The sequence below is a fragment of the Vicia villosa genome, unplaced genomic scaffold (assembly GCF_029867415.1).
Source record: "Vicia villosa cultivar HV-30 ecotype Madison, WI unplaced genomic scaffold, Vvil1.0 ctg.000711F_1_1_1, whole genome shotgun sequence".
NCBI classification, from domain to species: Eukaryota; Viridiplantae; Streptophyta; class Magnoliopsida; order Fabales; family Fabaceae; genus Vicia; species Vicia villosa.
Window position 1 is genome coordinate 235,280 of NW_026705317.1, and position 72,089 is coordinate 307,368.

At 35.4% G+C, this 72,089-nt stretch overlaps 4 non-coding genes across 4 annotated transcripts; all 4 read left to right on the forward strand.

The window, feature by feature from the left end:
- The first annotated feature begins 10,350 nt into the window (after positions 1 to 10,350).
- On the forward strand, positions 10,351 to 10,422 carry TRNAP-UGG (transfer RNA proline (anticodon UGG)). The gene has a single exon. It is a non-coding gene; the product is annotated as a tRNA-Pro (tRNA).
- Positions 10,423 to 10,764: 342 nt separating this feature from the next.
- On the forward strand, positions 10,765 to 10,836 carry TRNAP-AGG (transfer RNA proline (anticodon AGG)). Its single transcript has one exon. It is a non-coding gene; the product is annotated as a tRNA-Pro (tRNA).
- A 2,398-nt stretch (positions 10,837 to 13,234) lies between these two features.
- Positions 13,235 to 13,306, forward strand: TRNAP-AGG (transfer RNA proline (anticodon AGG)). The gene has a single exon. It is a non-coding gene; the product is annotated as a tRNA-Pro (tRNA).
- A 1,613-nt stretch (positions 13,307 to 14,919) lies between these two features.
- TRNAP-AGG (transfer RNA proline (anticodon AGG)) lies at positions 14,920 to 14,991 on the forward strand. The gene has a single exon. It is a non-coding gene; the product is annotated as a tRNA-Pro (tRNA).
- The last annotated feature ends 57,098 nt before the right edge of the window (positions 14,992 to 72,089 follow it).

A 72,089-nucleotide genomic window follows, 5' to 3' on the forward strand; every position in this document is an offset into this window, starting at 1 on the left:
TTGGACCCTATCTTCTGGGTAAGCTTCTGATGATCTTCTTTACATGATCAGCCTTGGTGTAGCCTTTATCCATAACCCTTAATCCAACAGTTAGAGTTTGAAATCTTGAGAACATCTTCTCAATATCTTCATCGTCCTCCATCTTGAAGGCTTCATATTTCTGGATTAGAGCAAGAGCTTTAGTCTCCTTGACTTGAGCATTTCCTTTATGGGTCATTTTCAAGAAAAGCACATTCCAATTTTGGAAAACCAACGTGAATCATCACCATCACCATCACTGTGATCAACTTCTACATCTTCCCTTTGACTACCTCCACAATCTATCAAAATGTTTGGACTATCCATTATGATGCACAAACTGCACAAAATATTCAATTAGATGTATAATATAAATTTATAACAAAGTTGGTTAATAGTGTGAAAAAAGATGGTTAATGTTGTGTATAACTTGGTTAATAAACTCCCAGACATGACAGTTTCAAAAGAGGTTAATACTGTGACAAAAGTTGGTCAATACAATATATAACATGATTAATGAACAATCATGAAAAAATATGAAAATAATAACATTCTATACTAATCTTTCATTATAAATAGTATAAAATATGATTCAAAAGAAAAAAATTGATATTATTAGAAGAAACAATAATGATACCTAAAAGCTTAATGAGTCAAATCTTCATCTTTATTGCTTAATGATGTCAAATAAAATTTTTTTCTTGGTGGGAGAAGAGAAGAAGAGGAAGGCGTGAACATGTGGTTGGGGTTAAGAGAGAGAAAAAATACAACATGACCACATAAAGCAAGTGAATAGTATAAATACGCTGTAGTGTAAGGTGAAGGTGTATGCATAGCATTTCTAAAAGAAAAATACCTTAGCAGTACCGCACTAGATAAAAAAATTAAACAAAAATAAAACTAAAAAGAGAAAGAATAGGAAAGAAAATTTAAGAAGAAACAAAAATAAATTGCAACAAAAATATTTACAAATGAAAACAAAAATAAATAAATAACAAAGTAAACATTGCACAACCTTTGCCTTGTTGAAATTTTCAACAGTCCCCGATGTCACAGCGCAAAAAAATACCACGAGTGCATCACACACTTGAAATACAACAAAGTCGCCACTGACTTTTATTTATTCAAAGAGGAAGGGAAAATATCGAATAAAACCCAAGAAAGAAAAGAAATGGTCATCGCAACCAAGAGCGAGTTTGGGAGTTGGTTATGCAAGGGGAAGATATTAACACCCCTCATATTCGTATATCACCACTGTAATTACTCATCACCTCCTTCTGATTAGCACTCCTATTAGTAAGTTCATGCTTAATCCATTATAACAAATTAATTAATGGCTTATCCTATATTCTCACATGTTGTTTACCAGAAAACCACATTTAGAATATGTTTTGAAGTGATACCTGCTCCAGTATTATGCAGGGATATCCACCATATCCTTCCAAGTAGATTCTTTCAGGCTTTTAATCCTTTGCATTGCCCTCTCTCATACTGAAATTGTTATAGCCCTTTTTAACATTCCACATAACCTCTTTTAGTGCAAGCACAATATTTTTCTTCTTCCAAATTCCATAAAGATGCTTCACACATAGGCGTTGCTCAACATGAGCACTCACATTCTAAACTACTTGTACTAGCCCTTACCATACAATAACAATATAGTATTACTATTAAGTATAAATAAAAACATAAGCATTACAAGAGTTATTAAATTTTACCTTTTGTTGATCTGAAATAAAAATACAAGCCCTCTAGTTAGTTGCTTCCAAGTCTTCCAATACAAGTTTGATGAACCAATCCTAAGATTCTTTTGTCTCAGCCTCAACAACAACATATGTAATAGGAAATATCTTATTATTTCCATCCTTCCCCACACATGCCCTCAATTTCCCACCAAAATCTCCTTTCAAAAAACAATCATCCAACCCTATATGATACCTATAATATTGTAAAATCATATCTATAGGCCTCCACACATACAGAATCTTCTTAAACACAGTACTTTCATTTGAATTAGAATATTGGATTAAAACATTACTATTAGGGTTAGATTTTAGTAACTCTTAGGCATAACTCCTTAAATGGGTGAATTGGTCCATACCACACTTTGGATCAAATCCAGTACCCTTATTTTTGCTCTATATGCATGGTTATGTGACAACTTCACTTCCCATCTTCTGAAAGATTCATCAATCAATCCTACTGGTTTCATGTTGGAGTTGTGTCTTAGAATATGTCCAAATTTCTCGGTCAACCATTTTGTCTTTGCTTGCCTATTATGTGGAGTTCTATGACATGTGTGTTCATCAATTATACTCACAACTCGCCAAAATTGGTTCCTCACTCTTTTACTAACTCACATATAAGACTTGTAACCTTACATGCATTTTACTACAATCCTTTTTCCTTCATTTTTCTTAAAGAAAACATTTTTTTGTCTCCATATCGCAATCCTTCAAAGCATCCCTCACTATCTATTTGTTGCTAAAAACCATACCTAACTAAAACTTGAATGCCTCACCACTCTTATAAGCTGGAAACCTCTCATGTTTCTCATTATCTCCATTATCAAGAGGTGTGAGCAACATGTCATAATCTTCATCATCTGAATGCCTTGCCTTATCTATAACTTCAGAATTACCAACCGAGTGCTCTACATACACATCTACCAGGTCAAATCTTTTCACACCCTCAACAAACTTAAGTATATGATCACCATCACAATTTAGGGGTCTAAGGCCACGATAAAAACTATATCTAAGATTCTGTTGCGATACGAAAAAATACACGAGCGTATAGGTTCCAATACCACATACACTTGATATCCCTATATCCTTCATTTCTTATCAAATATTCCAACTACATATATGACATATAATCCATATCCCAATACCAATCCAGTTCAGGCACTTCTCCATTAATGTACCATATAACAATATTTTTTACTAATTTTCCCCTATGATGAATTCTTAACCTAATGAATTAAGTTTGAGTTGGCCTGAACGACAAATTATAGTTTACAACCAGAATAACAAAAAATTCAAAGTATTAAACCATAACCCCATAAATTGATTCATAATAACCCCATAAATTGATTCATAACACGTAAAATGAATTTCAGGATTAAACACTAAACCGATAAATTAAAACACACCTCACACATGATAGTTCAAAATTAAACCATAAGCCTTAACAAACAGATTAACATTCACAATATGAAAATAAACCCAGAAATTAAAACATACCTCAAACAAAATTTCACATCCTCTTTAGTTTTCTGTGACAGCAGAATGTTACTCATAGTTGCTTCTTGACCTTTTTACTCCACCTTCATAATTTATGAGGTTGTGTAATGGTGACTCAGATGAATAAAGGTGAAACTTAGGGTTCTTGTTCGAGATAGAAGGCGAAAAGATTTGAGAGAGAAATTGGTAGCGAAATAAAGATTTCTATTTTTATAATATTTTGTATTTTAAATTTTAAATTTATTTAAAAAATCATTTCAAAAACAATTTGGATATTAAAAACATTTTGTATTTTGTATTTTATTTGTACTCACCATAAAGTCTGAGCCATATCAGAAATTTTAAACACAACGGATGCGTTTGATTTGCAAATTGTTCTGGACTGGGCCGAGCAGGCCCAATACTTACTTTTGGACCGAGCAGGCCCAAGTCCCTTGACTAGCCGAGCAGGCCCAATCTGCTTGGGCCCAATTCCCAGTTACCGTTACAAACTGGCCACGTGCAAAGACCACGTGGATAACACAGTAGTGAAGGATTCGGTCAACCACCTCCGAACCTTACACCACACTCACCTAGAACGTGAGCCACGTAAAAATACTTTTACTCTACTTTGTTTAATATATTTATGCAGCAGATTAAATAATATCATTTTTACTAAAATATTTTTATTAATATATAAAATATCAATATTTATAAATCAAAATAGTAAATAATGAGAAGAGAAGAAAAATGATAAATAGAAATTTGTTGGTACTTTGTTATATATGTTGTTGAACCGAATAAAAATAATATAATTTTTATTATAATATTTTTTATTGATATATAAAATATTAATATTATTATTTATGATTTAAAATGTTAAATAATGAGAAAGAGATAAAAAAAGTATTTTGATGTTTTTTGATAACTTTTGCTTTGGACAAAAAGTTGTTCCATGGTTTATTTGGGGACAAGAATTTATGGTGCCATATGTTTTGTTCAGTACCACGATAAATTTATGCATCAAACAAGATACCAAAAAAGTTGTCTGATCCAGTGCCTCATTTTCTAGCAAATCAAACGCACCCCCACATACGTAAATATGGGAAGATAAAAAAATAAAGAAAAAAGTTTACTATAGGGTGTGTTTGGTTCGAGGCAGGTGAAGAGGAGGGCAGGGGAGGGGAGAGGATATTTCTAGGGAAATTTGTTTGGTTCAATTTTTTGGAGGGGAGGGGAGCAAAATCCCTCCAAAACACACTTTTTGTGTTCCTCCAAATCGGAGGGATTCAGAGGGGAGGGGAGAGAATGTGAGATTTAATATTTAATAAATTAATATATTTACTAAAATATCCTCAATTTTATTTTAGTGTTTTAAAATTATTATTTTCTTTCGTATTCCTGCTTCTCAGTTTTGTGATTATTCTCTATTGCTTCCACTAACTTACTGTAATTATTTTTTACCTTCAAATTATTTTTTATTTAATATAAATTATAATCACTATAATTTTTTTGTTTTTTATTTTATAAAAAATTATAATCATTATAATTTTTTTATTTTTTCTTTTATAATTTTAATTTTTATGCTTAATTATGTTATTTTTTTAATTAATTTTGTTGTGTATTTTATTATATGCTTTTTTTATATAAAATTTTAAATCATTAATTTTTTAATTATATTGTAATATATATAATATTTAATAACAAGTTATTTTACGTATTCAAAAGTAGTTTTCAGTGTGATTTACTTTGTGCCGTGAGTTATAATATGAATTAAGCGCACACAATTTTTTTAACGTTATACGATAAATTACGACTTTTAATCATTCAATATTATAAATATTATTTCCATTTTTTTTTTGAAATTTTCACCTTTGAATATTCATAGCACTTATATAAAATCATAAGGATAAATATGTAAATCATCAATAAAGTTCCACCCCTCCTCTCCTGACTCAAACATATTTTTTATCAAAATCACTTCCCTCCCCTTCCTTCCCCTTTTTTGAATCAAGCATATATTTAATTAAAAAAAGGAGTGTAATATTCCATATTGGTCTAAGCATGATTATACATAAAATTGTGAAGTGCTAAGGAGAAACTATGAGTTAAGAAAAGTGAGTGGATTAGTTAGAACCTAACCAAATGGCATAATGGTAAATCTCATTTAGTTGAAGGGCATTTTGGTCATTAGTCTTCAATTGCATGTGAACCTAAGGCCATGTTTGGTGGAGTGTATTACAAATCACATTTTATGAGTAGATTTGAGAGAAAGAAAGAAAGAGAAGCTTTTATTCATCATCATCTTCTCCATTTTCGTACACCATGGGCATCACTCACTAAATCAGGTATAACTCTCTGCCCGTAACTCCAATCGTAACGATTCTGGTTTCGTTGGAAAGCTAACCAAATTCTCTTCGATTTGCATATATGTTTCGCATTCATAGCTTCTGTTTTGAAGGAGAAAACTGAGGTTGAAGTTGTGTCAGTCGTGTTGAAAGTGTGAAGAGAGTAGTTACGGGTTTGATCATGTTAGAGGTGAAGAGTTGATCAAGGAGGAAGTCCAATGGCAACAAGAGCATCCTATTAATCTCTCTAAATCCAAGGTGAGTCCTTAGATAGTGACTTGGGGAATTTGCATGCAATGGTTAGAATTGGGGGTTAGGGAATTGTGAGAAATAATCCATGATTCTATGATGATAAAGCATGTTCATATGATAATTGTTAGTGTTTTTGTTATTTATTGACTGGATACATCTTTGATCCTTGTTGCATGCTAGAATTTTCGTTAGAATGATAGAGGTGATGCTGGGAGTTTATTAGAAGTGTTTGGGACTGAACAAGAACCCTTAAAATGCAGAATTTTTGAGTCTGTCAGTCATGTAACTGGTTACATGGTTGATGTAATCGGTTACATGTGTGAAAAAGGCAGTTTTTGGGTCATGTAACCCGTTACATGATTCATGTAACCGGTTACATCACTGTTGGGCAGATTTTTCACAACTTCGAAAATTCGTAACTTTTGCGTCGTAAGTCTGTTTCGCGCAAACTTTATATTGTTGGAAAGCTAGTAACATGTAATATTTAATGAAATAGGTCCCCAAACCAGAATGTTGACTTAATAGTATTTGAACATGATGTCGTGTATGATCATGAATGTGCTAATGCAACTACTATTAATTGTTCCTTAATGCTTTTATGAATGCAATGTGATGGAACATGAATAATTGCCAAAGCCCGTTGTTTCGGTTAAACATTGGGTTTGTATGCATTGTGTGATTGGACGCTTGTTATGCTGTGTATGCTTGAATCGAAGTAGACCAGGTACTAGGTTACGATTCAGACCTTAGGTCCTTGAGTCGTCCATGGGACTGCCCTGATCGTGGATCACAGAGGCACACACCTGAACTACCGTTGCAGTGTGCTTGTGAGGGCCGTATGAGACTTTTTACTCACTTGCTGTTAACACACTCGCATGCTTGGTATGGTGCATGTACCATGTAGATCTGAGTGGACCCATGGGATAGGAGGACTCACTGAGATTTAGTAATCTCACCCCAATCAACTTATCTTTTTCATGTTGTATTTTTTTATATGGATCAAATATTGTACTTTGACTTGTGTATGTACTCAATATCAATTTTAAAGTTTCATGCATAATATACTAGTCAGTTATGTATGGGGTGTTACAGGGAGAATGCTAACCAGTACCCTTAGAACACTGGTTAAGGATCATTAAATACATCATTTGAGTTCATTAACATTATTTAAAATAGGGGAATTATTAAAAATGTTATTTAATATCAAAATAATTCAAATATTTTAAACCATAAAGAAATCAATTGAGACGTTACACATAATATTACTTTCCATTTTCATTTTCTGTCGCTTCTACAAATATGATTTTGCATGCCTACTACTATTTAAATGTTCACTTTTAAGTGCCTAAAGTACATGTTCTTCACATTTTTAGAATTTGTTCTTTTTTTTTTTTGGAATCTATTTGTTTATTTATTTTTTAATATCACGTGTTTCTATTTGTTTATTTTTGTAAAACATAATTTACTATTTTTTATAACTTATTTTTGTATTATTTTTATTTGTAGATCATAAACATCACAATAGATGTTGTTAATGTAAAAATTTAATTTGAATGAATGTCCAATAAAAAAAGTTTCTTTAGAGAATGATTATTCAAAAATTATTATTGATTGTAATATTTTATTTCTAGTATATTGAAATGATAATATTGAAATAATAATATTGAAATGAGTTATAATATTTAAATCTCATAATATCATTTGCTTTCAATAAGTGAATAAATTAATTTGATGATAATAATTAAGTATATTTAGTTAATATTAGAGTGAAGACCCATTTTGGTCCCTCACAAATATTACACGACTCAAATTAGTCCCTCACAAAAAAATTGAACCAACTTAATCCCTTACAAAATTTAACCGGATCATATTAGTCCTTCTGCTAATATTTTTCTCAAATCGGTTTTTTTTCTAGTTTTAAACAGTGACTGGACTGCCACGTTGGATTTTATTTATTTTTCATTTTTTAAATACTAAATTGATTTTTATTTTTAATTTCATTTTTAAAAAATTATAAATTAATAATATAAAAAAGTCAAAATTGTTTCTTATAAGGAGTTGAACTCAGACCCATGTGGTTAATCTTAAACAATTCTAAATTTAAAATAAAAAAAATACAAAATCTGTATAAATTTGGTCTCGAACCTAAGTCTCTTCAAATTAAATGACAGTCAATTTAATACAATAGAAATTGATTTGTCTATATGTAAATGATAGTCACTTTACTAATAATAGAAATTGATTTGTCCAGTTGTTATTGATAGTCACTTTGCTAACCGTAGAAATTGATTTGTCTTGTTGTAAATGATAATCACTTTATTAACAATAGAAATTGATTTATCTAGTTGTAAATGATAATCACTTTACTAATAATAGAAATTGATTTGTCTTGTTGTAAATAATAGTTGCTTTACTAAAAATAGAAATTGATTTTCTAGTTGTAAATGATAGTCACTTTATTAACTATAGAAATTGATTTGTCTAGTTGTAACGTAAAAATCATTTAACTTGAAGTGACTTGGATTTGGGACCTCATAGGTAAAAATTTATGTATATAATTTGTTAATATTAGTAGAAATCATGAAAATTACTTGTTTAAAAATTACTTTATAAAAAATAATTTTGGCTTTTTTGATATTATTCATTGATAACTGTTTAAAAATGAAATTAAAAATAAAAATTAATTTAGTATTTTAAAAAAATCTAACGTGTCAGTCTAGTCACGGTTTAGAAGTATGAAAAGAACTGATTTAGAAGTAGAAAAAACCGATTTGAAAAAAAAATTAACAGAAGGACTAATATCAGAAGGACTAATATGATCCGGTTAAATTTTGTAAGGGATTAAGTTGGTTCAATTATTTTGTGAGGGACTAATGTGACTCGTGCGAGGGACCAAAATGGGTCTTCACTCTTAATATTATTTTCAAATGAATAAAAGTGTGATTAATGATCATTTATTACCTCTTATCCTTAAAAAATCTGTCTCTTCCTCTCCCATCTATTAAAATATCTCCTCTCACATCCCTTTCACCTTTGAATTTTAAAAAAAGAAACTTAAAAGTTCAAAATAATGTAAATAGAGATTAAAACTGCATTTAAGCGGGAAAAAAGAAGAAAGAGTAAACTGCACTTTTCCAAGTTATGGCTCCACGCATTTTCCAAAGAAACACGGTGAATTGTAGCTTCCTATGTCTCTTGTCAACAAGGATTCATACTTTGAACATTCAATTTCATCATCAGGTTATTCATCTTTTCCGCCTCTTCAATATTCAAATTGCACTGTTTTACCCATCTCAATCAATTCCAATTCACTCTTTTTTACCTCAACTAAACCAACATTTTCATCTCAACATGCAATTCTACATTGAAATTTTGCACATAGTTGAAAACCCATTTGACCTTGTGACTTGTTTTTATACTTTTATTTGGGCTTTTATGGAATATACGTCTTTATGGTGAATGCCCATTAACTGTTTGTTGAAATGTTTCTTCCACCTATTTTTATAGACTTTAAATTTATGGTGCATTTTGTGGTTACTTATGGTGCACTGTAAATACACAAGGATTTACTTTCTAAATTTGAGACATGAAAAGGAGTTATGTCATTACTCATTATTAAACAATTGGGGAACTAAATGAATGTTACATCATAGAATGATGAAAGTCATGCACTGGATATTAATATGATATGAATAGAGTTTCTAAGTGGTCAGCATATTTGACCTTAGCTTTGTAAAGTTGAATTAGAGTAGTCAATAGCGGAGCGGAGCAGAGCCGGCCACTATGAGAAGAGCCTTAGCAGTGCAGAACACTGTAGCAACAACTATAGAGTAAATAGCGGGTAGTGGGAGCGGAGCGGTTCCCGGCCCGAAACAGTTTCTCTCCTGCTATCCTTTTCCCCTCTGAAAAACCGAAATTACACCCAGAATTTGAAATGTTTTTATGGTAATTTTGGGGTTTTCAATCAAACTTGAGTTGAGACTCAACCCTAACCTTCCTTCATTGGCGTTTTTGCACTAAAGCCATTTCAAAGAAAAATCAGAATTTCCTCCTTCACCTCTCTTTGCACTTCATTCTTCCATCGGCTCTTCATATGTTAGTAATTATTATTCATGTAATTTATCCAAAAACTGATCAAATAACAGCCATTCCGTTATCACTATCTCGCTATCTCATTTTTGGGGTTGGGTGCTCCGCGCTGCCATCCGGGATTGACTACTCTAGAATTTAGGCCAGCTTATTTCTTAAGATTTTATGATATAATAGAAAGAAATCTAAGTGCAGCATTAAACTTAGCATTTTTGGGCTTGCATTGTTTTATCAAAAAGTGTTGACAGCATTCTGATTTGAATGTTCTTTTGCTTCAGTCATGATCAGATCCTATTGGATATGGATATTGGGACAAAATAATGACATATGGTGAAAATAAGAGGTATGAACTTTATTCTTTTCCTTACTTATACAATTGTCCCAACTAACTTACTCACAATCTAAAACTTTTCATATCAGGGCATTTGGTCTAGTGGTATGATTCTCGCTTTGGGTGCGAGAGGTCCCGAGTTCGATTCTCGGAATGCCCCTTTTGAAGGTTAGTAGTTTAGCTTTTCAATGTTTTAGTTAAATACCAATAACCTCATTGTTTTTTTATTTATTATTGAAAATCTGAAAGCTGGCAAGATTGACTTATTGGGTTAGTTAAATTAAATACTAATAAGCATCAGTTTTTATATTTTTATTTTTGTAAGATCCGGAAGCTGTCAAGTTTGACTTATCTATATACTGATGTGTAGTAATAGCAGTTAAATAACAACAAACATCAGAGAGATGCATGTGAAGATTGCCTTGTTGAGATAAATGTTGGAATACATAGACAATTTCAACAGTAAACAAAACATAGATCTCACCTAACCTTAATCAAATATGGGCATTTGGTCTAGTGGTATGATTCTCGCTTAGGGTGCGAGAGGTCCCGAGTTCAATTCTCGGAATGCCCCTTTTTTTTCAAACACTCCAAGTGCTAAGAAATTGTGAATTGCAGGTTCATATCCGTACTCCAACATATCTAATTTCTTAGTATAGTATTTTACCACCTTATTTGTACTTTCGACACAGCTGCACTTAATTGGATTATTCTCATACTATTTTAATCTTTTGATCGGAATATTTTTAGCCTCGACGTGTCCAAACTGAATCGCAAACATCCAAAAATATCAATCTTAAAAACATATGTAAGTATGTATAAAGACAGTTGTTGATTCAAATCAATAGAACAAACATCTCCCATCATAATTTACAATCCTCTTGTATGCTACATTATAAATGAGTAGATTCACACATTAGATGGTAATATGGTATGAGCAGGGCAGGGGTTATGAGCGGTGAGCATCTCTGACATTGAATGTTGGTTTTGTGAAGTTGAATTATACCCAATTTTAAGATAGAATACAAAATGTGACTTACTATAGTTGTTGAAGGCTCAAGTTCACAGTCCTATCTTCAATGATAAGTCAAAAATAAAATTGTTCAAAGTAGCTCAAAGTACAGTATAAACCTTTTAAAGGTTTGAAGAGTGAGCAATGTACTCTAGGACTCCCTACTTTTGAAATATCACAGTTCACAACAATATCTTTGTAAGTTTTCATTGCCTTTGATGAATTCAATATTTTACAGTGCGACTACTGCAGCTAACAGCCGAGTTTCCCCCCTTTATCAAAATTAAAGGGAACGGTTTAAAATGGAAATTTCATGGCTTTGACAGAACCCCCAATTTCACCAAATATCACAGTAACAATAAAAATACAGAAAAATTTGGCAAGCACAATGGTTAAGGCCTAGAAATTACCCCCGCCCCAAGAAATGGAAGCATAGAAAGAAATCTAAGTGCAGCATCATTCTCAGCATTTTAGGTGTGCATTGCTTTATCAAAGTAGTTTCTGATGCATAGGTTGATTTGTTATTGCATTTTTATCTCACAAGTCACCATATAACTAAGGTATTGAATGTTGATAGCATTCTGATTAGAATGTTATTTTGCTTCAGTTATGATCAAATTACTTTATCAGATCCTATTGGATATAGATATTAGAAAACAAATATTGGTCTAGTGGTATGATTCTCGCTTTAGGTGCGAGAGGTCCCGAGTTTGTTAGCTTGAACATGTATGAAGGGAATCTATTAATTCTCTAGTAATGAGAATAAATCATATGGATGGTGGTCCGGTCGCTAGCTATAGAGAAAAAGTATGAAAAATACTAATGAAGAAATTTTTAGCGGTCCTTATTTTGGTTGTATATGTGATTTGTGTTAGAACATTATGATAACTTTTGATCTATTTAGCCAATTTTATCTAGTGAGATAGAACTTGATTGTTGTTTTATATGTGAAAATGTAAGATGGATAAGCCATTTTTTTAAAAATTTCAACTGTGAGCTTGTGTGTACTAATAACTTTGTAAAGTTGAATTAGAGTAGTCAATAGTCATTAGTCACCAATAGCGGGGCGGTACAGAGGCCGGCCACTATGAGAAGAGCCTTAGTGATGCAAAACACTATAGCAGCCGTTATAGGGTAAATAGCGGGTAATGGGTGCGGAGTGGTTCCCGGCCCTGAACGGTTTCTGTTCTGCTATCCTTTTCCCCTCTGAAAAAGCAAAATTATGCCTAAAGTTTGAAATGTTTTAAGGGTAATTTTGGATGTTTAGATCATATTTGAGTTGAGACTCAATCCTAACCTTCCTTCATTGACGTTTTTTCACTTCAGCCATTCCAAAGAAAAATCAGAAGTTCCTCCTTCACCTCTCTTTGCACTTCATTCTTCCCTCGGCACTTCATATGTTAGTAATTATTATTCACGCAATTAATCCAAAAAATGATCAAATAGGGCCATTCTGTTATATGCTATCCCGCAATCTCATTTTTGGGGTCGGGCGCTTCGCGCCGCTATCTAGGATTGAATAGAAAGAAATCTAAGTGTTGCATCAATCTCAGCATTTTTGGGCTTGCATTGTTTTATCAAAAAGTGTTGATATCATTCTGGTTTGAATGTTCTTTTACTTCATTTATGATCAGGTTACATAATGAGATCCTATGGTATATGTATGTTAGGACAAATTATTGGCATAAACTTGTTTAGCGATGACATGTGGTGAAAAGAAAAGGTATAAGCTTTATTCTTTTCTTTATACAATTGTCCCAACTAACTTACTCACAAACCAAAACTTCTCATATTAGGGCATTTGGTCTAGTGGTATGATTCTCAATGATGGAATACATGAATAGTATATTGGTATTAGCTGAAAAACATGTTGGTCATAGAAGCAGACTATGTGGTATACATAGACAATTTCAACAGAAAACAAAACATAGATCTCACCTAACCTTAATTATTCAAATATGGGCATTTGGTCTAGTGGTATGATTCTCGCTTAGGGTGCGAGAGGTCCCGAGTTCAATTCTCGGAATGCCCCAATTTTTTTAAATAGAGTTACTCATACTTTAGTAGTTATTCATATTATTAGTATAAGATCTTGTATTGATTTATTATACTTATTAGTTCATTATATAATGAAGGGCATTTGGCCTAGTGGTATTATTCCCCGTTTTAAAAGATAGTAGTTAAGTGCTAAAGTCCCACATCAACTAGAAATTGAAGAAATGTTGGTTTTATAAGAGAGGCGATCCATATCACATTGCCTTAAGGTTTTGGGTGGATGTGTGGTGTCAAGGTCTTTTAAACAATGAACGTCTGGCCAATTGACACTTTCGGACCCCATTCCCCGGACTCCCTGACATTTAGCTTTCAATATTTTAGTTATATATAAATAAGTTCTTTGTTTTTTATTTTATTATTGAAAATATCGAAGCTGGCAAGATTTACTTGTTTGGTTAGTTAAATATCCATAAGCATCTGTTTTATGCCTTGAGATGAATGCTGTGATATATGAATAATGTCTTAGTAGCTAGACTCATGTCCTAATGTGTAAAACTCTCCCTTTGCAATGACAATTGACAAATAGTTTGTTTTATAATCATGTGAAAAAGTTGGGTTGTTTGTATGAGGTGAAGTGTTTGGTCCATGTAGCCAATTTTACCTAGTGAAATAAAACTTGATTGTTGTTGCATATGTGAAAATGTAAAATGGATAAGCCATTTTCTTTTTAAATTTCAACAATGAGCTTGTGTATAATAATAGTAATGTAAATGTAAATTTGGCAATACAACTCCCTCATAGTAAGAAGTTATTAAAATATGAATGTGATTAATGTAATGACAACATGGCATGTGGTAAAAGTAAGAGGTCTAAATAAGTTCAATTTATTCCTAAAATAATTGCCTGTACTAACTGATTCACAAACTATAAAATTTCAAATAAGGGCATTTGGTCTAGTGGTATAATTTTTCAATAAATTCAATTGTTGTTGTATATGTGAAAATGTGAAAATGAATAAGCTCATTGTTGAAGATCTGAAAGCTGAAAGGTTAATTGGTTAGTTAAATGCCAATGAGCACTAGTTTGTATACTTTTTGTTTCTCAAGATTTGGAAGCTATCAAGTTTGATTTATATACTGCTGTGTAGTACTAGTAGTTATTATTAAGTAACAATTAGCCTTAGGGACTGCATGTTACTGTCCTGAGATAAATGCTGGGATACATTAATATGTATTAGTCTTGGCTGAAAAACATGTGGTCATAGAAAACTATTGTGAGTCATTGTTTATAAAACTTTATCTTGAAATATAAATCCTAAATTAAAACTTTATCTTGAATGGTAAATAAGTAAGTAGACTCTCTGATACCTTTGTTGGTAAATCAAATTATCCTCTGCTGCACACAACAACATAGACTAATATCTCAAGTTAACTGAAATTCATTTACGGAGAGGATCCCTTATATCAGATGTTTTTCTATACACATCGATTAGAGATCGAACCTCTGACAGAGATCAGCAGCTTCACCTAGTGGTCTCACTATCATGAGAAGACACAGGACCAGCTTCACCTGAGATGTTGAAGAACAACTGACAATTGTGTATCCAAATAAGTAGACTTGGTCATTCATAAACAAATCTTTTTCATATCAGGGCATTTGGTCTAGTGGTATGATTCTCGCTTAGGGTGCGAGAGGTCCCGAGTTCAATTATCGGAATGCCCCTTTTGTTTTTTTGCTTAATAAGCAATTTGTACCTACCGGGTTGTTTTTTTTTTTTAATAAGCAATTTGTACCTACCGGGTTTCAAACCTGAGACCTTGAGAGGAGCACACTCTCAAGACCCAAGCGTTTCACCGCTAGATCACACGCACGCCCCTTCTTTTGTACTTTTTGTAGAACTATGTTGTAATAGGTTGTTGTATTTTAAACTTGAAATAACTTTGTTTTTGTTTTTGAACAGAATTCTCATAGCTCCGTTATTTTACATGTTAAATATCAAATGTCTCTGTAACATTTTATCATATAGATTGTACTTATCACGCAAAATTGCACTTAATTGGACCTATTCGGTTTTCTTTAATAAAGCAATTCAAATAGAATCTCATACTATTTTACTTTATAGATTGAAATATATTTTTGCTTAATTTGTCCAAAGTCCAAACTGAATGACAGACGCCTCGGAATTTCTGAGATTCATTTGGCAGAAGTTGAGAGCTTCAGTTAGGCTTTAGAATGTTATACAAACCACTTAATAGCCGAGTCCAAATTGGTGGAGTTTTTACATGACAAAATTCAGTTGGACAGTAAATTCTAACTTCTTCTGCATAATGTACTAATTTTTGCTTCTTTCTAGTTTTCCTAGCAATAGCATTGTTTGCAATGATCAACCGGATTTTAGTTTCATTTCTTGTTTTGATGACACCCAATCTATTGGACTAGTCCCAGCACCTAACTTTATTGCCCAAGAACAAGATTCTTGGAGAATGTCTCCTTCATAAATGTTTTCTTGGTGTCTTGACAAGATCTTATTAGGAGAAGTTCAACTTTCTCACTTCTATTTAATCCCCTATTTCTGATCTAGTGGCGGGTCATCGAATCCCTCTAATAGTGGATTATATGACTGCGACCTATGTATTAATTCTGCAAATTGAGAATCCCTCTAATATTAAGCCAAGACATTGAGAATGTTCTATTGATACTTTGTAACAACTAAGATATCAACAAATTGTGAAAGAATGAGATTTATAATACCCTGTAACAATCATTTCAAATAATACATATCTTTTCAAAAAATTTGTATCTCCAAATTTTTTTCTTAGAGTGTGTTTGGATGAGGTAATTGAGAAATTATAAGGAATTCAAATGATTTAATTGAAATCCATTATTTTTAAATTCATTTGGTTGAATGAAATATTAAAATGATTCATCAATAAATTTTTTGGATCATTTTAATAAATTTTAATACTTTTGAGCCAAATTTAAAAAATGAAAAATAGAGACTAATTTGCAATTTTTGAAAATTTGAAGGGACTAATTTGTAAAGTTTGAAAATTATTCAACACTTATTTGCAATTTTTTGAAAATTTTGTGGGTGAATTTGAAATTTTCATATTATTTGAAATTCTTTAAATTTAACTTGAATAAAATACATTGTAAATTTACATCATTTCAACAATTCTCCATATTTTTCATCCAAACAAAGAATTTTGGTCAAATAATTTTCAATTCCCTAAAAAAATTACTTTTCCTCATTAAAGTGTTCCAACCAAACACACTCTTAGAGTGTGTTTGGATGAGGTAATTGAGAATCTTAAAAGTGTGTTTGGATGAAGTAATTTGAAATTTTAAAGGAATTTAAAATTCAAAGAAATTCAAATGATTCATTTGAAATTTATTTATTTTTAAATTATTTTGTTTGGATGGAGTATTATGATAATTCATTGTTAGATTTATGGGATCACTTTTTATAAAGTTTAAATTTTTTGGAGCAAATCAAAAAATTGAAAAGTAGAGACTAATTTGTATTTTTTAAAAATTTGAAGGACCAAATTGTAAAATTTAAAAATTATTAAAGACTAATTTGTAATTTTTTTGAAATTTTTTTAGGTCAATTTTGTTATTTTGGAAATTATGAGGACCAATTTGCAAAATTTGAAGAAATAATAGTAACAAATACATTCTATGGAGTATGAGAGGAATTTCAAATTCTTTAGTTTTTGGTGTCATTTCAAAATGATTAAATTTAACTTAGCTAAAATACTCCATAAATTTTCAACATTTTAACAATTCTTCATTTTTGTATCCAAACAATAAATTTTGTGCAAATCATTTTAAATTCCCTCAAAATATTACATTACCTCGTTAAAATGCTCCATCCAAACACAAAGGAATTTAAAATTCAAATCAATTCAAATGTTTCAATTGAAATCCATTCATTTTTAAATTATTTTGTTTGGATGAAGTATTAAGATGCTTAATCCAAACACATTACAAGACATTACATTACCTCATTGAAATGTTTCATCCAAACACACTCTTAGGATTTTCCTGAGTGTTTGACACCCACATCTTCATCAATAAATTACAACCATATTTGGGTATTTTTCTTTCATTCGAATTCCCAATTGAAGAATTTTTGCTACTTCCCACTTTAAAACTCTATCTTCACAATACAAGAAGAAGATGATAGGAATAATTAGGATTTGAAGTAAGCTAAACCTTTACCACTCACAAACATGTGATATAGGAAGAAGAAGCACCTTTAGGGTGTGTTTGGTTCGAGGTAAATGGAGGGGAGGGGAGGGGGAGGGAATATTTATAATAAAATGTGTTTGGTTCAATTTTAAGGAGGGGAGGGGAGCAAAATCCCTCTGAATCACACTTTTAGCATCCCCCGAATCGGGAGGGGATGTGGCGGTTGATGTTCAATAAATTAATTTATTTACTAAAATATCCTCAATTTTATTTTTCTATTTCAATATTATTATTTTCTTACGTCTGCTTCTTCTTTTTTGTGATTTTTCTCTATTGCTTCTATTATTTTATTATAATTATTTTTTATCTTCAAATTATTATTTTTATTTAATAAAAATTATAATCACTGCAATTTTTTATTTTTTATTATTATTTATATTTTTATGTTTATTATATTATTTTTTCCTAATTTTGTTACGTATTCATATATATATATATATATATATATATATATATATATATATATATATATATATATATATATATATATATATATATATATAATTTATTTTATGTATTCAAAAGTTGTTATCAATGCATAGATAATTTTGTGTCGAGAGTTATAATATATATCAAGTGTACTCAATTTTTTTAACATTATGTGGTAAGTTATAAAATTTTAATCACTCAATATTACAAATATTATTTCCAAAATTTTATTTATGAAATTTTCACATTTGAATATCATATCGATTATATAAAATCATAAGGATAAAAATGTACATTATTAATAAAACCCCTCCCTTTCCCTCATGAACCAAACATATTTTTAACCAAAATACCTCCCTTCCCCTCCCCTCCCCTCGTTTGAACCAAACATACATGTAATTAATAAAAATTTGTCCTTTCCCCTTCCCACCATTAAAATTCCTCCCTTCTCCTCCCCCTCATTTGAACAAAACAGACCCTTAGGTTTTTCTGCAAATTTTTGCTTTTATTCAAAAAAGAAGATGAATGGCATAAGTATGTGACATCTGAGAATTATTTAAATACCCAAAAAAATTAAAATATTTATTAATTTGTTACATGTCATAAGTTGACATAGTTGCAATTTAAAAATATTGAAAAACCAAATAAAATTGCCACTGAATAGGACACGTAGACACCTGAAGTGTGTCATTTCACTTAAAGGTCTAAAGTAAAAGAATCTTCATGTGACAAGGTTGAAATCTGGATTTCTTTTACAGAGACATAAGCCAAAAGTCACTTATATGTAAAGGGGTAAAATGGTATAAACCTTCTTCTATTTATGAAAATCACTTAATATACACAAATTGAATTGATCAAAAGAAAAAGTGTATTATATCCCCCTTTTTTTATTACATCGCTATTACTACCACAGATTAATCAGGAGTATAGTTAAATTAACTAAAGAACATTCTCTTACTAATATTCATTTTTTTCCTTTCTATGCAAACAAGACGTATTTGAGTCGCAGAGCCAAACTATGATAGAGCTCCATAAAAAGTGTATTATATCCCCCTTTTTTTATTTCATTTTTTAAAAACTTAATGATACATAAATAAAATTAATTAAACCCATTTACCCTAAATTGACCAAAAATGCGAGACTAACTATAAATTAAGCATCTTAGTTTTGCGTCGCCGTCGCCATTCCGCACAGGGTTTTTCGTCGTTGTCGTCGCTACTTGTGGTAGGGTGGATTGAACTTGAGGCGCATGTTAGTTTTACCAAGTCCCATGGTGGGCGCCAATTATACTTGTTAAAAGTAAATGTGTGACAAACCCTAATGATTAAGGGTTATAAGAGGCTTTAAGGTCATTGTGAGGTTGAGACCTAGCTCACGTGTGATGAGAAGCTATGTATGAGTGCATTTTTGTGTTGCATTTAGGTTATTTCCTTATAGAATGAGGTATTTATAGAGGTTTTTTGGTCCTGGCTAGAGATTCAGAGAATGGCTCGCCCTAGCTTCATGACCAAGGAACATATCCATAGGAGGACTTGGTCTCCTTGGATTGTGGGAGGATAAGTTTTCTCCCTTTAACTGACCCGTAGTCAGTTGGTATTTGGAACATGACATTATCCATATTCAGTGCATGACTGGAGCTAATTCAGATGACCCAATCTCAATTAGATGGCTATGTATCCCTATCGGGCGTGTATTGCACATTGCCTAGCATCATGGGCAAAGTCGTAGGCGAATTAAGGTCTTACACAATATACACGTCTCACATAACTTTTCCCTTTTCTTCTTAGGTTATCCCTTCTTAGGGCCTAATAAAATTATACTAGTACACAACCACCAAACCAATCATGGTTGCCATAGACCCTATCCAATCTTCTTTCCACGAGTTTAGCACCAAATCTACCATTGGGCCAATTGAAGTGAGCACACCAATAGTGGAAATATCCATTAAATTATTAGATCCATAACAAAAGAAGAAATCGTTAATAGTTGTTGTGATGGCGGGGGTATGCAGGCTTCGGCGTTCATGAGCACCTAAAATTGAATTAAAATCACTAATGAAGCTCCATGGAAAAGATTGGTTAGCTTGAAGTAAAGAGAGCTCTTTCCAAAAGTTTATTCTTTTAAAAAAAGCAAGTTGGGGTATATAGTGGAGCTATGCCCACTTGTTGAGAACCATTATCCAATGTCAAAGCCACATATTGATCAGATAACTAAAGAACATGAAGATTGATGTTTTTGGAGCAAATGCGCCAAAGGTTTGGAAGGATGGAAGGTATACAGTTGACAACGAATAACTTAAGGCCAAATGCATCAAAGAACTTGGAAGGAAAAGTAGAAAAATTCATCAAAATCTTAGAGCCAATCTAATAAAGACATTGATAAGGGCCATAGCGTTCCAATTCAAGCACTTCATTAAGAAAGCTTGGGAATGTCATTTTTGGATTAAATTCCGTATATGTTATGTGCTTTGGCCATTTGCTGAAGTTTCTTCTTTTGAGATTTGGATAAAGCCAATTAGAAATGTAAATGTTCAAAGTCGGAGTCAAATCTATCACTAAGATTATCAATATTCTCACCATTTTGTGCCATGTTTGCCTAAAATTAATTGAGAAACTCCATGTTTTTTTATGCAATTTTTGTGGTTGTAGTATCTTCAATTGAGTAAACAACATCTTTAGTTTCATAAAAAAATCAGATACATGAGAACTAATGTCATGAGACATAGTTTCCACAACTATAGAAACTTTAAAATTTACCTTCTCCCTCTCTCACTAAGGAAGTTTTTTTACTAGATTTAGGTATTCCATTAGCTTGTTTACCTTTTACTACAACAAATATTTTTTTTTACCAACATTAGCCTTGGCCTAGCATTTTTGTACAAAAATGTGCTTAGGATCAGGCAAAACCTTTTTAGGATCAGTATTGTCACCACTTTTTACATTGTCATCTTTCTTTGAAAACTTGCTTAAATTCAAGTGGTTCCTGTTTTCTTGCAAAATATACAATAATTCGGAAAATTTTCATACTCTAACTCTATGAAGAAAACAACACATTGTCTTTTAACTAAGACTTTTTTTATAAGCAACTTAGATTAGAAAAGCACAAAGGGTGCTTGAAGGATAGAAAAACACTTAGAAAGGGGGGGGGGATTGAATAAGTGTGACTTTAAATCTTGGACGATAAAAATAAATTGCACAATTATTTTTATCCTGGTTCGCTGTTAACGAAGCTACTCCAGTCCACCCCCGCAGAGATGATTTACCTCAACTGAGGATTTAATCCACTAATCGCACGGATTACAATGGTTTTCCACTTAGTCCGCAACTAAGTCTTCCAGAGTCTTCTGATCACACACTGATCACTCCAGGAACAACTGCTTAGATACCCTCTAAGACTTTTCTAGAGTCTACTGATCAACACGATCACTCTAGGCTTAGTTCACTCCTAAGACTTCCCTAGAGTATTCTGATCAACACGATCACTCTAGTTACAAACTGCTCAGCCAACTGCTAAGACTTCCTAGAGTATACTGATCACACTGATCACTCTAGTTCCTTACAACTTAATGTAATTCTAAGAGTTTACAAATGCTTCTTAAAAGCGATAATCACAACTGTGATATTTCTCTTAACGTTTAAGCTTAATCTCACTAAAATATTACAACAGCAATGTAGTGAGTTGATGAAGATTCTGAGCTTTGATTTGAACAGCGTTTCAGCAAGTTTGATATAAGTTGTTTTGGTGCAGAATCGTTAACCTTGCTTCTCATCAGAACTTCATATTTATAGGCGTTGAGAAGATGACCGTTGAATGCATTTAATGCTTTGCGTGTTCCGTACAGCATTGCACTTAATGTTATACGCTTTTGTCAACTACCTCGAGCCTTGTTCACGCTGTGTCTACTGACGTAGCCTTTAGTAGCTTTTAACGTTCCTTTTGTCAGTCAGCGTAGTCTGCCACCTGTACTTCCTTCTGATCTGATGTTTGTGAATACGACGTTTGAATATCATCAGAGTCAAAAACAGCTTGGTGCAAAGCATCTTCTGATCTTCTGACCTTGAAGTGCTTCTGAGCGTGATACCAACTTCTGATCTTCAGTGCTTCTGATCTCATGTTCTTCTGATGCTTCCATAGACCCATGTTCTGATTCTGCTTCGACCATCTTCTGATGTCTTGCCAGACCATGTTCTGATGTTGCATGCTGAACCATTTGAGATACAACTTCTGAGCGCTGAATTATGCGTACTCTTTATATATATTTCCTGAAAGGGAAATTGCATTGGATTAGAGTACCATATTATCTTAAGCAAAATTCATATTATTGTTATCATCAAAACTAAGATAATTGATAAGAACAAATCTTGTTCTAACAATCTCCCCCTTTTTGATGATGACAAAAACATATATAAATGATATGAATTTGCGATCAGAAAGAGTAGACGGCAAAAGACAAATTACACAGCTATAGCATAAGCATATGAATATGTCTCCCCCTGAGATTAACAATCTCCCCCTGAGATAAATAATCTCCCCCTGAAATAAATACTCGAAGAACTTTGATAAAAGACTTCCCTGATTATTTCGGTAGAGACGATCATATAAGCTTCTGCCTTCAGAGAATTCATAGCTTCTGACTTCTGCTTCCATTGTACAGCTTCAGAACTTGAATTTCTTTAGATCCTTAGAACACTCACAGCTTCTGATTCCTGCTTCCATCGTGGACAGCTTCAGAACTTGAATTTCTTTGATCTTCAGAACATTCACAGCTTCTGACTTCTGCTTTCATTCAGGACAGCTTCAGAACTTGAATTTTCTGGATCTTTTAGAACATTCACATCTTCTGATTTCTGCTTCCCTCGGATAGCTTCAGAACTTTGAATGTCTACCAACATCACTTCATGCTAGATTTGTATCAGAACATTGTTGAATGTACCAGAGCATCATCAGAGCATCTCTACATCCTGAAATGTTACAGAACAAAAACTAAACGACAAAAGTCAGCATGAACGAGTTAGAACATAAAATGTATGTTTGAACACATTATATGTATCAGAGCCATATAGGCTGAAATAATGTATCAGAGCAAATAATGTATCAGAGCCATAACATTATATGTATCAAGGCAAATAGAATTTTGTCAGAACAGGATAGACAATGATATTCAAATTCTATTATCAGTGCTTCTGATTCATTTTTCTTTCTTGCTTCTGATCTCTGAAGCTTGACAGCACTCAGCTTGCTTCAGTTTCCAAGAGCTTATTCCTTTTACAGAATAACGCTTCTTATGGTTTTGCTTCTAGTGTTTGCTTCTGAAGATTCACTTCACTTCTGTATACCTGCAAAACACTTAAACCATGTAGAACTTGCAGTTCTTGTTAGTGAATGTGTGGGAGCCTTTACCCAGCAACTGATAGATTAATCAAATCATTTATCATTTATCTTCTCCCCCTTTTTGTCATAACATCAAAAAGAATATTAAAAAAAATTCAGATGCATAAAACGACAAATAAGACATTTACTGGAATGTAAATCAAAGAGACTTTTCATTGATAAACAACAAGGTTTACAAGACAGGAATGCAGGAAAACAGATGCAACAACAAAGACCAAATCCTAAGATCCTAGCCTACGCAAAATCCGCGCCAGAACATCATGAATCCCGTCAGTGCTTGTAGCTTGCCTTGTCATGAAGGAACGAAACTCAGCATTGGCTGCTTCTTGCGCGTCCAAACGAGAAGCCAGCATAGCTTGATTCTGATGAAGAGTTTCCAAGGTCTCCATCAGAGCTGAGGTTTCACCAGAAGAAGAAGCACCAGTATTTCTGCCCAGAGGGACAGCAATCTCAGCAGGGTGAGCTTCTGGAAGATCTTCAGCTTGTGCATCTCCCATTTCCTCATCTGAGTCTGACTCAGAAGGAGCCTTGGCATATTCTGGTTCAGGCAGCTCAGAAGTTCCATCTTCCAATGCTTGAAGAATAGCTGCTAGGTTTGTTGGAGGAGTAGGACTAGCAACTTCAGCACGATAACCACTACTGGAAAGACCATGAGAGGTGCTTTTTCAGAAGGGTTCATTCTGAACCAGTTGAACAGCCACTGAAAGTCTCCAGTCAGCACAGGAAACCAGAGCACAGAAGACCGGGGTTTCCACACCACGATATCTCTGCAGAGATTTTCTTCTTCCAACTCATCTGCAGGTATCTTCTCTTCAAGAACGCCTCTGTTCCTGATGAGACAGTGGTGGCTGCTCTCACCAACTTCCAACCGGAGACCACGAACACCAGGAGCTTCAGACATAATCCTTCTCTGAGTGTCTGTAGCCTTATCCAGAAAATCCTGACGAAAGGTATTCCAGAGGTTGTTTGTAGCATACTCATCCAGATGATTAAGGTGAGCAGCACCTAGAATCTCCAACCAGCCATTTACATCAGCATGTAAAAGCTCCAGATATGTTTGAGTGGTAGGGGTTGGAGGGATGACAGTGAACCTTGAGTCGGGAAGAACAACACTATAGGGATTAGATGTTCTGGTGGGAAAAAGGTATGAGAGGGATGAAAAAATGTCTGATGGAGGGGTTAAAGGAGAGGAGATATCAGATGGTGAAGAAGGTGGTTCCGAGAGGATGAATGAGGAGGAAGAGGTGGTGGAGGTCTTTGAAGAGGGAGGTGATTGACGGGAACCGTCAAAGGGTTGATAAACTTTGAGAGGGTCATAGGAGATCCTAACTCTTTTAGGTTTGGTTTCTGGTTCAGCAGATGCCTTTCTCTTTTGTTTCCTATCATTGTCTTGATTCCCAGAGCTTGACGATGGATTCATGATGAACTTTCAGATATTGGAAACTGCTAGGGTTTATGATATAAAAAAAAGAGAGATGAAAAAGAAACCTAATGCAGAGAGAGAGAAATATGAGAGGGAAAAGAAACGTTTGAAGAGTATATATAAAAAAAACTGAAAGAGAGTAAATGATGAAAAGCATTTAATGTTACGTGACATGAGGAGAGATAATAATGACAAAAGACGTGATTTGCACAGTTACCTAAGTAGACGTCCCCTCAACTGCACGCACGCTTGTCCAGGAATAGTGAACACGTGTTTACCATCTGGATAGCCAGTTACAGCTGTTTTGCTTTTAGAGAGATTCTGAATCAACTTAGACACTGAAACGTTAGTAATAACTGAATCACAGTTTCTAATTGATTTCTATCAGAACTTCTTAAAAAAAAATTTCATATCAAAGGATACTCATACGTAAGAATTTCTCATCTTCTCATTCTGAGCTTGTTTCTGAAGACCCAATTTATGCCGATTATATTGAATCCATCTGGTCTAGGAACAAGATCCCAAACATCATTCCTTGTAAACTGATTCAGTTCTTCTTGCATAGCAATTATCCAGTCTGGATCTTCTAGAGCATGATCAACAGAAGTTGGCTCGATCAAAGATACAAGACCTAATTGACAGTCTGCATTGTTCTTAAGGAATGCTCTTGTTCTGATTGGATCATCCTTCTTTCCAAGAATGACATCTTCTGAATGACCAGAGATAAGTCTGGATGATCTTCTGACAGATGGTTCTTCAGAAATGCTTAGATCCTCCAGAGAAGCTGATACTTGATCTTCTGGTTCTTTGCTTCTGAGGAGCTCTGCTTCTGATGCGTTGCTTCTTGGCTCAACAACTTCTGATATATCAATATCACAATCTGCAAAATTATCAAACTGCTTTGGTTTTTCAGAACCAAGCTTATCATCAAACCTGATATTGATTGATTCTTCTACAACCAATGTTTCAGTATTGTATACTCTGTAGCCTTTTGAGCGTTCAGAATATCCAAGAAGGAAACACTTTTGAGCTTTGGAATCAAACTTACCAAGATGATCTTTAGTGTTCAGAATAAAGCATACACATCCAAAAGGATGGAAATATGAAATGTTGGGCTTTCTATTCTTCCACAATTCATAAGGAGTCTTATTTAGAATAGGTCTGATAGAGATTCTATTCTGAATATAGCATGCAGTGTTTATTGCTTCTGCCCAGAAATGCTTAGCCATATTGGTTTCATTGATCATGGTTCTGGCCATTTCTTGCAGAGTCCTATTCTTTCGTTCTACAACCCCATTTTGCTGTGGAGTTCTAGGACAAGAGAAATCATGGGCAATACCATTCTCTTTGAAGAATTCTTCAAAGGATCCGTTCTCAAATTCACCACCATGATCACTTCTGACCTTTATGATTTTACACTCTTTTTCAGATTGAATCTGAATGCAGAAATCAAAGAACACTGAATGAGTCTCATCCTTGTGTTTTAAGAATTTTACCCAAGTCCAGCGGCTATAATCATCTACGATGACTAATCCATATTTCTTTCCTCTGACAGATGCTGTCTTGACTGGTCCAAACAGATCAATGTGCAAGAGTTCTAATGGCCTTGAGGTAGAAACAACATTCTTAGACTTGAATGCAGGTTTGGAGAACTTGCCCTTCTGACATGCTTCACAAAGAGCATCTGATTTGAATTTCAGATTAGGGAGTCCTCTGACCAGATTCAGTTTGTTAATCTGAGAAATCTTTCTCAAACTAGCATGACCTAATCTTCTGTGCCAGACCCACTGCTCTTCAGAAACAGACATAAGACAGGTCACCTTCTGACTCATAAGATCTTGCAGATCTGTCTTATAAATGTTGTTCTTCCTCTTTCCTGTAAATAGGATTGAGCCATCCTTCTGATTTACAGCCTTGCAAGACTTTTGATTAAAGATTATATCATAACCATTGTCACTCAATTGACTGATAGATAAGAGGTTATGAGTTAATCCTTCAACAAGAAGTACATTAGAAATGGAAGGAGAGTTACCAGACTTTATAGTTCCAGAGCCAATTATCTTGCCCTTCTGATCTCCTCCAAACTTGACTTCTCCTCCAGACTTAAGCACCAGGTCTTGGAACATAGACCTTCTTCCTGTCATGTGTCGTGAGCATCCAGAGTCCAGGTACCATGACATGTTGTGCTTTGTCCTTCTTGCAGCCAAGGATATCTGCAATAGGAATAATCTTATCCTTAGGTACCCACATTTTCTTGGGTCCTTTCTTGTTAGATCTTCTCAAGTTCTGATTGAACTTGGGTTTAACATTATAAGCAATAGGAGGAACAGCATGATAATTTTTAATGTGAGTTTCATGATATTTCCTAGGTTGTGTCACATGCTTCTGTGTGTGTGTTATGTGAAAACTTTGAGCATGTGAAGTGTGCCTAATATCATGAGAGTGGCCATACTTGAACTGATCATACAATGGCTTGTATGTAATTTTCATTTCATCAACAGGTTCAAGTTTGTATGGGGTTTCACCCTCAAAACCAATGCCAACTCTTTTGTTTCCTGACACAGCATATATCATAGAAGCTAGCTGACTTCTGCCAATACTTCTAGATAGGAACTTCCTGAAACTTAAATCATATTCTTTCAGAATATGGTTTAGACTGGGAGTGGATTTTTCTGAATTAGAAGGAGATCCAACATCATTGGATAATTTTAAAAGTTTATCTTTTAATTCAGAATTCTCCAACTCAAGTTTCTTTGTTTCAAATTCAAATTGCTTTTTCAGCTTTTTGTATTTGAGACTAATCTGAGACTTGAGTTCCAGAAGTTCAGTTAGACCGGAGACTAACTCATCTCTAGTAAGTTCAGAAAATACCTCTTCAGAATCTGATTCTGATGTAGATTCTGATCCGTCATCTTCTGTCGCCATCAGCGCACAGTTGGCCTGCTCATCTTCTGAATCATCTTCTGACTCATCCCAGGTTGCCATAAGACCTTTCTTCTTATGAAACTTTTTCTTGGGACTTTCCTTCTGAAGATTTGGACATTCATTCTTGTAGTGTCCAGGCTCATTGCATTCATAGCACATGACCTTCTTCTTGTCAAATCTTCTTTCATCAGAAGATTCTCCACGTTCAAATTTCCTTGAACTTCTGAAGCCTCTGAACTTCCTTTGCTTGGTCTTCCAGAGTTGATTTAGCCTTCTGGAGATCAGGGACAGTTCATCTTCTTCTTCAGATTCTGATTCTTCAGGATCTTCTTCTTTGGCCTGAAAAGCGTTAGTGCATTTCTTGATATTAGATTTTAATGCAATAGACTTACCTTTCTTTTGAGGCTCATTTGCATCCAGCTCAATTTCATGGCTTCTCAAGGCACTGATCAGCTCTTCCAGAGAAACTTCATTCAGATTCTTTGCAATCTTGAATGCAGTCACCATAGGACCCCATCTTCTGGGTAAGCTTCTGATGATCTTCTTTACGTGATCAGCCTTGGTGTATCCCTTGTCAAGAACTCTCAATCCAGCAGTAAGAGTTTGAAATCTTGAAAACATCTTTTCAATGTCTTCATCATCCTCCATCTTGAAGGCTTCATACTTCTGGATTAAGGCAAGAGCTTTTGTCTCCTTGACTTGAGCATTTCCTTCATGAGTCATTTTCAAGGACTCATATATGTCATAGGCCGTTTCCCTGTTAGATATCTTCTCATACTCAGCATGAGAGATAGCATTCAGCAAAACAGTTCTACATTTATGATGATTCCTGAAAAGCTTCTTTTGATCATCATTCATTTCTTGCCTTGACAGCTTCACGCCACTGGCATTTACTGGATGTTTGTAACCATCCATTAGAAGATCCCATAGATCACCATCTAGACCCAGAAAGTAACTTTCCAGTTTATCTTTCCAGTATTCAAAGTTTTCACCATCAAATACCGGCGGTCTAGTATAACCATTGTTACCGTTGTATTGCTCAGCAGAGCCAGATGTAGATGCAGGTGTAGATGTAGACTTTTCACTTTCATCAACCATCTTTTAAATGAAGCGTTTTTCTCTTCCTGAATCTTTTCTAAACACGGTTAAGTGCTTGCACCTTAGAACCGGCGCTCTGATGCCAATTGAAGGATAGAAAAACACTTAGAAAGGGGAGGGATTGAATAAGTGTGACTTTAAATCTTGGACGATAAAAATAAATTGCACAATTATTTTTATCCTGGTTCGCTGTTAACGAAGCTACTCCAGTCCACCCCCGCAGAGATGATTTACCTCAACTGAGGATTTAATCCACTAATCGCATGGATTACAATGGTTTTCCACTTAGTCCGCAACTAAGTCTTCCAGAGTCTTCTGATCACACACTGATCACTCCAGGAACAACTGCTTAGATACCCTCTAAGACTTTTCTAGAGTCTACTGATCAACACGATCACTCTAGGCTTAGTTCACTCCTAAGACTTCCCTAGAGTATTCTGATCAACACGATCACTCTAGTTACAAACTGCTCAGCCAACTGCTAAGACTTCCTAGAGTATACTGATCACACTGATCACTCTAGTTCCTTACAACTTAATGTAATTCTAAGAGTTTACAAATGCTTCTTAAAAGCGATAATCACAACTGTGATATTTCTCTTAACGTTTAAGCTTAATCTCACTAAAATATTACAACAGCAATGTAGTGAGTTGATGAAGATTCTGAGCTTTGATTTGAACAGCGTTTCAGCAAGTTTGATATAAGTTGTTTTGGTGCAGAATCGTTAACCTTGCTTCTCATCAGAACTTCATATTTATAGGCGTTGAGAAGATGACCGTTGAATGCATTTAATGCTTTGCGTGTTCCGTACAGCATTGCACTTAATGTTATACGCTTTTGTCAACTACCTCGAGCCTTGTTCACGCTGTGTCTACTGACGTAGCCTTTAGTAGCTTTTAACGTTCCTTTTGTCAGTCAGCGTAGTCTGCCACCTGTACTTCCTTCTGATCTGATGTTTGTGAATACGACGTTTGAATATCATCAGAGTCAAAAACAGCTTGGTGCAAAGCATCTTCTGATCTTCTGACCTTGAAGTGCTTCTGAGCGTGATACCAACTTCTGATCTTCAGTGCTTCTGATCTCATGTTCTTCTGATGCTTCCATAGACCCATGTTCTGATTCTGCTTCGACCATCTTCTGATGTCTTGCCAGACCATGTTCTGATGTTGCATGCTGAACCATTTGAGATACAACTTCTGAGCGCTGAATTATGCGTACTCTTTATATATATTTCCTGAAAGGGAAATTGCATTGGATTAGAGTACCATATTATCTTAAGCAAAATTCATATTATTGTTATCATCAAAACTAAGATAATTGATAAGAACAAATCTTGTTCTAACAGTGCTAACCCATTAGAACAAAAAAAGAGATAAACAACCAACAAGAAAACCCAACTAAGAAGTCCCAATACACATAGCAGGATTGACATGCCAATCCGTCCAAACAAGAGTATCCCCCACCTTATAAAAAAAATGAACCATTCCCAAGTAACAAACTTAATCATCCCAAGAGTATCAATATTAACTAAGGTACCTCCATTAAAGAAGATCTCATTCCTATAATCCCAAATACTCCATTAAAAAGCCAACCCAACAAGTCATCTAGTGTAATACGGTGAACTGACTTTATTTGAAATATCGCGGTTAAGCAAGAGTCGCCACCGACTTTTATTTTATCCAAATATCAGAAAGGCTAAAAGAACAGGAAAAACCTTTTAAATAAAAACCGAGTTCGGGGGGTAATTTATGCAAAGGGAAGGTGTAAGGCACCCTTTGCATCCATGGTTTTAAATGGGCTCTTAATTGCTTTGCTCTTTTGAAAGAAAAAGTGTAGAAAAGAAATAAGACTTTAGCTTGTAAATAAGCGTAGCTTTTTGAAGATTTTTGAGAAAAGGGTAGAAAAAGATTTTAAACCAGAGCATGCAATTAAGGGAAAATTACCTGGTTAGATGAAAAATGTTCTTTAGCCTTTCAAGGCTATCCCTACCATAAGAGGGTAAGGAAGTCCTTTGATTTGGAGGTTGAAGGGTCGTCGAATCATCGTTCGCCATAAGACTGTCCCATGCCATATAGAAGGCAGGTAGTATAAGGGAAAGATCAGAATAGCCTTTTTCGTTTAGGCAACCAGAGGATACCTCAGCACTTCATAGGCAACTTCGAGGGACGAGGTCATATTTGGCGAATCGAAGGCAGCATCATTAGGGACTTATGACCTTTGAATGAACCGAGGGCAACATTGCTGAGGTATCCTCGTATTCGAGGGACAAGGCTATTCTGCAAAAAAAACACAAGGCAACAGGCAACAAGAGGGGTACCATAAAAGGTGTGTGGGTGCAACAATCACGTGATCAGATTCGGTTATATTATCTTGTAAGATTAATGATTCTAATTCAATTCAAAGTTATCACTCCCTAGAATTACTAACCATGCAATAATATAGGGAAGGGGAAAAAGAAACCAGCGGATCTGACTAAAGTAATAATTAAAGGCAGAGAAATAAACGAGGTTAAGTTTTAGGGTTACCGACTATTGAGTTTTGGCGGTTGGCTAACCCTGAAAAATTGGGAAAAGAGAAAACAAAAAAAGGGTGAGTGTATTATCAATTCGTTGACAGATAACGTTAACCCTAATTTAATAAAAAAAAGGCAAATGGAAATTAAAAAAAAATATATGAAAAGGACTTAGCTTTTGATCTGATATGGCTCGTAGTCGGAAGTAAAATCCTGTTGATAACCCTGAAAAAGTTTGACAAAGGAAAAGGCAGAAAAGAAGTGAGTGTAGGCGGAGTTCATTCTATTCGAAGGCAAACCCTAATTTTAAATAAATAACAAATATTTTAAATAAGAATTAAATCAGGACTTAGCTTCGTAATATGCGTGGCGCACAGTCGGGAGGTATCTGAAGATTGCCCTGAAAAGAATGCACAAAGAAATATTTTTTTCAGTGTATGACTAATTCTCATAAACCCTGATTCAGGCGTGAATTAAATAAAATATCAATTTTAACTAATTATTGGTTTTTCAACCTAATTAATTAAATTGATGGAAAATAAAATATGGATTTAAAATATATTTTTTATTTGATTATTCAAAATTAATTTATTAATTTAAACAATTTAAAATATTTTAAAACTATTTTATAACAAATAAAATAAAGTCGAATAATCGGTAATTGAAAATAAAAATAAAAATAAAGTTAAGATAAAAAAGAGTTTTTTATAATTTTGTAAAAAAGGAATTTTTATATTATATATAATACTTAAAATAAATAAAAAAAAGCTTATGTAATTTAAAAAGAAAAAAATTTAGAAAACTTAGCTTTGGATCTAGTGTTGCACCTCTATGGTGGTCCATGGTACGCTCGCAGCCTCTATGCGTTGGATCTGGAGAAAGAATGATCTGGTGGTTGGATCAACGAAGGAACATGCTAAGCACGTACGTCTTAACGCAGGGGAACTCTGGATTTTGAAACACTTTTGCGCGCGCGTTCTGGACAATGGGAGGGTGCCTCGCACTCGTCTTCAACCTCCCAACCGTCGTTTTAGGTCTGTAATTACCTTTAGCGACGGTTCCGAATCATTGCTATAAACCTGCACTTACGAATACAAGCAAACAAACAAAGAAATTTTTCGCGAGTACATCATTGAGTTCGTCTGGACCTCACGAATCCTTCTATAGCCTCAATTTGGCCAAAGATTACCTGTATCAAGAAACCCTAATGGAAACCCAAGAAATCCGTTTATGGAGAATCATAGCCACCATGCCCATAATTTAAATTAAAGCTCCAGAAACAATAATTACATCACGACAAACACAGATATGCGATTAGAATTCGTTTATAATGCATGTTATGATGTGATCGAGTGAATTTAGAAAAGTGCAAACCAGAGCTTATCGAGGATGATTCTTAGTGTATTGTTTGGTGAGAATGATCTGGACACCTTCAGAATTGTCCAAGGAATGTATTGGGGTGCTTGAAACTCCTTGAAACACTTCCAATCTCCAAAACTAATCTGAATTTTTCCTTGAAATTTAGAGCTCGGGTTAGGGTTCTTCTTGCAGAAATTTTGTAACCTAGGGATCTCTGCTTGTTATGTTTATATAGGTGAGTGATTTAGGTCAACAATTTTGGATTGAATCTCATTGAATCTTTAATTTGTTCTTTGAGAAAATTTGATTTGCAAATCTTTCTAAATATGTCCAAACTCAATCTTTTCTTCATCAATTTGCTTTGCACGAATTTTTATTGATTTGAGGAGTATAATTTGATTGATACTTGGCTTAGAATCAAAGCACAATCATATCTTTCATTAATTTGTTATTTTATATAATTAAATTATGATTTAAATGAGTAACAATCATAAAATGAGCAATAAAAATACTATAAACTTGAAAGATATATTTTTAGGTCGTGCATGGGCTTAAGATAAAGTTTGGATGAAAAGAAAATAGGCCCATTTGGAAATATTTGGAATTTTGGACCATTTCTTTTCACACATGCCCTTGGAAAAAGGTGAACTTGTACATCTTTCCATTTCCTCATACTTCAACATTTTTCCAAGTTCTTGGACTTTTTAGAAACCTTAAAGATTCCTATAACCAATGTTTTTGGTACCATGTCAAAATAATTTTCCATGCTCCCTGTGTGATCTTTTGAAAACGATGACTTTTGGTTGACTTTTGAAAAGGACCTATAATGTTTTGATCCACACCTCTCAAATGAAGCATTTTTAGACTTGGCTTGTGAGAGACAAAATTGTAGGGAATTCAATTTCCTTGAAAATGAGCTTTGGATGAAAAATTTCTGATGTTCCATGTGGGAGTTATGGCTGGTCAAAGTTTAGTTGACTTTCTCCTATGAAAACCCTAATTTAGAAACTTTTGGAGTTATTGATTTCTGATCTTTCCTTGATGAACCATGATCAATCCTTGATCAAATTGTGAATGATACTTCAAAATAATGACAAAGAATCAGGAGTTTTGACTGTCCTTTGACCACAGTTGACTTTTAGGTCAACATAGTCGATTATTGATCATCTTAGCCATTGAGTGAGCAATCTTTGGAATTAAAGCTTGACTTTTGACATGGAGATAGTTTGAAACGTTGTAAGCCATATGATGTGCCTTGGAGATTTTGACCCATTGATTTTATTCAGGAAACCCCAAACCCTAGTTCCTTGAGCCTTTGTCTAGGAGCGGTGTCTTTGAGCCATGTGCCTTGACTTGAGTTTGAATAAGAGGAATAGTATGGGAAAATTTTTGGGGTATGACATCTAGTATCAACCATAAAAATTAATTTACATGCTAATTCCAAAGCTAAAAGACGATTACGGATATTACCCATAATAGTAGCCACATCGACGCAAATCCAATCACAAAACTTGCTCCACCAAACCAAAGAGACAGGGCAAGATGCAAATAAATGATTTGTGTCTTCCTCCTCCACCCCACAAAGTGGGCACACAAGATTAATTGAACCCATCAAAATATGACGCTTCGCCAAACTCACCATAGTTGGAATCTTATTCAAAAGAAGCCTCCAACCAAAAATCAAGATCTTGCTCAGAATCTTAGTATTCCACAAACAGTTTAGGGCACTAACCACCTCAACCTCCAAACGATGCCCCCGATAATTCCCCTAAAAAATCATATCATAAGCTGATTTTATAGAAAAACCCGTGGACTTTTTCCACCAAACATATGTGTTGGTGACCCCCACGGTAGGCGTCGTCCCTCTCAAACAAGTGGCTAAGTTATCTACACGAACCCCATCCTCACTTTCAACAAAGCCTTCATAGAAGTTAATACGCCATTCCCATGAACCCGAAATCTAGAAACCATTATCACTAATTAAAGCACAAGAGGGCTCAGTGGACTGAAAAAGAGAGGGAAAACAATCACAAAGAGGAGAACAACCCAACCACCTATCAAACCAAAAATCAAAACCATCACAATTACCTAACTTGCATGATATGGAAGAAGGGAACCAATTTTCCAACGGACTCCTCCCTCCGCACCAACTGAGCATAAACCTTTCCACCATAAAGAGACCTTGTTTCTTCTATGATTCACTGAAATGAAGAGCATAACTCTTCTAATGTCACCGTACCTACAAGAAAGAAGGTTAGTCCATAAAAAAATTTCCTCACACATAATCCGCCACCTCCAATAATTGGTGTCATCCTCCAATCTCAAATATAATGCCTAAAAGTTATGTCCATCGCTTGCTTTGTGGGGGGCTACATTAGAGTAAATTGGAATACCAATGTTGTTTGCAATAACAAAAAAAATCTTAGGACAACAGTACTCCTCAGAGAGCCCGTATAATCTAGCTCAAATATGGGAAGTTGAGTTTTGTTGTAAACTTGAATTAAAGTTTGTCCTCAAAGAAAAAAAGTTTTAGAAAGTCAAGAGAGATTCCAAAAACCCGAAGCTTTAATTTCTAACTTTTTTAAGAGAAGGAAAAGTGAATTCAAAGAAACCTTAAAAAACCCCATTTACCAAAGTCTTTCTAAAAGATGGTAAGCTTTTTTCTCATCAGACACTGACAAAAGAGGCTATGGAGTCTCATGGGTGATTTCAACAATGTCCTGAACATTGACGACAGAATTAGCGGGAAAGAGGTACAAGAATCATAATTTGTAGACCTCCGAGATATGATGGATAAGCTAAGTATGTTTGATGTGGATAGAAAAGGGGACAGGTACACATGGTTCAACAAACACGCAGAGGGGGCGATTTACTCGTGCATTGATAGAGTCATAGCAAATATAGAGTGGTTGAAACAGAATATTAATAGGAAATTACATGTCTTGGAACCATGAGTGTCAGATCATTCTATGTTGTGTATCAAAGATGATGAGGAAAATAAGATAGGGACCAAAAAATTCAAATTCATCAATCATGTGACTGAGTTGGATGGATACCAGCATGCAGTTACTGCTAATTGGAGTAAACCTATGGGAGGGGATCAAAATGGCATACTGTGAAAAAAATTGAGCATAATTAAACCTGTTTTAAGGGAGATGAACAAGCCTTTGATGAATATAGGACATCATATTGAGACTGCAAGAATGGAGCTGACAGAGGCACAAAACAAGTTACACCAAGATCGTATGAATGAGCACCTGATTGTGAAGGTAAAGAACGACACTGAGGCACTACTCAATCTACAGGATATAGAGGAGAAAGTTCTTCGACAAAAGGCAAAAGTTGATTGGGTTCGGCTAGGAGACGACAACAACGCATTTTTTCATGCCTCGTGTAATACGGTGAACTGACTTTTATAATTGAAAAATGTTGCGGATAGCAAGAGTCGCCACCGACTTTTATTTTATCCAAACAATATTCAGAAAGGCAAAAAGAAACAGAAAAAAAACCTTTTAAGAAATCTAAGTTCGGGGGGTAATTTATGCAAAGGGAAGGTGTAAGGCACCCTTTGCATCCATGGTTTTCCATGGGCTCTTAATTGCTTTGCTTGCTCGTTTGTCTTTAGAAAAAGTAGATGAAAGAAAAAAAGTGGACTTTAGCTCGTAAATGAGCGTAGCCAGTTTTTGAAGAATTGTGAAAAAGAATATGGAAATTGAGCATTGCAAGGCAATTAGGGGCAATTACCTTAAACTCAGATAATAGGTCTCTTTTTGCCTTTCAGAATGAAAGGGTCTATCCTTGCCATAAGAGGGCAGGAAGCCTTTCGTTTGGAGGTTGAAGGGTCATCGAAGCATCCTTTGCCATAAAACTGTCCCATGCCATAGAAGGGCAGGTAGTCTAAGGCAAGGATCAGAATAAGCCATTTCGTAGGCAGCCAGAAGATACCTCAGCCTTTTTCCGTAGGCAACTTCCGAGGGTCGAGGTCATATTGTGTATCGAAGGCAGCATCATTTAGGGTCGTATGACCTTTAGTATTCGAGGCAACACGGCTGAGGTATCTTCGAATTCGAGGGACGTGGCTTATTCTGCAAAAACATAAAGGCAACAGGCAACAAGGCAACAGGCAACAAGGCAACAGAGAGGGTTACCCAAAAAGTGTGCGTGTGTGCACCAATCACGTGATTATGTTCAGTTATGTTATCTTATAAAATTACGTGATGCTAATTCAATTGATAAGTTGCACTCCCTATAATTACTAACCACACAATAATATAACAATAATAATGGGGAAGGGAAATTGTAACCAGCGGAGGAGAGGGGAATTGAAACCAGCGGGATATAAAAATAAAAGGCAAAAGGTTTAACACAAGTAATAATTTGTAAATAGGGTTTAGGGTTACCAATACTCGTAGCTTTGGCAGTTGACAAACCCTGAAAATTGGAAAAGACAGAATAAACAGAGGGGTGAGTGCATTATCGGTTCGGAGGCAAATAGGGTTAACCCTAATAAAAATAAAGGATAAAGAAATTAATAATAAATAAATAAACAACACTTAGCTTTGCATTTGAATTTGATCTGATATGGTTGGTTAGAGTCGGAGGAAACTTCGGGAGTAACCCTGAAAAGACAAGGCAGAAAGAGAGGGAGTGAATGCATGCACAGTTCAGAAATAAGGACAAACCCTAAAATTAAAAAGGCAACAGGGTAGACATCGAATAAATAAAATACTTAGCTTTTGGTATTTTGATCGGGCGTGTCATCAGAGTGAACCATGTTGATAACCCTGAAAAGGCACAAAAGAAATATTTTCAGTGTAGGGTTAATTCTCGTAAACCCTGATTCGGGCATAAATTGAGTAAGAAAATACGAACGGTTTAATTAATCATTGGTCTTGCGACCTGATTAATTAAATCGGGATAAAGAAATAAAATTGAGTATAAAAATATTTTTTATGAATTTTTTGGATTTGAAAGGAAATAAATAGGAATTTTTAAAGATATATATATAATTAAATAAATATTAAATAAAAATATATAATTAAAAAGAATATAGAAATATATAAAATAAATAATATAAGTATTAAATAAATAACTAGACAAACAAATAAATAATATTATAAAAAAAAGTTTTTTAGAATAAAAGAAAATAAATGATTCATTATCATAGAAAAGAGGAAATAATAATTTTTAATGATATATATATATATATAAATAATTATTATAGGATTATGTAATTAATAAAAAAATTGGAAAATACTCAGCTGGATCGTGTGTGGCACAGCGCTGAGGCTCATGATGCACACGCAGGCTTTGGATCGTCGGATGGATCTGGAGATGGAACAGATGGCCTGGATGACGAGGGAGCACCATAACGCGTGTTTCTTAATGCGCCAGATCCTTGGAGTTTGAAACATCTCCGCGCGCAAACCAGCGAATGAACGGGTGACACGTTGTCATCTTCTTCCTTTGCCCGTCAGTCTTTGCCTCTGCAACAACCTATAGTGACGGCTCCGTCCATGGCTAAAAACCTGCAGCTACGAATACATGCAAACCTAGGCAAAAATATTTCGCGAGGCCATCATTGAATTCGTCCAGGCCTCGCGAGTTCATCCATGTCCTTAATTTGGTTAAAGATTACCTATATAAAAAAACCCTAATCGAAGCTCACAAACCCTAATAATGGTGTTAGCCTCGAACGTGCACAGAAAAGCAATTAAACGTCCAGAATCAAGCATAACATCAATATAAACAGTAATATGCAATCAAATCACCCTAATGATGCGTGAAAAGCGCAGTTCGAACCAATTTACAGATGAACGAACCGTGAGACATTACCTCATGTTCTTGAGGTTCTGAGTCTTGATCTCGATTGCAAAAGTTTCCTTAAAGGTCCAAGAATATGTTGCAATCAACAAGATCACTCGAATCGACCTGCAATTAGGAATTGGAGTTTTGATTTTCTTCAATTTTTTGCGCTCGGGTTCTGGTTCTTGAGAGCAGAATTTTTCCACCCCTAATGCTTTGTATTAGTTTAGTACTTATAGGTGTGTGATTAGGTCAACAAAACTAAGAGAGATCTTGGTAAATCTTGAAATTGAGTTTTGAGAAATTTGATTGAAATATGCCATGAATTTTCCTTGATTATGGCTCAATTTCAATCTTCTTTTACCAATCTTTTTGTGCACGAATTTATGATGATTACAGGATATATTTGAGGATTGGATTGATTGAAATTAAAGATAAATTGAATCTTTTCAATTTTCCTTCTAAATATTTGATTAAATCATGATTTAATTGAATGTTAATTCATATAAAAATCAAATTTTAATCAAAATTTCGTGGCCTTCTAATTAGAGCTTCTAGATGACTTGGGGAACAAGCTTGGGCCAAAACATATTGGGCCTCTTTGCAAGAAAATTCATTTTGAAGCTCTTTTGTTCACATTTCTTCTTCAAAATTTAGCCAACTTTGACAAGGTATATCTCCCTCAACTTTTGAGGTATGGGGGTGTTCTTGGACTTTTTGGAAACCTTAGAGAGTCCTCTAACCAATGTCTTTGGTTCCATGTCAAAATCATTTTTCATTCTCATTTTATGACCTTTTGAAGAAAGTGTCTTTTTGTTGACTTTTGAAGAGGACCTATAATGTATGAAGCCATATCTCTTGAACCATTGATCTATGAGCTTTGATTCTTGGACCATTGGATAGAGGAATGAATTCTCTTCAAAATGAGCTTTGGTGGGAATTTTTCTGATGAAGTATGAATATTTGGTGAATTTTCAAAGTTTGGTTGACTTTTTTAGTTCATGCCCAAAATAGTAACTTTTGACTTTTGACTTCTCTGATCTTTCCTTGCATCATCATGATCAACCCTTGATCAAATGATGATTTTAGGGTTATGAAGATGTTGTTGACCAAATATCTTGAGTCTTGACTGTATAATGACTGTTTTGCCCTTGGGAGTCGACTGTTGACCTAATCAGGATTTGAGGGACTAAATTTGCTCTGTTTGACTTGAAACTTGATATGGAGATACTTTGGGATGTTGGTGACCCTATGGAATCATCTTGATCCATTGATTCAGTGATTTTCCTTTGAATGAATCAAACCCTAACTCAGAGCCTTTGTATAGGAGAGTGTGTTTTGGAGCTTTATGTCTTGATTTTGAAATTGCATATGGGAAATGGTATGGGCAAATTTTGGGGTATGACAGCTGCCCCTGTTCAATTATCTTAAACCTGAAGATGTAGAGTGGTTTGTATGCCATTCGGTATCTGAAGGTGGAAGATGATTGAACACTAGAATACCGAGAAATTTGCCCTAGCTGAAATAGGGACTTTTGTCGGCGATGGGCTTAAAGATGCCATCTGACTTGATAAGCTTGAGAGTTAGAATGTGTCATATGTTAGACTGTTTGCATCCGCAGATGTCCAATTTGCATCCGTAGATGTCTGGAAAACCGTGCGTTAGGTTGATGGATAAGTCGTGCGTTAGACTACCCAATTTGCATCCGTAGATGTCTAGAAGACCGTGCGTTAGGTCAGAGAATAAATCGTGCGTCAGACTATTCTCAATTGCATCCTCAGATGTCTGGAAAACCGTGCGTCAGGTTGAAGGAATGAGTCGTGCGTTAGACTAATCCCGATTGCATCCTCAGATGTCTGGAAGACCGTGCGTTAGGTCGGTGGATGAGTCGTGCGTCAGACTATTCTCAATTGCATCCTCAGATGTCTGGAAAACCGTGCGTCAGGTTGAAGGATGAGTCGTGCGTTAGACTAATCCCGATTGCATCCTCAGATGTCTGGAAGACCGTGCGTTAGGTCGGTGGATGAGTCGTGCGTTAGACTTATCCAAATTGCATCCGTAGATGTCTGGAATGCTATGCGTCAGGCGTTTGCTTTGAATAAGATTCGAATCTTTGTAATGTACCTGTCAAACATTGTTTAGTTTTTTTTTTTTTTGCAATGCCATGATGCGTGAGTTATATGCTTCTCAAAATAAATGAGGAATATGTATGCGATGTATGAATGTGTTTATGACTTATGATATTTGTTTATGTATGTTTATGACTTGTGATATATGTTTTATGACTTGTGTGGCTAGAATCGTCTGATTTGAGAAGATACATTTCTATGTCATTGAGAGCTTGATGTTTTGATCTCTTCTTGAAGATGCTTAGCTGGGGATTTATGATTTCTGCTTGGGGATGATCAGAATCTTGATGTACCCTGACTGAGGATGAGAGATATTAGTAAACCATGTTTGGAGAAGAGCAAAGTGTTGGAGAGATGATAGTATTGAAGATGTAATCTCTGTTGGGGATCTATTTCTCTTGTTGGACGAGAGCATTTGGAAATGATTACTCTGTGGGGATATGATCTTGTGACCCTGGCTTTGTGAGGAGACATGGGTGTCTCGAAAGATGCCCCCAGCATTATAGTAACTACCATTCATGGATTTGATTAGGACACACCACTGAGTATTGATCAAGATGTCGAACTGGGCTTGCATAGATTTGCCCCAGTTAGCAGGAACTTTTGGAAAGATTCGCCTCGCGAGGACTTTATGAGATATGAACTATGGGCGACATGCCCCTAGTAATCATAGGCCCAATACAATGTCCTATGTTGGTTGAGAAGTAGCTTCAGATCTTCTTGGATGCATTCCCCTGATTGTTTTGGCATCCTTGAGATATTCTTGAAATCTTGACTTGATTGCCCCAGATTGATCGTGGGAATAATTTGAAACCCACTTGGGATATATGCCTTTGACTGTTTGTCATTTGAGAGATTCTTGGAATCTTGACTTGGTTGCCCCAGATTGATTGGGCAAAACGTGCCATGCCCCTTGTATACATAGCTTCTTGGAGTAATTTTGTTTTGTCGGGATAACTTTCAGTCATTAGTTGTACTCTGTGCAAGTTCTTTCTGATGCTAACATTTGAAATTATGTAGCAGAATACGTTTAATAATGAATTCATGAGATGCAATGCATACGTTTGTCTTGAGTTTTTGAAAAACCTTTAACACATGAGATGTAAAAACACGACACTTGTAAAAAAAATGATATTTGTAATAATGTGATGTTTGTAAAAACAGGATATCAACTTAACATTTGTAGTAAACCTTAAGGAGTCGGGATACCCTTTTTTGGTGACAGTATGCTTTCGAACTAACCATGCTTCAATTAGGACTTTCAAGGGTTGTAACGTGGCTTGGTTCACGGTTTAAGAAACAAAGGATAATGGCTCAAAATTTATTTATACCCATCCCTTTCTTCGTGATGTTCTTCAGTCCTAAGCTCAGTTAATCCGGCTTATGCATTCAAGTTCCAAGAGACTTTTGGATTTGCACCTTTGATAATGTTGATGGTTCACAAGCAGATAGAACTTTTGAGATGCCAGTCACTTCTTCCTTTTGGTAGTCATAACGTTGTGTTGTTCAGGAATTTATTGACTTCTTTTTTTTCATCCTTTTGATATCCCTAACTTTTGCCTGAACTGTCTATTTTTGAGTTTACAGTCAGCGGGATGCCTTGATTTTTGCCTAAGCCATCTTTTTGATTTTTGACTTAGCAGGCTTTTCTTTGTATATATGTTTTTTCCATTTCTTTTTTGAAAGATATTGACTGCCTTGTTTGATGATTGATGAACCGTCATTGTCTTTTGATTGACATTTCCAACACTTCTTTGATGTGTGCGGTTGAACGTTTGTGATTGAGACCTTTGTTGAAAGGTGTACTGAATGATTCTCTTAAAATAGAATGCACAGCCAAATTAACTGAGAACTACCCTGTCCCAGGTTATGATCAAGGGTTTTAATTAGTACAAGAAAGAAACTTCTACTCCTTAGGCTCAAAGGGGTTGACGAGGGATTATCATCCTTATATCTCCGCTGTTTAGGAATTGAAACAATGCCTGTACATCGTCAGCATAGTCTGTTCAAAAGCATATTGTATGAGATTGCGGTATCATTTTCGTCATCCTCCTTTAAAAGGCTTACAGCTTAGCAGGAGTTGAGTATCACAAAACGTATGCAGAGTAAAGACATAATTTAAGAAGAGTGATAGCGACATAATTTATTCAAGACAAACATATGCAATGCTCTGATTATGATTATTAAAACAAATAATGTCTATCATAATTTGAGTGTTTAAACAAACAGAATAGAAATTGCAAGAGAAAGTAAATCTAATGATCTAAAGAGTTCATCCTTCTAGCCATTCATAGTATTAGCAGTCTTGTTATGTTTATGCATGGGAGCAGTAATGATGTTCGGAGTTTCAGGAGCTTCGAACTCGATCTCCCCAGCATCTATCATATCTTGAATTTTGTTTCTCAGGGCCCAACAACTATCAGCATCATGCCCAGCAGCATTGGAGTGGTAAGCACATGTAGCTTTGGGATCATAAGACGGGCTTGCAGTGTTGGGAAACTTCGGAGGATCCTTTACGGTGATCAGATCGGCTTTTAGCAGATGTTGTAGGGCTTGAGATAAAGGCATGTTGATCTTAGTGAATTGTCTCCTTGGTTTATCAATCTTGCGTTGGTAATCTTGTCTAGGAGCTTGTTGAGATATTGGTGCAGAGATGAGGACGGCACCAACAGACTGATTCTGATCATCCTTACCACGGCCCTTTTGACTATGAATAGCATTAGACTCATTTCTCCCTTGATATGGCTTCCTTGTAGTACCAGAGGATGAACCCACTTGGATTTTTCCACTTCGAATACCATTCTCCACACGTTCTCCAGTTAAGATGAGATCAGTAAATCCAGATGAAGAACTTCCCAGTAAGTGACTATAGAACGGCCCAGTTAGCGTGCCCATGAACATGTCCACCAATTCCCTATCAGTCAAGGAAGGTTGGACTCTCCCAGCTAGATCTCTCCATTTTTGAGCATACTCCTTGAAACTTTCTTTAGGACCCATGGACATGCTTTGTAGTTGCATGCGAGTCGGTGCAAGATCAGAGTTATATTGGTATTGCTTGTAGAAAGCGACAACCAAATCCTCCCAAGTACGGATGCTAGCGCCCTCTAGTTGATAGTACCATTCGAGTTGAGTTCCAGATAAACTTTCTTGAAAGAAATGGATCCAGAGCCTCTTATCAGTAGTGTGAGGTTGAATCTTCCTCACATAAGACCTCAAATGCATCTTGGGACAGGATATTCCATCGTACTTAGCAAAAGCGGGAGTCTTGAACTTTGGAGGAATAACGACCCCAGGAACGAGTCCTAATTCTTCAAAGTCCAGCCCAGGTACTTTCTGAATTTCCACGCTTCTCAAACGCTCTTCCAACTGCCTATACCTCTCGTCAGATTCATCCTCGTCCTCAGGATACTCTTCTTCTTCTTCTTCTCCTTCCTGGCCATCAGAACCTACATGGCTTCCCTGATTGTTCTTGACACTAAGATCATCTCCTTCCTCTTCCTCTTCCTCATCTTTAGGAATTCCAGTTTCTGCAGCCTTCTTAGGACGACCCTTGAATCTTCTTCCCAGGTTGATCACTCCTTTGGGTTTCTTGGTCTTTTTCTCCTTCTTAGTCAGAAGGGTTTTCAGCTCGTCTTGCCCCTTGGATAAGTTCAGGATCAGATCTTGGAATTGGGCATTCTGAGCTTGAAGGTCTTTGACTGATTGCTCGAGATTCATGATGCTGAAATAAACAGCGAGGAAGGATGAGAAATCCATCATAGGAAACCTGTTATGCGATGTTATGAATGCAAATGAAATGTTTTCAAGGATCTTTAGGAATCTAGTTAGCAACATTAGAAAATGAGTTGGTCACGTCTTTGTTTGAAGGATTCTAAATTTTGTCTTCGAACGTCCTTCTTTGAGAATCAAGCTCACCATATCGAGTGGGTCATCGCCTCTGATTCGAGATACTTCTGAATTTGAAGATACATGGCTAGAGGAAAATAAATCCTCTTGCCCCTTGTCAGGTGCTAAACCTTTGAATCGGAAGGTATGTGGCTAGAGGAAAATAAATCCTCTTGCCCCTTGAAAGGAATTTAGTCCTTGATAAGAGTACCTGAAATTGTGCGCCCTAAATCCCTAAGATCCTTGAAAGGGTTAGTTAAATCATGTTATGCTTATGATGTCATGATGTCATGATGTTATGCGAATGCAGTTCGTTGGACTTAGTGCGAGATGGTAAGGACAAACAAATCCTTTCAACGAAACCTGCGAGGAAATGAGGGTTAGTAGTAAACACAAACAAGTCACACAAGTCACACAATTTTTGGCTTAAGGCTTGCATGGAGTCCGATCAGGTGTCCTTCCCCAGGGTATTTCTATGGATAAGGAGATTTCAGCAACGGGTTCTACAAGTTATCCAGAATTGTCAGCCCTTCTAAAGCACCCTCGGACATGATGCATTTGCACCATGCAATGATACTTTGAGAAAGAACCTATCTGAATTGTAGTATCGGGTAGCGACTAGTCCTTAACATTTGTCAAGGGTAGTCCCCCCACTACGTTCCTAAAGGCCAGGATGGGTTAAGGGTAACTAAAGGTCCTTGAGCTCCGGCGCACCCACAGACACATACATAGACCCCCCTCATTTGAGAAAGGTGTGCATATGCTATGGAGTCCTAACTCAAGCGTGAACTTCATATTGACTCATCTCCCACATATGTGAAAGAGGTCGCCATGACTATGCCACTCCTAATCTTAAGTGTACTTGAATCCGGGTGTAGGATTCGTCCTTCAGTTAATTCCCAAAACAACCCTGAAAAATAAAGCAAGCAAAGCAAACAATAGAATACAATTAAGTGATCCTAAACTTTTAAGGTAACCCCTCTTTTATAAGAAAATTCTCCCCAGCAGAGTCGCCAGTTCTGTAATACGGTGAACTGACTTTTATAATTGAAAAATGTTGCGGATAGCAAGAGTCGCCACCGACTTTTATTTTATCCAAACAATATTCAGAAAGGCAAAAAGAAACAGAAAAAAAACCTTTTAAGAAATCTAAGTTCGGGGGGTAATTTATGCAAAGGGAAGGTGTAAGGCACCCTTTGCATCCATGGTTTTCCATGGGCTCTTAATTGCTTTGCTTGCTCGTTTGTCTTTAGAAAAAGTAGATGAAAGAAAAAAAGTGGACTTTAGCTCGTAAATGAGCGTAGCCAGTTTTTGAAGAATTGTGAAAAAGAATATGGAAATTGAGCATTGCAAGGCAATTAGGGGCAATTACCTTAAACTCAGATAATAGGTCTCTTTTTGCCTTTCAGAATGAAAGGGTCTATCCTTGCCATAAGAGGGCAGGAAGCCTTTCGTTTGGAGGTTGAAGGGTCATCGAAGCATCCTTTGCCATAAAACTGTCCCATGCCATAGAAGGGCAGGTAGTCTAAGGCAAGGATCAGAATAAGCCATTTCGTAGGCAGCCAGAAGATACCTCAGCCTTTTTCCGTAGGCAACTTCCGAGGGTCGAGGTCATATTGTGTATCGAAGGCAGCATCATTTAGGGTCGTATGACCTTTAGTATTCGAGGCAACACGGCTGAGGTATCTTCGAATTCGAGGGACGTGGCTTATTCTGCAAAAACATAAAGGCAACAGGCAACAAGGCAACAGGCAACAAGGCAACAGAGAGGGTTACCCAAAAAGTGTGCGTGTGTGCACCAATCACGTGATTATGTTCAGTTATGTTATCTTATAAAATTACGTGATGCTAATTCAATTGATAAGTTGCACTCCCTATAATTACTAACCACACAATAATATAACAATAATAATGGGGAAGGGAAATTGTAACCAGCGGAGGAGAGGGGAATTGAAACCAGCGGGATATAAAAATAAAAGGCAAAAGGTTTAACACAAGTAATAATTTGTAAATAGGGTTTAGGGTTACCAATACTCGTAGCTTTGGCAGTTGACAAACCCTGAAAATTGGAAAAGACAGAATAAACAGAGGGGTGAGTGCATTATCGGTTCGGAGGCAAATAGGGTTAACCCTAATAAAAATAAAGGATAAAGAAATTAATAATAAATAAATAAACAACACTTAGATTTGCATTTGAATTTGATCTGATATGGTTGGTTAGAGTCGGAGGAAACTTCGGGAGTAACCCTGAAAAGACAAGGCAGAAAGAGAGGGAGTGAATGCATGCACAGTTCAGAAATAAGGACAAACCCTAAAATTAAAAAGGCAACAGGGTAGACATCGAATAAATAAAATACTTAGCTTTTGGTATTTTGATCGGGCGTGTCATCAGAGTGAACCATGTTGATAACCCTGAAAAGGCACAAAAGAAATATTTTCAGTGTAGGGTTAATTCTCGTAAACCCTGATTCGGGCATAAATTGAGTAAGAAAATACGAACGGTTTAATTAATCATTGGTCTTGCGACCTGATTAATTAAATCGGGATAAAGAAATAAAATTGAGTATAAAAATATTTTTTATGAATTTTTTGGATTTGAAAGGAAATAAATAGGAATTTTTAAAGATATATATAATTAAATAAATATTAAATAAAAATATATAATTAAAAAGAATATAGAAATATATAAAATAAATAATATAAGTATTAAATAAATAACTAGACAAACAAATAAATAATATTATAAAAAAAAGTTTTTTAGAATAAAAGAAAATAAATGATTCATTATCATAGAAAAGAGGAAATAATAATTTTTAATGATATATATATATATATAAATAATTATTATAGGATTATGTAATTAATAAAAAAATTGGAAAATACTCAGCTGGATCGTGTGTGGCACAGCGCTGAGGCTCATGATGCACACGCAGGCTTTGGATCGTCGGATGGATCTGGAGATGGAACAGATGGCCTGGATGACGAGGGAGCACCATAACGCGTGTTTCTTAATGCGCCAGATCCTTGGAGTTTGAAACATCTCCGCGCGCAAACCAGCGAATGAACGGGTGACACGTTGTCATCTTCTTCCTTTGCCCGTCAGTCTTTGCCTCTGCAACAACCTATAGTGACGGCTCCGTCCATGGCTAAAAACCTGCAGCTACGAATACATGCAAACCTAGGCAAAAATATTTCGCGAGGCCATCATTGAATTCGTCCAGGCCTCGCGAGTTCATCCATGTCCTTAATTTGGTTAAAGATTACCTATATAAAAAAACCCTAATCGAAGCTCACAAACCCTAATAATGGTGTTAGCCTCGAACGTGCACAGAAAAGCAATTAAACGTCCAGAATCAAGCATAACATCAATATAAACAGTAATATGCAATCAAATCACCCTAATGATGCGTGAAAAGCGCAGTTCGAACCAATTTACAGATGAACGAACCGTGAGACATTACCTCATGTTCTTGAGGTTCTGAGTCTTGATCTCGATTGCAAAAGTTTCCTTAAAGGTCCAAGAATATGTTGCAATCAACAAGATCACTCGAATCGACCTGCAATTAGGAATTGGAGTTTTGATTTTCTTCAATTTTTTGCGCTCGGGTTCTGGTTCTTGAGAGCAGAATTTTTCCACCCCTAATGCTTTGTATTAGTTTAGTACTTATAGGTGTGTGATTAGGTCAACAAAACTAAGAGAGATCTTGGTAAATCTTGAAATTGAGTTTTGAGAAATTTGATTGAAATATGCCATGAATTTTCCTTGATTATGGCTCAATTTCAATCTTCTTTTACCAATCTTTTTGTGCACGAATTTATGATGATTACAGGATATATTTGAGGATTGGATTGATTGAAATTAAAGATAAATTGAATCTTTTCAATTTTCCTTCTAAATATTTGATTAAATCATGATTTAATTGAATGTTAATTCATATAAAAATCAAATTTTAATCAAAATTTCGTGGCCTTCTAATTAGAGCTTCTAGATGACTTGGGGAACAAGCTTGGGCCAAAACATATTGGGCCTCTTTGCAAGAAAATTCATTTTGAAGCTCTTTTGTTCACATTTCTTCTTCAAAATTTAGCCAACTTTGACAAGGTATATCTCCCTCAACTTTTGAGGTATGGGGGTGTTCTTGGACTTTTTGGAAACCTTAGAGAGTCCTCTAACCAATGTCTTTGGTTCCATGTCAAAATCATTTTTCATTCTCATTTTATGACCTTTTGAAGAAAGTGTCTTTTTGTTGACTTTTGAAGAGGACCTATAATGTATGAAGCCATATCTCTTGAACCATTGATCTATGAGCTTTGATTCTTGGACCATTGGATAGAGGAATGAATTCTCTTCAAAATGAGCTTTGGTGGGAATTTTTCTGATGAAGTATGAATATTTGGTGAATTTTCAAAGTTTGGTTGACTTTTTTAGTTCATGCCCAAAATAGTAACTTTTGACTTTTGACTTCTCTGATCTTTCCTTGCATCATCATGATCAACCCTTGATCAAATGATGATTTTAGGGTTATGAAGATGTTGTTGACCAAATATCTTGAGTCTTGACTGTATAATGACTGTTTTGCCCTTGGGAGTCGACTGTTGACCTAATCAGGATTTGAGGGACTAAATTTGCTCTGTTTGACTTGAAACTTGATATGGAGATACTTTGGGATGTTGGTGACCCTATGGAATCATCTTGATCCATTGATTCAGTGATTTTCCTTTGAATGAATCAAACCCTAACTCAGAGCCTTTGTATAGGAGAGTGTGTTTTGGAGCTTTATGTCTTGATTTTGAAATTGCATATGGGAAATGGTATGGGCAAATTTTGGGGTATGACACCTCGATAAAAAATAAGCAAAAGTTGTGTGGCATTAAAAAACTGAGAAAGTATGATGGGACTGTACTAATAACACACGCAGACATCACAACAGAGGTTCTACATTTTTATGGGAAGCTGCTAAGTGAAGCACACAGTAACTTAACTGGAGTTGATTTTGTTGCACTCAGGAGAGGACCGCAACTTAATAGAATTTAGAGAACTGAATCGGTACAACAGGTGACCATTGAAGAAATTGAAAAAGCCCTTAAAAGTATAGGTGATCTTAAGGCACCGGGGGTTGACGGCTTTGGTGCAAAGTTTTTCAAGGCTTCTTGGAATATTGTTAAAGGAGATATTATAAATGTTGTGCTTAGTTTTTTCCGGAATGGAGAATTCGATAAAAAATTTAACAGAACACTAGTAACCTTGACACCAAAGCATGATCAAGCGGACAAAATGAAGGACTATAGGCCAATCTTGTGTTGTACGACGGTGTACAAAATTATCTCAAAAGTTATGGCAAACAGGCTCAGTAGGGTGTTGTGCAGTATTGTTACCAATAATCAGGCTGCGTTTGTGCCAGGGAAAAAAATACACGACCACATACTTCTTGCGTATGAGCTCATTAAAGGATATAGCCAGAGAGGGGGTATGCCGAGATGCATGATTCAGATGGATATTCAGAAGGCATATGACTCCGTTGATTGGAACTCATTACAAATTATCATGGAAGAGGTTGGATTTCCTAGAAAATTTGTTGGATGGATAATGAATGCTGTAAAAACTGTGACATATCAGTTTAATGTCAATGGGATATACACTAAAGAGATGGCTTCTCCGAGAGGTCTTAGGCAAGGGGACCCTATCCCCCCCTTGTTATTTGTCTTCGTCATGGAATATTTGCATAGGAAGGTAAATGTGCTTGGTAGTGTACCAGATTTTAATTTCCATGGAAAGTGTGAAAAGATACAGATTATTGACGTGAGCTTTGTGGATGACCTTTTGTTATTTTCAAGGGGTGATGCAATATTAGTCAAACTTGTCATGGAAAAATTCAATGAATTTTCGCAATCTACCAGTTTGTTTGTCAACCCGAAAAAGTGTAAGTTTTACTGTGGCGGTATGAACATAGGTGAAGAGGAGCAACTAGCAAGTATCACAGGTTTCGCTAAAGGGCCTTTACCGCTCAGATATTTGGGAATCCCGCTGACAAGTCGAAAACTTAATAATGCTCATTGTATAGGACTTGTGGACAAAATTCTGTCTATGATTAAACACTGGAGTGCTCACTTGTTGAGCTACTCAGGCAGGGTCCAGCTGTTGCGCAGTGTCGTGTTTGCGACCACAAATTATTGGATGCAGTGTATGCCCCTTCCCAACGGTGTGATAAAAAGGCTAGAGGCTATGTGCAGATCCTTTCTGTGGACGGACAAAAGCGGTATCGCGAAAAAAAGTCCCGTTGCATGGAGTAAGATATGCCTACCAAAAAATCAAGGTGGTTTGAATCTGTTTAATTTTCAGATATGGAACAACGCGTGCATGATCAAACTCCTTTGGAAGCTTAGCAAAAAAGAAGACAACTTATGGATACAATGGGTTCATACTTACTATATAAAAAAAGATAACACCATGACATTGCCAATCAAGGGGTCCTGTTCGTGGATCTTGAAAGGAATGCTGAAACAGCGAGAAACAGTACAAGAAATGTTGCAGTGGAAAGATATGCTTAAAATAACGACACTTCGAATTGGCAAGATTTATTATGGGCTGTTGGAATCACAGCCGATGGTATCGTGGAGGAAGGTTTTTTTCAATAATGATGCTCGACCAAGGGCCTTATTTATCTTATGGCTAGCATGTCATAATCATTTAGCCACTAAAGATAGGTTGTATAAGTTTGAAATGTTGGAGAATGCTCGATGTGAGTTTTGTGATGAGGATGAATCCATCCAGCACCTGTTGTTTGCTTCTGGGTGCATGCGCAACATCTGGAAACAAGTTCTGAATTGGCTAGAGATTGAACACAACCCGAACGGTTGGATGCAAGAATTGTCGTGGATAGAAACTATGGGCAAGAGTAAAAGTTGGAGAAATAGGTTTCTTAAAACAACTTTTGCGGAAACGGTGTACAATTGTTGGCGATACAAGAATAATAAGGTGTATGATAAAAAGTACACGACAAATATAGCGGAAGAAATTATAGATATTGTAGTGCATCGATTGTGGATGAGGGAGAAATATAGAGAGCACATTGCTCACCTTATGATTTAATTTGTTTGTTTTTCGTTATCAAACTGGACCCTCGGCGTCGTTTTGTACTTCAGAGGTTTTTGGAATATAAATATATATTTCTTTTTCAAAAAAAAATGTATAAAATAAAATCATCAAGAATTTGAATTTCTAGAATTAACTATAACAAACAGGCTTAAGGCGAGACAAGCTTAACGAATAGGTGAGACGAATTTTAGCGGGCGACGGGTTTTGACTGAGCGAGCTTTGGTGGACGGCGGACCCAAAATCTCAATTTAACCCGTCAGTTTTTGGCAAGTACGTGGGTCGGTCTGACAGACCACCGGTCCGTTTTGTCACCCCTAATTAAAACAAACATCAGTATTAAAATATATCGAAGTATTAGTTAAAAAAATAATTAATAACAAAATCTTATAATATTGAACAACACATCTAATAATTTTCATTCTCAAAAATATCTATTTTGTAAATTGAGTTAAGAACAAACAAATCACTCATGCATGGGGTATTGGTGTTTTTCTTGTTGGAGCATGCTATTTGACAATCTTCTCCTTAACTACTCCACTTTCAGTTTTCATGGATAATTCAAATCCTTAACTACTCCACAAACAAACTCTCAGCCGCATATTATGTCATCCCATGTTACTTTTCTATGCACACAAAAGGCGAATTGGTCTTATTTTCTAGCTGCCCTACAAATAAATATAAATTTTTTCTATTTACCAGCTAATGTTCTTGTAATTCAACTTCATCACTATCATTTTTATTCCCTCTTTCTTCAGAAAGTCATAATCATATTGACCAAATCAAACCATTCACCATTAGAACTCTAACATAAGACCGTTTCTGATTTCCTTTTAATTATAGCTTTGAACAAAAAGATTTTTGTTTATATTAAAAAATAATAATTTTTATGAGAAATTCTTCAAAAATAGAAGATATTTCCAACTCTTTTTTTAAAAAATAAAATAAAAGAGTATTTTTATCCAATAACTTCAATATTGATTATTAAGTATTTTTAACATAGTTAAAATTACATAATTTTTAAAAAGATAGATTTCAAAAATACTTTTTAATGAAAAATTATCAAAACAACTTTAAACTTAAGTAGTTTATAAAAATTTGATATCTAGAAAAGTCATAAAAATGCTAAAATATTTAAAGTATTTTTAAATGAGAAATTATTTAAATCAATTTTTTATTTATTGAATTTCTTTTAACAAAAATAAAAAGTACTATAAAATTATTATTTTAAAAAAATACTAAAACAAATATGCACATAAACAACATAGTTTGGACCATTAAGATTTTGTGTATAGTTTGGAACATTAAAATTTTGTGTGGAGGTGGTCCTTTTTGGCGATATTGCCCAACCAAATATTAGCTTTTACGAATTTATAAAAGACCCATAGTCTTTTATGTCGTAACTTATTTAGTTTGTAATATCGTTTTGTCGACTTTAAACCGTTCTTGTATATTAAGATTGGAGAACCTTAGTTCTCCATAATATTAATTCTTGCTTAAAAAAATGTGCATTATATCATATTTTCTTTTTAATGCTTTTCATTTAATATCCTCATGTTATGCTTTTATGGTTTTAATTTCATATATATTATTTTATTGAGAATTACTAACCCATTCTATAATATATCAATTTTAATATCCTTTAATCTATTAGTTTAATTTAAAACTTATTCAACTAAATTACATTATATCATTAAAAAAATGTTATTTTTTCATTTTGCAAGGTTTTCACAATTAATTTGTGGCAGTTTTAAGAAGATGCTCGTATTTTTTAGGTGGTCATTTGTTATTTTTTATTTTATTAAATATCATCAACTTTTTAGTTTTTATTTTCTATAACTATAATCTAAATATTATTTTGTATTTTTATAAATTAAAACATTGATAAAATATGTAATTTTATATAACTCAAAATTTATAATATATTAATACAATTCAAAATCAAACTAATAAACAATATATCAATTATATATCTTCTAATAAAAAATATTACCAAATTCAAACTAATTAAAATGTGTTTCTCATTTTTACACTCTAAAAGAAAGAAATACAATGAACATTAATCTACTCTATTATTTGGTGTCAGAGTGGAGTTTTTTTGGTTTTAAAAGATTCCGGCTTCTGATTTAGAGGCGACAGGGCAAATATTGGACCAAACAAACATAGAGGCCTCAAAATTTTATTTGTTGAAGTTGGCGGATGAGTTTGGTATTTTTGGATCAGAATGGCATTCCAACTCAAATTATAAATTAATTTGTAAAAAAATTAATTTAATTAATTTAATATAATTAATGTATTATTAATAATTATTTTTATATTTTATTATATATTATTTATCATTTCTCTTTCAGTTAATTTTAATTTTTTATTTCATTAATAAAATTAAATTTCTAAATAAATTCATAGTGAAATTTATTTTAATTTTGGGTTAATACCTATTTTCACCCCTGTCATATGGGGCTGATTTGAAAAACCTCCTGCAAAAAGAAAAGTTGCAACAATTCCCCTAACATTTGAAGATTCTCTCGTTTTAAACCTTGTAAAAAATTTGTTTTTAAAACAAACCTTGCCATTTGAAGATTCACTCATTTTAAACCTTATAATCTTGTAGATTATGTCAGTTTAAACCCTCTGGAATATGACAGGAAATGTTTGTTTTACTAAAAATGATAATTTACAGGGTTCAAAATGATAGAGTCTTTCAAGTGGCAAGGTTTGTTTTCAAAATAAAAATTTTACAAGGTTTAAAACGAGAGAATCTTCAAATGTTAGGGGAATTCTTGCAACTTTTTTTTTTTTGCAGGGGGATTTTTCAAATCAGCCCCATATGGCAGGGGTGAAAATAGGTATTAACCCTTTAATTTTTAATACTACTTTAAATATTTTATTATTCTATTATATATTTTTTAGTTTTTAAAATATTGCTTGAAATTAATATTATTTTAAATAAATTTTTATTAAATTTTTTTAGATATATTGTCATACCCCAAAATTTTCCCACATTATTTCTCCTATTCAAGTTTCAAATCCATATGCAAAGCTCCTAGACAAATTCTTCTGCACAAAGGCTCTGAACTAGGGTTTGATTAATTCAAGAGGAAATCACTGAATCAATGGTTCCAAGGCATCTCATATGGCTCAACATATCCCACATTACCTCCATGACAAGTATCAAGGCCTACCTCAAAGCATTGGTCATTCAAAAGCTCAGAAAGTCAACTGTTTAACCTAAAAAGTCAACTGAACTTTGACCAGCCATAACTCTCACATGGAACCTCAGAAATTTCCCATCCAAAGCTAATTTTGAAAGAAATTTGATTCTCTACAAAATTGTCTCTCACATGCCAAGTCCAAAAATGCTTCATTTGAGAGATATGGACTAAAACATTATAGGTCCTTTTCAAAAGTCAACAAAAAGACACTTTTTTCAAAAGGACATAAAATGAGAATGGAAAGGAATTTTGATATGAGACCAAAGACACTAGTTTGAGGACTCTCTAAGGTTTCTAAAAAGTCTTAGAACACTTCCATATCTCAAAAATTGAGGGAGATAGGCCTTGCTAAAGTTGGACTATTTTGAAGGGAAAAATATGAAAGAATTTGAATATTTTTGCAAATGGGCCCAAGTTATTTTTATCCAATCTTGTTTCTCAAGTCTTCTAGAGCCCATAAACAATTTGCCACGAAATTATAATGATTATTTGATTTTTTATTGAATTTTTAATAATTAAAATAGGATTTAAATCAAGTAAATCAAAGAAATTTTAAAAGATTTGATTTAGTCATATTTTTAACCAAATTCAATTATCAATTAACATAAATAATTGATTCAAATTTGTGGAAAAGAGATTGGCAAGAGATTGGATTATATTGGCAAATGTTGACAAATTTAGAAATATATTTCAATCAAATTTTCCTAAACTTGCAAATCAAGATTCAACAAGATTCTTTTCAGTTTTTTTAACCTAAAATCCCTCTCTATAAGTACCCAAGCAAGACAAGTCACAAGGGTTCAGAAATTTTGCCTCAAAAGCTCCAAACCCGAGTGCAAATGTCAAAGGAAATTTCAAAGTTCAATTCTGAGTTTAAGGCAGATTCAAAGCTTTGTGAGTCTCCCAAACGATCCCCAGGGGTGTAGTGAAGCTTTCTCGATCGCCACTCTCAAGCCAAACGTTCAGAATCGGCTCCAATTCATCACGGTTTGGCCGATTCTTACTTATCTCGATCTCATCTTTTCATGCATCATAAACGATTTTTGAGTGCATATATTTGTTTATATTGATGTGCTGAATGATTCTGGGCTTTTAATGTGTTGTTTCCGTGCATAAATCATAATCCACCATTATTGAATCTTGAAGCTGTGAATTAGGGTTTCTTGATTGGGGCTAAATTGGGGGGTGTGATAGGTACCAACGAACTCGTATGGATGAGACGAGTTGAACTATGGTTTTGGATTTCGTTTATATGCATGTACGAAGCTGTTGATGGTTTACAGGTTTAATGGCTACGAATGGCATAGAAGCAAATTCATAGCTAAATTCATTAATAGGTTGCAGGCGCAATTGGAGAAGACGACATCGTGGCAGTGAATGATTGGTCCTATTCGAATCCAAGGGACTTACGCGCGCGTTTTAATTTTTGTTATTTTGTGTTATCATATTGCCTATATAATTGCACAGGTTTGGTAACTTGTCAAGATAGCAATGCAGCACACATGGTTTGAGCGCGCGCTGGTAACCAAAGGGATCTGAGTTCGATCCCTCGCTCCACCTTATTATTTTTGAGAGACACTAGTTTCTGGATCCAGTGGGCAACGTCTATGGAACCTCATGGTGCAGCCTACGATCGTCACCACTAGATCTCAAGTGCAACAGATCCGACGCACCAGTACCTGCCAGTCCACCATGCACCCTAGTTGCCATGCTACATTGGATCGAAGCTAAGAAACTTTTCACTTTTTATTTTTGCAATTACATAGTTTAGTTTTATTTATAAATTTATATTTATTCTTTCAAACCTTTTATTAAAATATTTTCTCTTTTAATAAAGCTTGTTATAAATTTTTCTTTTTTTCTTAAAAAACATAAAAATAAAAATATTTAACTAAATTATTAATATCATTTTTGGTTTGATTAAATTAATTAATTTAATTTGTTTAAACTATTTAATTGGTTATAAATATTTTTTACACATTAGGATTTGACCGAAATTTTATTAATTAGGTTATAAAACCAATAATTAATTAAATTGTTTTTTATTATTTATTTATTTATTCTATTAACCATGGCTAACTTATGCCCTAAATCAGGGTTTACAAAGATCATGCCTACACTAAAAATATTGCTTTTTTGTGCCTTTGTCTTTCCAGGGTTGGTTTTTCAAGTACACTCCGACTACGCGCCACGCCCTTCACAAAGCTAAGTATTTGATTTATTTTATTTTAAAAGTCTGTTTCGTTTCCTTTTGATTTTAGGGTTTGCCCTTATATTTCTGAACTGTGCATACATTCACCTATTATCTGCCTTTGCCATTTTTTAGGATTTACCTCCGAGGTTTCCTCCGACCGCCAACCATATCAGATCAAATCAAGCTAAGTACTTTTGTTTATTTTATTATTTTAAATTCATTATATCCTTATTTTTAGGGTTAACTGTGTTCGCCTTTGAACCGATAAATACACTCACTCGCTTCTGTTTATTCTTTCCTTTTCAATTTTTCAGGGTTTGATGACCGCCGAAGCTACGAGTTTGGTAACCCTAAAACCCTAACCTGATATTTTTTCTTTGTTCATTATTACTTATGTCAAACCCTATTAAGGGATCCGCTGGTTACAATTTCCCTCCCCCATATTTGTTAATTATTTCTGTTAAACTGCGTGGCTAGTAATTTAGGGAGTGATAACCTCGAACTGAACCTAGAATGACTAATTACAAGATAAATAATTGAATATAATCACGTGATTGGTGCACACACGCACGCTTTTGGGTAACCCTCTCTGTTGCCTGTTGCCTTGTTGCCTTGTATTTTGTGCAGAATAGCCAGTCCCTCGAATACGAGGATACCTCAGCCATGTTGCCTCGATAAAAGGTCATGAGACCCTAAAATGATGCTGCCTTCGATACACTAACATGACCTCGACCCTTGGAAGTTGCCCACGAATAAGGCTGAGGTATCTTCTGGTTGCCTACAAACAAAGGCTATTCTGATCTTTCCTCTTAGACTACCTGCCTCTCTATGGCATGGGTCAGTCTTTGGGTGAACGATAACTCGACGACCCTTCTACCTCCAAACGAAAGGCTTCCTGCCCTCTTATGGCAAGGATTGACCCTTTCATTCTGAAAGGCTAAAAAGAGACCTATCATCTGAGTTTAAGGTAATTGCCCCTAATTGCCTTGCCATGCTCTATTTTCTATATTCTTTCTCAAAATTCTTCAAAAGCTGGCTACGCTCATTTACGAGCTAAAGTCCATTTTTCCTCTTTCATCTACATTTTCTGAAAACGAGCAAGCAAAGCAATTAAGAGCCCATGGAAAACCATGGATGCAAAGGGTGCCTTACACCTTCCCTTTGCATAAATTACCCCGAACTTAGATTTCTTTTTTAAAGGTCTTTTTCTGTTCTTTTAGCCTTTCCTAAAATTGGATAAAATAAAAGTCGGTGGCGACTCATGCTATCCGCGACATTTCGATTATAAAAGTCAGTTCACCGTATTACAGAACTGGCGACTCTGCTGGGGATGCTTTCGATAAAAGAGGGGTTACCTTAAAAGTTTAGGAATCACTTAAATGTTTTCTATTGTTTGCTTTGCTTGTTTTATTTTTCAGGGGCGTTTTGGGAATTAACTGATGGACGAATCCTATTCCCGGATTCAAGAACACTTAAGATTAGGAGTGGCATAGTCATGGCGACCTCTTTCACATATGTGGGAGATGAGTCAATATGAAGTTCACACTTGAGTTAGGACTCCATAGCATATGCACACCTTTCTCAAATGAGGGGGGTCTATGTATGTGTCTGTGGGTGCGCCGGAGCTCAAGGACCTTTAGTTACCCTTAACCCATCCTGGCCTTTAGGAACGTAGTGGGGGGACTACCCTTGACAAATGTTAAGGACTAGTCGCTACCCGATGCTACAATTCAGATAGGTTCTTTCTCAAAGTATCATTGCATGGTGCAAATGCATCATGTCCGAGGGTGCTTTAGAAGGGCTTACAATTCTGGATAACTTGTAGAACCTGTTGCTGAAATCTCCTTATCCATAGAAATGCCTTTGGGAAGGACAGCTGATCTAAAACTCCATGCAAGCCTTAAACCAAAAATTGTGTGATTTGTGTGGATTTGTTTTTCTGTGATGCATCATGCATACATGCATTCATGACATGGCTAACTCATCTCAAGGAGAAAAAAGGTATTTTAACCATAATTTGTTTTGTAGGTTATTTAAATAATGGGAATCCTAATCAGAAAACCTTTCTTCCTCAACTTCAAGAAAGTACCTACTGCATTAAGACTCTTATGTGATGATATTACTGGTTCTCTTGTTCTTTCTGAATCTCTCAACAAACTGATGAGTTTAATGCGAACCAAAGTGGATGAAGCTCTCCTCAACTCTATGATGCAATTTTATGATCCTCTTCTCCATTGCTTCACTTATAGAGATTTTCAACTGGTACCTACATTGGAAGAATTCTCTTACATAATGGACATGCCCATACCTGATCAAATCCCTTACACTGGTGAGGAAGGAGGTCCTAAGTTGGAAGACATTGCTGCTGCTCTACACCTACCAAGATCAGAAATTAACAAAGTTTGGATCAACAAAAGAGACTACTCTGGGATACCTGTGGATTTCTTGATCGAGAAAGCTAAGATCTTTGCTAAAGCTTTAAGCATGGATGCCTTGGAAAGTGTTCTAACCTTGCTGATATATGGACAAGTTCTGTTTCACCGCTGCGACAAAGTTGTTGATAGGGCTGCTATCAAAATCTTCCTTAGCAAGAATCCTGTTCCTACTCTACTTGGTGATTTATTGCATTCCATCAACGCTAGAGTGACAAAGAGACGAGGTTGTGTTCTAGGGTGCATCCCTCTCTTACATAGGTGGTTTATTTCTCACTTACCCCGATCCTCAATAAAGAATGAAGAAGGTTTGACTTGGATTCAAAGGATTATGGAGCTTTCATACGACGACATCATTTGGTATCCAAAGAAATTCGAGGGAGTTCAGTTATATGACCGCTGTGGAGAGTTCCCTAATGTGCCTCTTCTTGGCATCCATGGAGGAATTACCTATAACCCTATACTTGCCCGACATCAGTTTGGTTTTGCTTTGAAAGATAAGCCCCGCTCCATATATCTTAGTGCGGAAAATTTTGACTATAGTTCAGATACAACTGAAAAGAAGAATCGCTTCATTAAAGCTTGGTATGAAATAAAAAAGGTGGGTGCAAGAGAATTGGGAATGAGGATCGATACTCCTTCAGATCTTTACTTTAAATGGATTTATGACCGAGTCGTCGAGTTTGGCATACCACATCCATCTGACACACCCGTTGTTCCGAGGGTCACTCCTCCCGAGGTTCACATAGAATTGGAGCCTTATGTACCCGCTCCAAACGAAGACCTTGCTGCCACCGTTGCTCATTTAAGACAAGAAAAGGCTGATCTTGAGAAGCGTCTACAAAAGGTTGAAGCAGAAAAAGCAGTATTAGTGGCTAATGCTAAAGAACGAGATAGTATGCTTGACTATTTCTCTCGCAAGTGGAAGATTGAAGACTTCATCTCACCTGATCAGATACAATCATGGGAGCTAGAGATTGATAGGCTTATTCAAGAAAAGAACGAGATGGTCAAAGCCCATAAAGAGGAGATCAGAGGATTAAAGAGAAAACGCCGACTTGAAGAATGATTCTTTTTATATTTTATTTATTATTTAGTATTTCTTTAATGTAACTTCAAAAAATAATAGTAAAAAAAAACATATAATACACTGGTTTTTATTTAAAATAACTAATTTATTTTTGCTTCTACTTTTCTTTTCTTTTAAATGTGTTAAAAGGCCTTTAACTCCTTGAGATCATTGCATATGCATAATCATGCATTCATAAACATCGCATCACAGGTTTCACAAAAAACAAGTGCCTCATCTTTCCGCTGTTTATTTCAGTAAGAAAGATGGATCTCGAACAATCTGTCAAAAATCTTCAGGCTCAGAATAACCAGTTCCAAAAAGTAATCTTTCACTTGGCCAAGGGGCAAGAAGAATTGAAGGCACTTCTGATCAAGAAGGAGAAGAATCAATATAAGTATCAAGGTGGTCGAGATAATCAGAGATCCAAGCCTAAGCGGTCATTTACTCCATTACATATGTCGCTGTCTCAAGCTCTGCAACAACTGCTCAACCAGAACTTGATAACTCTATTGCCTCCATCTCCTGGGTATAAGTATCATGCGAGATGTGCTTATCATTCGAATAGTCCTGGTCATGATACAGAGGATTGTGGACCATTGAAACACAAGATTCAAGACTTAATTGACGAAAATATCATTGACTTCAACTCACCTGAAGAACCTCGCATGACTAAGGTTGTGTACAATCGGAAAGGTCGCAACGAACACAATCAATCTGTGAGGACATTTCTGATCTCTACACCAGTTCCACAACAAAGATGCAAGTCAGATGCACCTAGGCGTCAATTCACAAAGATCAACATGTCACTGGCTCAAGCATTACAACATTTGCTGAGAGAGAACTTGATTACTTTAAGGGGTCCTCCTGTAAAGCCTAACACTTCCGCCCCTAGCTACAAGCCCAATGCGAGGTGCGCATATCACTCCAATAGCCCTGGGCATGATACGAATGATTGTTGGCCATTGAAGAACAAGATTCAAGACATGATCGATACTGGTGAAATTGAATTCTATCATCCCAAGACTCCTGTAGTGATCACTGCTCCTATGCCTAGTCACGACAAGACTGATTAATGTCTAAGTGGATGAACTTTTAATCATTAGATTTACTTTCATGCGCAAATTTTATTCTGTTTGTTTAAACATTCGAATCATGATAGACATTATCTGTTTTAAATAATTATCATCAGTGCATTGCATATGTTTGTCTTGAATAAATTATTTCGCTATCACTCTTTTTAAATTATGTCGTTACTCTGCATATGTTTTGTGATACTCAACTCCTGCTAAGCTGTAAGCCTTTTAAGGGAGGATGACGAAAACAATACCGCAACCTCATACAGTATGCTTTCGAACAGACTATGCTGACGATGTACAGACATTGTTTCAATTCCTAAAACAGTGGAGATATAAGGATGTTAATCCCTCGTCAACCCCTTTGAGCCTAAGGAGTAGAAGTTTCTTTTTTTGTTACTAATTAAAAACCTTGATCATAACCTGGGGCAGGGTAGTTCTCAGTTAATTTGGTTGTGCATTCTATTTTAAGAGAATCATTCAGTACACCTTTCAACAAAGGTTTCAATCATAAACGTTCAACCATACACATCAAAGAAGTGTTGGAGATGTCAACCAAAAGACAGTGATGGTTCATCAATCATTAAGCAACGCAGTCAATATCTTTCAAAAGGAAAAAAAATGAAAAAACATATATACAAAGAAAAGCCTGCTAAGTTAAAAATCAAAAAGGTGACTTAGGCAAAAAAATCAAGGCATCCCGCTGACTGTAAGCTCAAAATAGACAGTTCAGGCAAAAGTTAGGGATATCAAAAAGATGAAGAGAGAAGTCAATAAATTCTTGAACAACTCAAAGTTGTAACTACCAAAAGGAAGAAGTGACTGCCATCTCAAAAGTTATCTTTGCTTGTGAACCATCATCATTATCAAAGGTGCAAATCCAAAAGTCTCTTGGAACTTGAATGCATAAGTTGAATTGACTGAGTTTAGGACTGAAGATCATCACGAAGAGGGGTGGGTACAATAAAATTTTGAGCCTTTATCCTTTGTTTCTTAAACCGTGAACCAAGCCACGTTACAACCCTTGAAAGTCCTAACTGAAACATGGTTAGTTCGAAAGCATACTGTCACCAAAAAGGTATCCTGACTCCTTAAGGTTTACCAAAAAAAAAGGCTGAGTTAATATCTCATTTTTACAAACATCACGTTCTTACAAATATCATGTTTTTACAAATATCATGCTTTTACATCTCTCGTTTTAATGTTTTTCAAAAAACTCAAGACAAACGTATGCATTGCATCTCATGAATTCATTATTAAACAAACTCTGCTACATAATTTCAAATGTTAGCAACAGAAAGAACTTACACAGGGTACAACTAATGACTGAAAGTCATCCCGATAGACAAGATCACTCCAAGAAGCAATACAAGGGGCACGACACGTTTCCCAATCAATCTGGGGCAATCAAGTCAAGATTCCGAGAATCTCTCACGGATGCCAAAAAATCAGGGGCTCGATCAGTCAGGGGCATCATCCTAAGCTTATGATTACTAGGGGCATGTCGCCCATAGTGCACATCTCATAAAGTCCTCGCGAGGCGAATCTTTTCAAAGTTCCTGCTAATAGGGGCAAATCTATGCAAGTCCAGTTTGACATCTTAATCAATACTCAAATCCAGGAATGGTAGTTAATATAATACTAGGGGCAACTTTCGAGGCACCCATGTCTCCCCACAGCTCCAATGTTCAAGATCATATCCCCACAGAGCAGTTCTCAAGAAGATATCTTCAAACATACTCGTCCCGACAAAGACATGACTCCCCAACAGAGTTTACATCTTCGACACTATTATTTCTCCAACAAGTTGCTCTTCTTCAACATGGTCCATTTATATCTCTAAATCAGGGTACATCAAATTACTGATCATCCCCAAGCAGAAACCGTAAATCCCCAGCTAAACATCTTCAAAGATACAGAGATTTATTTTCTCAATCAAGACAACATGAATCATATTCACATATCACATGTCATAAACATATTCATACAATTGCATAGATGTTCATACATAATACATAAAACAGCGCGACAATTGCATACATAACATACGAGGTCCTCATTTATTTTGAGAATCCCGTCACATAAACACATTGCATGCATCATGACATGGCATAAAGAAAACTAACCTCTATTTTTCAGGATATTACTATCTCTATCTGCAAGAGTTAAGTCGACACCTTTGACGGTTCCTTAACAATCTATTCTCAATTATTAAGTCGACACCTTTGACGGTTCCTTAATACATCAAGAGTTAAGTCGACACCTTTGACGGTTCCTTAACAACACATTTCAGATATAAGTCGATACCTTTGACGGTTCCTTATACAATCTATCTACATATCTGAGTCGATACCTTTGACGGTGCCTCAATGATATGCTTCAGAGTTAAGTCGATACCTTTGACGGTTCCTTAACAACCCACATCAAGAGTTAAGTCGACACCTTTGACGGTTCCTTAACAACACATTTCAGATATAAGTCGACACCTTTGACGGTTCCTTATACAATCTGTCTGCATATCTGAGTCGATACCTTTGACGGTGCCTCAACAATATGCTTCAAATTTAAGTCGATACCTTTGACGGTTCCTTAAATAACCCAACACAGATTTGAGTCGATACCTTTGACGGTTCCTCAACATTCAAAAAAAAAAAAATACGGCAAAAGCAGAAATTTCGCAACAATCCATACTCCAACAACTACCAGATGGCATCTACAAGCCCATCTCCGACAAAAGTCCCTACTTCAAATAGGGCAAATTTCTTGGTATTCTTGTGTTCAATCATCTTCCACCTTCAGATACCGACTGGCACACAAACCACTCTACATCTTCAGGTTTAAGATAATTGAACAGGGGCAGCTGTCATACCCCAAAATTTTCCCACATTATTTCTCCTATTCAAGTTTCAAATCCATATGCAAAGCTCCTAGACAAATTCTTCTGCACAAAGGCTCTGAACTAGGGTTTGATTAATTCAAGAGGAAATCACTGAATCAATGGTTCCAAGGCATCTCATATGGCTCAACATATCCCACATTACCTCCATGACAAGTATCAAGGCCTACCTCAAAGCATTGGTCATTCAAAAGCTCAGAAAGTCAACTGTTTAACCTAAAAAGTCAACTGAACTTTGACCAGCCATAACTCTCACATGGAACCTCAGAAATTTCCCATCCAAAGCTAATTTTGAAAGAAATTTGATTCTCTACAAAATTGTCTCTCACATGCCAAGTCCAAAAATGCTTCATTTGAGAGATATGGACTAAAACATTATAGGTCCTTTTCAAAAGTCAACAAAAAGACACTTTTTTCAAAAGGACATAAAATGAGAATGGAAAGGAATTTTGATATGAGACCAAAGACACTAGTTTGAGGACTCTCTAAGGTTTCTAAAAAGTCTTAGAACACTTCCATATCTCAAAAATTGAGGGAGATAGGCCTTGCTAAAGTTGGACTATTTTGAAGGGAAAAATATGAAAGAATTTGAATATTTTTGCAAATGGGCCCAAGTTATTTTTATCCAATCTTGTTTCTCAAGTCTTCTAGAGCCCATAAACAATTTGCCACGAAATTATAATGATTATTTGATTTTTTATTGAATTTTTAATAATTAAAATAGGATTTAAATCAAGTAAATCAAAGAAATTTTAAAAGATTTGATTTAGTCATATTTTTAACCAAATTCAATTATCAATTAACATAAATAATTGATTCAAATTTGTGGAAAAGAGATTGGCAAGAGATTGGATTATATTGGCAAATGTTGACAAATTTAGAAATATATTTCAATCAAATTTTCCTAAACTTGCAAATCAAGATTCAACAAGATTCTTTTCAGTTTTTTTAACCTAAAATCCCTCTCTATAAGTACCCAAGCAAGACAAGTCACAAGGGTTCAGAAATTTTGCCTCAAAAGCTCCAAACCCGAGTGCAAAAGTCAAAGGAAATTTCAAAGTTCAATTCTGAGTTTAAGGCAGATTCAAAGCTTTGTGAGTCTCCTAAACGATCCCCAGGGGTGTAGTGAAGCTTTCTCGATCGCCACTCTCAAGCCAAACGTTCAGAACCGGCTCCAATTCATCACGGTTTGGCCGATTCTTACTTATCTCGATCTCATCTTTTCATGCATCATAAACGATTTTTGAGTGCATATATTTGTTTATATTGATGTGCTGAATGATTCTGGGCTTTTAATGTGTTGTTTCCGTGCATAAATCATAATCCACCATTATTGAATCTTGAAGCTGTGAATTAGGGTTTCTTGATTGGGGCTAAATTGGGGGGTGTGATAGGTACCAACGAACTCGTATGGATGAGACGAGTTGAACTATGGTTTTGGATTTCGTTTATATGCATGTACGAAGCTGTTGATGGTTTACAGGTTTAATGGCTACGAATGGCATAGAAGCAAATTCATAGCTAAATTCATTAATAGGTTGCAGGCGCAATTGGAGAAGACGACATCGTGGCAGTGAATGATTGGTCCTATTCGAATCCAAGGGACTTACGCGCGCGTTTTAATTTTTGTTATTTTGTGTTATCATATTGCCTATATAATTGCACAGGTTTGGTAACTTGTCAAGATAGCAATGCAGCACACATGGTTTGAGCGCGCGCTGGTAACCAAAGGGATCTGAGTTCGATCCCTCGCTCCACCTTATTATTTTTGAGAGACACTAGTTTCTGGATCCAGTGGGCAACGTCTATGGAACCTCATGGTGCAGCCTACGATCGTCACCACTAGATCTCAAGTGCAACAGATCCGACGCACCAGTACCTGCCAGTCCACCATGCACCCTAGTTGCCATGCTACATTGGATCGAAGCTAAGAAACTTTTCACTTTTTATTTTTGCAATTACATAGTTTAGTTTTATTTATAAATTTATATTTATTCTTTCAAACCTTTTATTAAAATATTTTCTCTTTTAATAAAGCTTGTTATAAATTTTTCTTTTTTTCTTAAAAAACATAAAAATAAAAATATTTAACTAAATTATTAATATCATTTTTGGTTTGATTAAATTAATTAATTTAATTTGTTTAAACTATTTAATTGGTTATAAATATTTTTTACACATTAGGATTTGACCGAAATTTTATTAATTAGGTTATAAAACCAATAATTAATTAAATTGTTTTTTATTATTTATTTATTTATTCTATTAACCATGACTAACTTATGCCCTAAATCAGGGTTTACAAAGATCATGCCTACACTAAAAATATTGCTTTTTTGTGCCTTTGTCTTCCCAGGGTTGGTTTTTCAAGTACACTCCGACTACGCGCCACGCCCTTCACAAAGCTAAGTATTTGATTTATTTTATTTTAAAAGTCTGTTTCGTTTCCTTTTGATTTTAGGGTTTGCCCTTATATTTCTGAACTGTGCATACATTCACCTATTATCTGCCTTTGCCATTTTTTAGGATTTACCTCCGAGGTTTCCTCCGACCGCCAACCATATCAGATCAAATCAAGCTAAGTACTTTTGTTTATTTTATTATTTTAAATTCATTATATCCTTATTTTTAGGGTTAACTGTGTTCGCCTTTGAACCGATAAATACACTCACTCGCTTCTGTTTATTCTTTCCTTTTCAATTTTTCAGGGTTTGATGACCGCCGAAGCTACGAGTTTGGTAACCCTAAAACCCTAACCTGATATTTTTTCTTTGTTCATTATTACTTATGTCAAACCCTATTAAGGGATCCGCTGGTTACAATTTCCCTCCCCCATATTTGTTAATTATTTCTGTTAAACTGCGTGGCTAGTAATTTAGGGAGTGATAACCTCGAACTGAACCTAGAATGACTAATTACAAGATAAATAATTGAATATAATCACGTGATTGGTGCACACACGCACGCTTTTGGGTAACCCTCTCTGTTGCCTGTTGCCTTGTTGCCTTGTATTTTGTGCAGAATAGTCAGTCCCTCAAATACGAGGATACCTCAGCCATGTTGCCTCGATAAAAGGTCATGAAACCCTAAAATGATGCTGCCTTCGATACACTAACATGACCTCGACCCTTGGAAGTTGCCCACGAATAAGGCTGAGGTATCTTCTGGTTGCCTACAAACAAAGGCTATTCTGATCTTTCCTCTTAGACTACCTGCCTCTCTATGGCATGGGTCAGTCTTTGGGTGAACGATAACTCGACGACCCTTCTACCTCCAAACGAAAGGCTTCCTGCCCTCTTATGGCAAGGATTGACCCTTTCATTCTGAAAGGCTAAAAAGAGACCTATCATCTGAGTTTAAGGTAATTGCCCCTAATTGCCTTGCCATGCTCTATTTTCTATATTCTTTCTCAAAATTCTTCAAAAGCTGGCTACGCTCATTTACGAGCTAAAGTCCATTTTTCCTCTTTCATCTACATTTTCTGAAAACGAGCAAGCAAAGCAATTAAGAGCCCATGGAAAACCATGGATGCAAAGGGTGCCTTACACCTTCCCTTTGCATAAAAAACCCCCCGAACTTAGATTTCTTTTTTAAAGGTCTTTTTCTGTTCTTTTAGCCTTTCCTAAAATTGGATAAAATAAAAGTCGGTGGCGACTCATGCTATCCGCGACATTTCGATTATAAAAGTCAGTTCACCGTATTACATATATGTTTAAAAAAATTATGTCAGTATGGTTATATTAAAATTTTTAGTGATAAATATTTCAATAACTAGATGTCAAATTTATTCTTTTAATCTATAAAAAATAATTGATAGTAACATCTAATATTTTTTTTTAAATTCTCATAAAATTATAAAATATTTTAAGATAGATTAGAACATTCGTGTTGGGGAGGCCTAGGTTGCCCTATGACACATGTACTCCAATAATAAAGTACTTAAAAGAGTTTAATTTTATTTTTTGAATACAAACTTTATCTTATTTGTATTTTGACCACACTAACATTTAATACTTTTTTATTTTTTTAGGAACAATTGTTTTTTCTTTCTTTATTTTGACCACTCGTTCGACGCGTTTTTTGGACTCTTCGTGGAGAATTTTTGTAACATTACCACAAACGAACTAGTATGGAAATGGAGGACTTAAATCCACACCAAAGTCATCAATGGGAAGTCGAGGGAATTTTGGAGGATGCATGTTAAAAACCGTTTCATAACGTTGTTCAGGACAAACGTATGAGGGCAATTTCAGACTCTCCAGTTTTGAGAAAACTTTTCGTGTAAGGTAAAAGCTGCTTCGCCAATGGTTTGACTAAGATCACCTGGCCAGGCTGGCCTGTAGGCAGTTTCGAAGTATTTTTGAAACACTTGAATTTCTTTGATATGCGTCGAAGTACCTTTTTTGAAGCGCTCATGCGTAGAAGCAAAAACTGTAGTTAGTTCCTTCGAAATGGTAGGTACATCAAAGATCTCCTTGTTATAATAGATGGACCACCATGTAGATAACTCTTGGGTACAATAGAAAGAGGTTCTGAAGGAGATATGTGTGAGAGAGGTGATCCCAATGTATTTGGAAGTCTTTGACTCGAAGCTTTCTTCAGTTGAAAACATAGAATGAAGGCATATATGGCTCTTCTTCTCATACATAGGTTTTGGATTGATTTGAATAAGGCCAGACTGTCTCGAAACCAAATTAGGTTCATAACTAAGGAGACCATAATGACTCTTCGAAATCCTTAGCCTATGAGATAACATCTTAAGGGTCAAGAATGCCTCCCAAATAGTTGTGGATTCAGCTTGCTGATCTGGAAGAGGAGCATGGAACTCTCGAGTAAACCATTCTGGGCCTATCTTCCTTTCAGCTAAAGGAGCCATTGAAGGGCTAAAATGATAAGATTTTGCAAACATCATCATATAAGCTCGAGAAGCTTCAAGTAGTTGTCCTCCTTCATCCTGAGGGGTCAAGTATGCCATTCTTGTTCCTTCGAATTTTCTGTCCTTGATAGCATCATCATTTTCATCAACCAAGCCTTTCTTTGGTAAAGCATATTCGAAAGTGGCATTTAACCACAATTTCATTAGCCAAAAGGGACCAGCAAATAGTAGAGAGGTTCCAGCTTCGTAAGCTTTCAAGAGGTCTACAGATTCGCCAAGACACTCATAGAGATACCCAAGAATCATCTGACTTAGGTCAATTTTCCTACCAGAGTTGAGTTGATGCGCCATGGATATGTATCTTTTCGCCACTTGCAGTGATCTGGAACAGAAGACGCATCTCGACAGCCAGAGCGCCAGGAAGGCGATGTGTTCTTCGTCGAAGACATCAACGCTATCCTTGTTATGGTGTTTTGCAGTAAAGAGAGTGTAGGTGGCCTTACTTTCGCCAAACTTAATGGTATCCACCTCCATATAGTTGGGGTCGAAATTTTCTCCAATCGGGCAAAGCCTAATAATGGCACCCACATCGAAAAGTGTAGGTGTCACCATTCCGTATGAAAGGTGGAAGGTATTGTGAGATGCGTCCCATAAATACAAGGACGCTACTAACATTGGTTGATTATATTCGATTCCAGTCTTCGACATCTGGATTAAATCATAAATCCCTAATTCTTATTAGAATTGAGATTTTTTTGCCTCGACTTTCTCTAGCCAAGCGTAATAAGGTTCAAGATATATCGCTTAAGGGACAGATCTAAACACCTTAAGTGTGTTCGTCATATACTCTAGTAGAATGGTCTCTTGGGATACTAGAGCTCCCGTCGAAGATGTAGCTTGGTTTTGTCGAGTTTCTATAGTTTCAATCAAAATGGGTTTCCCCTTATCATCTACTTTGTTCTTACTAACCAGAGGTCTATACCTATGATAACTGGGAAAGAATTCAGAATGAATATTCACATTAGGGTCAGGGAGTGGACCCATGAATGCGTGTGTTTCACCAGATATTTTAAGAGGAATCAATACCTGGGAAGCATAGATTCTGCATTTTTCTTCAAGATAGGGAGGTTCTGTAACGTATTTCTGATTCCCTACTTGCAATGGCTTTGACATCTTCAGGATTGGTTGAGAAGCATCTTCAGTTTCTGTTTGTTTGAGTTTTTGGTTACAAAGAGCCATTAGAGTTGAGTTTTTGTTGAAGAAGATTTGAAAACTTTAAACGAATTTTCAGAAGAGAAGATATTAGCATATTTTTTCTGGAGAAAGCAAGAAGAAAGGTTTTGAAAGTGACAAGGATCACTATTTATAGGGATGGAAGTTAACCACTTACAATTCTGAAATTTTTTGGTTTAAAGGTAGTGGGACACACGTTCGACACTGATTGATTGTCCAGGCAGTTGCATAGTTTATAGCCACACTCCTACTTATTAGGAGTAATGATTACCTTGATGGTGTACATCTTGAGGAGACGTTTGAAAAGAAACATCATAATTATAACGACGCCATTAAGTTTTGGAAGATCAAAAGGTTAAAGCAGTCAAAATCTATAGTGGCAAGAAATGCCTATTTCTGCATCTCATTCGAAATAGACATTTATTGGAGGCAATTTGTTAGCTGGAGATTTCAATGACCAAAATAAAGTTATTAGACTGTATGTTTCGAAGAGAAAATAAGAAAGAGTCAAGCAAAGGTATTTCTTATAGTCCCTTCGAATAAGAGCTTTTTTTTTGCATTGAGTTGGAGCTTTTACTGGAAAGTCCTCGAAATGTTTTAAGCGAGGATTGAAGATATTTGCGATATATTTCGAAGAGTATGCACATTTTAAATAAGTCACGTGGTTCACGTTTCGAAGGCTTCGAGCGAGAATATTTGAAAGGGGTGTTCATTTTGTACAAAATTACTCAAAATTACTCAAGTACCAAGTGTGAGAGAACGAATTTGCTGAGAATGTACGTGTAACATCATTGTCATTCTAATGTTGTTTGATTTTATGCAAGTCATTTACTTAATTTCTGTCGAATTATTTCTTTTATGATTACAGTCGAAACCTTTAAATCTTTCTTTAATTTCATCGTTACATACTCCTTTAGTTCCATATTGTCGCTACCGCGAAAATTAACAGAGTCGCCACTAACATATTTATCCTGAAAAGGAAGGGAATGCCAGCAAACCACAAAACAAAACAACGGTCTCACGACCAGAGAAAAAGGGTAAGGGAGTCGGTTACGCGAGGGGAAGGTACTAGCACCCCTCGCGCCCATCGTACTCGATGGTATCCACGCCTGTGTCTAAATCTATGGGTGTGTAACAAAACTATGATAATCTGGACTAAAATTAATGCAAAATGTAGGGAAAAGAAAGGATTGTGCTCGCACGGGCCCTACCCCGCTGCCTACGTATCTGTTTTGCAGAATCAGAGCTACCGTAGCTCGGCTAACTAATTTCTGTTTGTTTTGTATTTTTTAGGTGAACAAGTTACATCACACTCCGCTGCTCGACCTTTGGAGACTTATGCTTGGGAATGGAGCGGAAATAACAAGCTCTTAAGAAAAGAAAATCAAAGAGTGTGGTTTGTGTTTTAAAGAATGCATGAGGAAGACCTAAGCTACGGGGGAAAGCTTGCTACCTAATATTATCATACAAAGGGTACAAGTCTAAGCTAAGCTATCAACCTACGAGGGAAAAGGGAAAGCACACAATGG